Genomic DNA, 65,757 nt, shown 5'->3' with positions numbered 1-65,757 from the left:
TCACACAATGAGGACAGACACAGACAAAAGCAGATTTCATACATTGTATTTGCTTTTAAATGTATCTGCAATGATGGCAAGGGTAACGGGGACAGGAAGTAATAGGAAAAGGACAAGTAGGAACCACTTTTTTTTTTGAGCAGATTGGGGAAGGGCTTTATTTCTTTTAGTGTTATCCTGTCTCAGTGACAACCATTCCTCTTGGGGTTTTTTTCCTGAAGTTACAGAAATAGAAATTGATCAGATAACGGGATACCTCCTCAATGGGGACACGTAAGGAAAGATTCTAAGTCTTGCCCACTTTAAAAGCTTAGGCTAGAGTCTTTAATAATAATTGTGCTTATCCCTTTTAATTAATAAAATATATTTACTGGAGCAGCTGTATAATGTTATTCACTAGAACTTAATAACAGTATGTGTTCGTCTGGGTGAAACATTGGCAGACAGAATCTCATATATTCCGTAATGGACACAGTGTTAAAATTTATTTAAGATGTGCTTCTGTCGCCATCAGTCTTGGTGGGAGAGGAGCTATCCCCAAGAGTAAGCAAATGCAAACTTTATTAAGACAAACCTTCTCATTCCTTTCCATGGGACTATCCACGCTCTGGTGAGAAATTAAACATATTTGTTGTGTCTTGTCTGTTTCCTGTATAAATGTTGCTGCCAGGCTTATATGTGGCACAAAGCTTATTACAAATAAACTCCCTGCAATGAGCTTAATGTGACTCAAATACTGCAAAATGAAAACCGTTCCTCTGTATCTCTATAGACTGAATCCTGGAAAACACGTAACTCCTTTTTCCCCAGTATGCCTCCTGTGACCTTATTCAACTCCATATTGTGGTCCCTGGGCTGTCAGTTAACTAACTTGAACACAGGGGAGTACGCAGAAGCCAATCAACATGACTAATGTTGCTCAACTAAGGTAGCTCAGAGGTCCCCTTTAACCAATTCCTCCCTTACCCTCAAAACCCCATCCCCATCTTAACCAATGAATACACCACACAAAAGATGGAGTTTAAATGGCCACAGCAGCCTTTTATTACAAACCATTATAAATAACATTTTATAAATAACATACAACAACCAATAACCATACTGTATAAAATTGTTTGTTTTCAAGGTCATTGAAGGCCCTATAACTCTATAAACAGACCAGTATCTGCAGGCACATTTCTTGTACCTGAATGCCCCCAGCCGCCATACACCACCTCCGGGACGTAATTAAATTGCCCGCAGACCCACATTGGTCCCTATTACCTGGTCATAACCGTCTGACCTTGCCACCACAGATGGACACCCACCCCACAGATGGGTCCCCCCGTCAAGTTATCCAACCACAGACAACTGCCTTCAAATATCCAAACCTCCAAGCCACAGCTGTGAGAAAACCATCCAACGACAACATAACCTCATATCAGGGCGAGCAGGTGGGAAGTTTGTCTTCTTCTGTTGGACTCCAACTGAACTCCTGAGACTCCTCCTTCCTGACTACCCTCCGAAGCACCTCCTGGAAGACCACCATCATCCAATCCCGTAAGTGACCCTCCTCTAACCAAATTATTTTCCTTAACCCTTTCCCACCTTAGTTCCCCTTCCCGCCCTTGTCATGTAGGCCTTTTGCCTATTCCTCTGCAATCCATAGCTCCAGGCCGATCTGCAAAGGCAGTAACTGGTTCACTGCCTTCATGTGATCAAATTGAGTAGATATTTCTGTAATTCCCAATTAAAGTGGCTTCAAGCAGAGCTTTACCCCCTTTCACTAAAAGTCACCTAAGCATGCAGCTCTGCATGCTGATATGCAATCACCCTACATTCACTAGTTAAACAAACATATTTTTCTTTTACTTACAATTGTTGTTTTTTCCACTTCCGGGTCCACTTGGGCATTAGTGATGTAATTTTTGCCCAAGAGTCCTGGGAAGGTTACATCAGCAGAGCATTGCTGGAAAATCTAATTTGTAATCTCACAAGATCTCAGGGAAAGGCATTTTCCTCCCCTGCGATGATGTGCATGGTCACATGTCCTAGTCACATGTACCAGAGTTCCAGGAAGTATAGGGGGATATATTAATCCTCCCTTAGTATAAATGGCCACTGTAAGAAGAATGGGGGGGAAAAGAAAAATAAGATATGCAAAGAATAAAAAGCCTGCAATTTTCTAGAAGTATGTGTTTGTAGAGTGTCATTACTAAACATTTCGAAAGGTGTGTTTGTTGTCATTTTCAAGATATGTGTACAATTCTTCTTTAAAGTGTATCTAAACCCAAAAACAAAAATGTAATATATTGCAGCTTACCAATTCTTAGATGTGGTGGCTGCATTTGTTTGATCATATTAGGCTTATTTCCTTTGTTTTCACCTAACAATTGGGCCAGTAAGTCTTGGTAATTCTTCAACTCCCTTTAACAGACCAAGCGGTCCAGCAAAAGTAGCAGATAGAGGGTTGACACAAACCATTTAACATTAACAGGGAGCCTACAATGGCCAGCTTTGATTAATTTATGTAAAATCTTTATCCCAAAAGAAAAAAACTGTTGCTGTAACTGCTTAAAGTGTTTGCTGGAGTTCAGATTTAATTTGTTAGTTAAATTCATGGAAATCTGCTAGTGCATCTAACACCACCCTCCCCACAGGGTGCTGCGGTCCAAGGGTGACTCCATTGCTCTACCACAAAGTGGAGCACCCCTAAGGCAGGAAGTGTGTTACTGGCTGGATCACCAGGGGAAAATAAAGGGAAAAAACTAAAAAAGAACTAATGCAGCCACCACATTTAGGGTTTGGTAAGCTGCAATATTATACATTTTTGAATTTGGGTTAAGATATGCTTTAAAGCAGTGGTTCTTAACCTGTGGTCCTTGGTCAGTAATCTGTGACCCAAGTCACGCTGCAATGGAACGCACGGCATTGTGGAACTGTGTGTCCTTATGTGGGCGATTGAACTCTGGGCGGGAGGTGTGTTTGGGATACCAGTTAAATGAATGGCAACGCAATGCACCTCCCACACCAGAATTGCTTGTACAACTCCCTTGCATGCCCTGTAGAGGTGCATGCCCTGTAGAGGTGATGTCATTCTGGTCCAGGCACCTTTACAGAACACGCGAGGGAGTTGTAAGCAATGCACGTATGGATGGAGCTCCCTCGCGGCCATAGCTTTAGCCCCTCCCACCTCAAGCTGACACTCGGCACCAGGCAGCATATTCTGAATGGCTGCTCAGCGCAAGAACTGACAGCACCAGGGGGAGACTGAGGAACCTCTCACCTAGAAAAGTCGAAGGTGCGCGGCGACCCACTTAACACAGGGTCGCGACCCACTTTTGGGTCACCACCCACCAGTTGAGAACCAAGGCTTTAAAGAGTATGTAAACCCTAACAATGAACTCGTATTTGGTCCATTTAGTCTGTTAAATATCCCATTGAAGGGTCTTGTTATATCTGTTTGATGAATGCAAAAAAAAATACTTGTTGACCTTGATCAAAATCTTGTAAGCTGATAACTTTATTTGCTCTCTGTCTCTTTTTGTCTCTTTGTCTCATCTTATCTTACCTGTCACGAAAGGACTACAGAACCCTTCCCCTTGCTATCATGGAGAAGAGGTGATTGGGTTGTTTTTGTAGAACTGTCTGAATTCTGTTGTCCTGATACAGTATAGTGAGTGATCGTTGTTATCTAAGGTCCATCAACGTAGGCCATTTTATCATTTATGGTATAAAAAAGTATTGGATGTAAAATGCTAACACTGACTGAAGCAAGTTGACGTCCATGGGTAAATCCATCATTAATTTCCAGGGGAATTTGTTATTCAAATTGATGAGCTGTGTTATGATGCAAATATTTGCTCCAATTTAAAATAAATGTCATCACTGACAACCTAATGTTAAAGAGACCCTGTCACCAGACCATTTATTTCAACAAAAATCTTCCAAAAGAATATATTATTATTATTACTATATAGGATTTATATAGCGCCAACAGTTTGCTCAGCACTTTACAATATAAGGAAGACATTACAATCACAATACAATTCAAGACAAGATGGTAAGGAGGGCCCTGCCCGTGAGGGCTTACAATCTAAAAGGGAGGGGCAAGTGATACATGAGGAGGTAGCTCTGTGGGGATGAATTCTTTAAGAAAGTGATAGTTCAGTGGTTAGTTAGAGGTGGGATAGGCTTCCCTGAAGAGATGAGTCTTAAGGGATAAGCTGGCTCCATTTTCCCTTACGGCACTGCTGGTGAGAGGAAATCTTCCTCTAACCAGAAGTTCCGGTATTGGAGCATTTGGGCGAGTACTCGCCCAAGTACTCGGTATCGGCACATATACCAATACTAGTAGCTGGAAACTGGTAGTTTCTTTTCGTTAGAGACCTGCCAGTGTCTCTTTAAAGTGGAACTAGACCCACCAATTTAATGTCTCCCAAAACAATTACTTTTAAACGGCATAAACTGTTCATTTTTATCTAGGAGCAAAAATAAAAAAGTTATATTCACCAGAGTTGCTTCTCCGGTTCCATGCTTCTCCGGTCACTGAAGCCTCTCTGCTCCTATGCTGCAGCACTCAAATGTTCCTTGGAATCCTGTGTATAGAGTGTGATGATTTGTGGGACCTTAGACCGCTGCAGCGTAGGGGGAGATAGGTTGGAAGGACTGGTCTAACAACAAGCTGGCTCTGCAATTCGGGTGAGTGTAACTTTTTTTCTTAGCACCTAGCCAAAAATGAGCAGTTAACCCTTGCAGTTCTGAGTTGTTTTTTTAGGGCATGCAACTGTCAAGGTTTCCAGTGCGCTTATTTCAGCTCTCACCAAACTTTCAAGCCTTCAAATGGCTGGTGTCATAGCTGATCCCATGTGCAGCACCATGGCAACTGCAATCCAAATAGAGGCCAAGATGGCACCTTCCTTGGCTGGTTGTTGTAGTACCGCTTTAAAGTTGTTTTGTAGTTATGCCTTGCTACACAAACCTGAACTCCTATCCAGCACCACTGGCAAGCATTGACACTCAGTGTCTCCTCAGCATTTCTACAGCCTAAAAAGACAGACCTAGAGAAGCACAGGGGCTACATGACTGTGGGGAGGAATAGCCTGGGAAAGGGAATGGATCAGGAGAAGTAGCAGGCCTTACCTGATTGGAGGTTGTGCGTCAGGTGGCAGGATGAGCCACAGGGATAGGATCTGCTGAGACTCCTGGGAGTTCTTTATGGAAGGTTGATGAGGGAAGAAGGCCCTTCCTCCCATTTTGCTCCCATTTTGGTGTCAGTTGCTGACAAGGGCTCATTTCCTTGGGAAGTCAGGATACTCAATTCTGGAGCTGTTCTCAAGCCGGTGGGGGTGCAGTTGGGGACATGGGTATTTTTTTATACAACACTGACAATTTACACAACACTTTTGCATACTGCACATCAGTCCCTGCCCTCGAGGAGCTTACAATCTAAGGTCCCTATTGAACACACATACACAGCCAACTTAAGCTGGCCATACACCTATAGATTATTTGCAGACTTTCTATGGTCCATTGAAAAAAGTGCAACAGATTCCTCCATCTACGCTAAACTGTGTGGATGGAGGAATCTCCCACTGGGCTAAGCTTCAGTATCTTGCTAGCCGGCCTCGCTGCCGGTCAAAATACCTGAACAATCTGATTGGATGCAGGCATTGTTCAGGTATTTTGAGAGCCAGCGGTAATTGTAATAGCTTTTTTATGTGTTTTTTGTTTGTGGCACTTTAAAGAAATACTGTCCTGCTTAGCAGATGTATGAAATAACCCTGATGGATGGACTCTAGACAGAAGAGTCATTAAAGGCTCTGTTCCCTTTTTCAATTACTTATTTTAACTTCCTACAGCAGGGCTGTTACTACTTGACCTACAAATTACTGACAGTAACTTCCTCTACTCCCAATACACGAAGAACACTTAAAGGACCAGTGCTCATCAGCTATGAATTGCTTCCTAGAGATTATTTTTATAACAGTAAAAAAGAATGATGTGAATGTTTCAGCTTTCAACTTCAAATGTTGTAGTTAATTGTGATAACATGTTAGATCAATAAAAGCAGAGCTCACATTTTTAAGGGTTTAAAAAGAAAGATATGTTACATTATCTGTCAACTTTTATTGTTGTCTGCGTGACTTTGTTGGGGAGATTTACTTGAAAAAGAGAAGTGGATTGGTTACTATGGGCAACTGCCCCAGATTCTTTCTGCTCCAGTTTCGATAATTCCCCCCTCTGTATTCTTTTCACGGAATACAAGGCGTTCTGTGAAAGGAGGAAGGGAAATCCGGTCACTCACCCCTCCCTTGTCCATTCATATAACTCCTTGCATTCTGTAAAAATAATATAAGACTTTTATGAATAGGCAAAGGGGAGAGGAAATGGAGGGAGAACATCAGGAGTCCTTTATAGTTACTGCCGCTGCTCTTAATCTACACAGAGCACAAGGAAAATGCTGTGAGAAGTATCTTCACTAAAAGGAGGATTTTTAATGTACCCAGGAGCCACTCAGACATGGGATACACTTCATTAAAGATAATTATGTGACTGGTGCTGTATGCCTAACTAAATGTTTTACTAAACTTCAAGCAGAACTCTGGGAAAATAAAATCTTAACCCTTGCAGTAGGGCTTTCCCCACACTGCAAGGGTTAAGTGCTCATTTTGTCTATGAGCTAAAAATAGGAGCTAAAATAACAAAGTTATACTCACACGAACCACAATCCCAGCTGGCTGTTAGACCATTCCCTGCAGCCTGTCTCCTTCTCCTCTCCAGCGATCGTATGCCTCTTGGCATCCCCACATTCTATACACTGTATTAGATGTGATGACTCACGGGTCATTAGAGCGTTGGAGTGGAAGAGGAAACAGGCTGAAGGGACCAGTCTAACAGCCAGTTACGCTTTGGGTTAATTTGAGTGTTATTTTAGTTCCCTAGACAAAAGGAGCATGCAACCCTTGCCTGAAGTTTTGCTTTCAGCTTTAAGATTACAACAGGAATGTGGCTTGTCAAAGAGAATTCAGTCAGCAGCCTGTACAAATCTGAACAAATTAAGGGTGGGGTTTAAAAACGTATTTAATTGCCAAAAGGAATGCAAATGTGTGTTCATATTTTGAGATATTGACAATGAATTTAAAGGAACGTCATTCAAAACACACACAATATACTGTGTATATACTTAGTTTGGATAGAGTGGCGAGGGATTAAAATTGCTGTCTGTGAACCTGCTTGAGAGATTCACTCAGTCTGTTTGTCCGGGTGACCACTGTCACCAGGACTGAAAGTGAAGGAAATTCAAACATATAGGAATAGAAAATCTTCCAATGAGGCAATTTTACTTAATTTACAGGAATTTGCTCTAAATTTATTTTACTTCTGTAGGACAAGAAGTAAAGGGGAACCTCTACAATAGGACACAGGTGGCAAAAAACTGTCTGCCTGCCGAAAACTAAAGGAGGGGGTGGAGAAAAGACCAGTCACCCTGCACAAGACGGGAGATCAGCAGTGACTGGTCTTTAGTATGGAAAACTGCACAGAGCAAAGTGTTGGAGTTGTTTTATGCTGGGTGACTGTACAGACCTGGAAGAAATACACAAATGAAACCAAGAATGTCCATGGCTCTTGTATTTACACATTATTTACCCCTTCCCAACCGATGACGGGATTATTCTGTCATGATCATTCAATTTGTTAACAACCGGTGACGGGATAATCCCATAATTCGGTACAATGAGCGCTGGTCCGTGAAGGGATCAGCGCATATTGAATTACTGCTGTTGGTCAGTTCCTCAGAGTTTGAGGCAGACCCTCAACAGCAGATTTGGTTTTCACAGTCCTGTGATCACAGTGAGAGCTAATCACTGTGATCGCAGAGCCGTGACAGTCAGAGACGGCAGCAGCTCACTGTGTTTTGTAAACAGCTTGCCGACTGTGTGTTACAAACGTGATACAAAGTATCTGAGGAGAATACTGTATTCTACCCAGAGATACTAAGTATCAAAGTCCCTGAAAATAAAAAAAATAACCTCTTAGTGCCCCCTAGTTTAAAAATAATGTAAAATAAAAAAAGTTAACATTTTAAAAAAGGGAACAAAGTTTTAAAAAGTCAAAAAAGTTTTTAAAAATTACATTAAATAAAAAAATTATAAGAAAATATAGTGCCGAGGAGGCTATTAAAGATAGACAAGCATACCACATTCTAAAAATTTTACATTTTAAAAAGTGTATTTCGCTCATATAACTCCAAAAATAATCTGAAATCCCAGACATATGATATACCCTAAAAATCAGGACAAATAAAATAATTTATTATGAAATACTTTCTGTTAGCTACACTAATTATGTACACATTATTAGTGCCCAAACTGTGGAAAAAAAATTCATTTTGTTTATAAAAAAATAAGAATTTTATGTGCATATGTCACATCAAATTAAAGCCCATTTTGTCCCTTAAAAAACGGTATATAATATGTGTAGGTGCAATGAATGAGGAAGATGGAAATTATGGTTAAACAAACACACAGCACAAATGGCAAAATTGCTCCGTTCCCTAGAAGCGACATTTTTTTCTGTCACTAAGGGGTCCATTTATCCTGACGTTTTAACCATTCCCTACTCAAATATGAAAAAAAAAACTGGCTTCCAATATACTGTGTTGTGGGTGCATCACAACCTCCATTTAAAATATAAGTGAAGGAAACTTTCCCGAGTTAGATGTCAAGCTGTTTCTCTTATGACAAACAATGTCACCATTGTGGATTTTTCTTTTCTTTTAGGTTTACTGACCATGTCATGTACACTTCCAGGCAACAAGTGAGCTAATGCTTGCAAAGAAACAATGAATCTCTGTTTAAGTCAGAAAGTGCTCTTAATTCACATTTCAGAGAGCTCCTCACATGTGAGCTGGGTGGTCTGGGTCTTGAGTTGTTAATACTTACTAGTTTCTAATACTTAGCTTTTCTGACGTGATATCTGTACATAACACCAAAAAGATGAACAACTGAGGAGTAAAGAGGGACAAGGAATTTGGTTCCAAATGAGGGACAGTTCCTCCAAATATCCCTCCAAATCATGGACAGTTGGGAGGTATGAAGAAGACTTTAAAACAGGGCTAGGCAAACTCTGGCCCTCCAGCTGTGGTGCAACTACAGGTTTGCAAAACTCTGAAAGCTACAGGTTTGACTCCCAGAGGCAGATGCATGACGGGATTTGTAGTTTGCCCACACCTGGAGGGCCGGAGTTTGCCTAGCCCCTGCTCTATAAGATAGGCATATGAAACAAATTCCTCCAAATGTAGATAAGCAGTCTTGCAAAAATGTAAGCGTCACATCATACATTTATTTTAGGTGATTAGTAAAAAGGCGCAATAATAATAATTATTATTATTATACAGGATTTATGTAGCGCCAACAGTTTGCTCAGTGCTTTACTATAAGGAAGACATTACAATCACAATACAATTCAAGACAAGATGGTAAGAAGGGCCCTGCCCTTGAGGGCTTACAATCTAAAAGTATAATAAATAGTATAATAATAATAATAATAATATAAAAAATAATAATAATAAAAAAAATCAAAATGAGCTCTGTAGTTTCCCATAAAATATAACCTTAAACAAAAGAAAAGCTCATTCATTTCATGACAGCGTAATGCCTCTGGTAGAGTTAAAAAGAGAGGGAGCACACTAGGACCCTGGAGTGTCCCGGGCTGACTTTTAAAAGCTTTCCTTTTGGATTGGAGGAACTGGGAGGGACCAGCATCCCGAGCTCTCCTTAAACCTGCCAGAGCTGGTCATATCCAAACAGATGCTACAAACTACTAATTTACTTGGACACCTCTCTCTCTTGTCTAGAGAGAGTCTCTCCCTCTTTCTTTTTCTTCCCTGTCTGAGCGTCCAGATAAGTTCAGGGAAAAATTCCAAAGTTCTGCCTGGCTTGCTTACAAATGCTCCACAGGGCTGGCAGATGTAACTAAGTCTTAAAAGGTTTTCTAACTGCTGTTAAAGCCCGAGGATACGTAGCTGGGATGGACTGGTGGATTTTAGATTAAAGTCTTCTGAATTAAAATAAAAAGCACTGACATTCCAAAAGAGATCGAATGGATTCCTCAGCATCTTTACAAGATTACTGACTTCTGCCTTGTTTCATTTCGGAAAGTCAGGACGACAAAGTTTGTTTTCAGTGAAGTTTTTCTAACTTTCGAGGAAAAGCAGAGATTAAGCTAAAGGCTGGAGTTCATCTTTTTCTCTTGGCTGGGTTGGAGCCTCTGAAGGGACAGACTGTGTGACTTTGAGATCTGAGAAGTCCCTATAGGCACATGTTGCTGGAAGGGTTCCAACAAGGGTTGAGGAGAGATGACCACCCCCTGACTTCTGCATGTTGCTGCTAAGACTTTATTCTGCGAAATCCAAACTGGATGGAGAGTTGGGGTTTTCTTTTCAGGGAAATTGATGTTCTGATGCCAGGACACTAGCCGGCTGACGAGAGCTTTGCCAACCTGTGTGACAGCCCGGTGGCTAGAGTGTGGATATGGCAGTCCAAACCTTAACAGGATTTTCTCTAGTAAGCCTGCTGAGCATTGGTTATATGTCCTGGGATTGGATGAAGCCAGCAGTACTTGGAGACAGCCCCGGTGATGCTCCAGCTAAACTTCAGGCACCTCTTTCTCTCAGGCCCCCGCACATCATCTTCATCCTTACTGACGACCAGGGGTACCACGATATAGGGTACCACGGATCGGACATACAAACTCCAACTCTGGATCGCCTTGCTGCCGAGGGAGTCAAGCTAGAGAATTATTATGTACAGCCCATATGTACGCCTTCACGCAGTCAGCTTATCACTGGCAGGTAAGTAGACATTCTCTTCTATGGAAATGAGGGATGACTTTGACCTGTTCTAAGTGTTTCAAGCACACTCTATTGTCTGGTTTCTTTTTATTATTTTACTTTGTCTTTTTTAATGCACTAGTGATTTGTGAACAGGGTTGGTTTAGCGAGGACTCGAGCTGTTGTCCAGAACAAGCAATGCAGTCACTTACTGAAGTGGACACAAGCCGTGGAGTTAGGTTTTACCTTAATAGGCTGAAGAAAGACCAGCCATGGTAGCAAATTTATCAATCACTTACCTCAAAACTGTAAAAACCTGCTCCTGTGGTGCTTCGGTTCTAAGTCACATGACCTAAACAAGCATGCTAGGTCATGTGACCTGCAGCATCTCTGCATGGTGAGTACTGATGTCAGCAGTGTCTTCCTGCACTTTCACTAAAGACTCTGCTGATGTCATAGCATGGCACTGCAGCTCCAGGACATGAAACCTGAAACAGGAGTCCTGCGGGACCTGTTGTTTTACAGCTCAGGGGTAAATATAAAATCCCCCTTTTATTTTGCACATTACGGAATGAATACTAAAATTGGATTGGCTGCTATGGGCTACAAAAAGTACAAAGTTCAAATTTTGCATACATAGGACACAGGAACATCACAACATTTTAAAAATCAATACATTTTACATGTGTCATTTGTGACCATCTTAATCAAAAGCTACATTTTCACTTAACATTTAATTTCACAAAGTTTCTTCATTCAAATGGGGCTCATTGCCAGTGACGCCAATACAGGTGTATGGTCATACGCTATAAAATATGCCTGTTTTGTTGCGGCACCTGGGAGCCCCAGCTTTTGTGTATTTATTAGGATAGTATGGACAGAATACGCTGTATCCGCAGGGCTGTCCCTATGGAATTTGCCGCCCGTTACGATGTTGTACCGGTGGGCGGGGGAGGCGGCGGAGGACGTCGGGCTGCGTAGAAAACGGCTCAGTCTGGCATCCCACTCAGCTCACTAATGCTACTGTTTTCCAGGAGCTTGGCGGGATGCAAGCCACAGCGTCCCGCTCAGCTCTTGGCAACCGGTGACGTCAGTGAGCTGGACAGGACGCCAGACAGAGCGTTACAGGTTGCTAGGATCTCTGAGCAACCTGGAACGCTGTAGCTGCCCCAACTGCCTCATTATAAGGACGGCCGTGTATGTAGGTATATACGTGTAAACACAAGTACCAGCATTTACACATGCATGTGTACAGGCATAAGTTTCTGATTGCGAAACTTCTGCGTTTTGGAACCTGAATGTAAACAAATCATATGGACAAAAAAGCGCAGCAGCTGGTGCTCCAGGGTGCCACAAATAGGTATATTTTACACTGTGTGCCCACGTACCTGTATTTGTCCCCGTGTGAATGAGCCCTAAAAGCACACATGCTATGCATTTATAATATCAATGCAGCATACGTCAATGTGGTTTTATAACTATGTGGCATTTTCAAACAATGTGGTTTGCTTAAGTGTGTGCATATGAAAAGCCCCACAAGAAAGAAGTGAAAATAAACGAGACAAAGGGGCTTTGTCTCTCTTCCCGAGTATCCAATGTTCAGGCGAAGCGCACAGGTGTGACTGGGTCTTTTTTTGATGCTTAGAATGGATGAATGCTGGGGATGAATGAAGCTTTAAAAAGAAATAATTCCATGAATAATTAGTGTGCACACAGATTGTATAGTTGATGGCTTTCGAATGTTGTAGCTGGTAAGGAAATGAGTAGTTAAAAATAAATGTCCATCCCAAAAACAATACTCCTGCTATTGCCAAAGGGTCATTGTGTGCATTAGGATCTTTAGGATCTGCTGGAGCTTGCTTGTAACTTATAAAACTTTGCAAAACCAATGCTGATGCCCTGATTGTTTTGATGCAAATGTGTCCCTTATTCACATAGAAACACAATATGGTAGATCTCAGTGCCATGAACCATACGCGGTATATTTGGGTGTGGGACTTTAGGTACTAAAAACAAACATGAATTTCACATTAAGCACCCTTATCCCCCAACTAGCATCCATCCCTAAAGCTGCCCATACACCTTACGAATATCAGACGATTTTCGTATTCGATCACGTTTTCGTCCGATATTCGTAAGGTTGATGGGCAATGTACAACTGCAAATACTGTACAATCGATCGACTTTCGACTAACCAGCAGGTTAGAAAACTTCGGTCGATCGTACAATTTTCGCAAGGTTAGTGGCGTTTCCATACGTCAAAATTCGTACGATTTACACTGCACATGCGCAGACGAAAATACGTGCGATCGATTACCGCAATTCATTCAGGTGCTTCCTTCTAATTACAGCTGATTCAACCTTGCGATAATCGGGGCAGGATGGGCCCGCCGTACGAAAATCATACGACGGTTCGATCAACGGACCAAAAGTGTCGTCCGATGATAGCAAGGTGTATGGGCTGCCTAACATTTACAGGGTTATTCACAAAAGGGTGAAGAGTTTGGAGAAGGCAGGAGAAGTGAACAATCTAGGACAACATAGCTGAACTGGAAAGTGAGCTGAATTGAGAAGTTGTCCAAATCAGCTATGTTGTCCTAGATTGTTCACTTCTCCTGCCTTCTCCAAACTCTTCACCCTTTTGTGAATAGCCCTGTTACTATTAGCATAACATTTTCCCTGTCCCTCTCCATAGTACTTCTCCATTCTCTCAAGTGTCCACAGGCATTGTGTCATGCGTTAACATGCGTTGTGTTAAGGCAGCCTATTCATTTTAAATGGGATGCCATGCACAGGAACAGACATGCAGCATTTTCTGGATGCAGAGGACCACAACACACCGTACTGCCTTACCAAACATTGTGTTGCACTACAACACATTTTTGTTGAAGCTGCATTGCTGTAATGTGTTATGATTCCCTTCAAAACATAATGCGCGTTGTGGCATTGTATGTTAATGTGCGGGTTATTGCAACGCACCGCATCACAAATATTTCAGCCCTAAAGGAAAAGTTAAAGTTTATGTAAACCCTAACTATGAACGTGTCTTATTGGCCCACCTTTGGTCTGGTAAATATTTTATAGATAGATAGATTTTATGGATCCCAAACAGACCTGAGCCTCGTTATTCTAGCCTCCAAATTAAAGTACTAAAAATCTGGGATCCGTAGAGCACCTCTGATAGAGAAGTAGACCCTAAATGAAGGACTTACATGTCTAGTGAAAAGTGACTTGGCATTGGCCAGAAGCAGACTTCCTAGAGGGTCATTTGCAGGGGGACTAAAGTTACTGAATATGTAAACAAGAGATCATTTGTGTAGCCAGAAGTTCTTGCCAGCAAAGAAGCTGTCTTGGCTCCCATCCTATTTGACATTAACCCGTGTGATGAGAAAAAGCAGCATGCCAGAAATATAACGGGCAGTGTGTTTCAGATGTCTGCACAAAGTGGGCTTTTCACCTCAAGCAAACAGGTCGTTTAGGGGTTAAGCAATGTAAAAAAAAGAAAAATAGAGATTGCTGTGTTCTTGCCATTCATAAGGACCATTTTGCCTTCAGGTGTAGAGTTTCTGTAGATCTCCCGGTGGAATGAACTTCCTGCTGCTAAGAATGATAGGATGTATCTATCTGAAACTTGTCTGTGCAATGTCAAGCACAGGGGGGATGAAACAGCTCACATATACATCTAAATACAGCATGGAACAAAGGTATTTGTCCTTGCTCAATGGAGAGTAGTAGGGTAGAAAGCTGAAAGAAAGCCATTGCATCTTATGGCCAATGGGGCAATATGAGATGGGTAAGTGAAGAACATATTTAAATATCAAAGGTGACCACTTATCTTTTTACAGCACAGGTAATTGTCTGAGATTGTTTTAACTCTTAGGCCTTGTTCACACCGAAAGCTATGCGTTCCAGAGCGGTAGCTGGCGTGCAAGCGGTGCCATTGAATTCAATGCACCGCCACGCCCCCTCCTGCCCCAGAACGCAGGGAGAAGATCGCAGTGGGTTCCAGCACCACTTTCAGTTTAAACAAGCCCTTAAAGCGGAAGTGTATCTGTATCCCATCTCCTGCATGCTGCTGGTTCTTGCAAGAATCCTCCCTTCATGCCGCCTCCATAGCCACTGGATATAGCCCTGAGCGGCTATCTTCCAGTACTGTATGGGTAACAGCAATGTGAAGAGTTGCGCAGGCGCTCACCTTCCCTACATGCCCCCTCTTCAAAGAACTTGTACTACTATTCTCCCACAATGCATTGCACTCTGTGAATAGGCATTGAAGATCCTGTCATTTATCCACTCCTCCTCCATTCCCTGAAAACACACTGGGGGGAATTTATCAAAACTGGAGCTGAAGAATCTGGAGCAGGTGCTTATGGCAACCTATCAGCTTCTCTCTTTAGTTTGTTCAGTTACGGTTTGCAAATGAAAGAGAGAAGCTGATTGGTTGCCATGCACAGCTGCTCCAGATTTTGTCTGCTCTAGTTTTGATAAATTCCCCTCACTATACTTTATCATGATTTGTCCATTGGATGAGCATATTGGGTAAAATGATGATTCTGTAAATATTGCCATCTGTAAGAAATCCATATGAAACCAGACTTAAACTCCAATTCCAGTCTTCACTCTACCCCCTAGTCCTTCCCTGGATGTCTATTTGTCATAATGTTTAGCAGGAGTATAGTATTGTACCATGGTAGAAGGTCTCCTGGCCAGTCCTTTGATGTGCAGGGTCCTCTTTCTACTATCATTTTGTCCAGTAATAAGGGGGTCTCAGTTATGCAGATCTTACTGTAAAGGCCTCTCTGGTTCTGGCCATCCTGCCTATTGACCTTCGCTATTAGTCAGTGAGGCCATCAATGGCATGATATGTTCAACAGTGTGGTGAGGTAGGAGGAAGGGTAGTGGTATCCATCTCAACTCTTTGGCTTCATTAACACTATGCAATTTGGGATTCCTGCAGCAGGAACCTATGGATTCCTGCAGCAGGAATCCTGAATGTCTCTAGCTGTAGACACCGTCACCCGATCAAGTTAATGACCGAGTGACAGCGGCCCAATCTATAAGCAGCAGTCCATCACATTTCATGCGGTTTGGAATAGATCACTGTCCCTGGACGCAGGATAGCTGGACCGTGTGACAGCAGCTGCATCTGTAAGTGGCAATCCACATGTAATCATATGTGATACAATTGCATGTGGTTTGGAATAGGTCACTGTCCGTGGATGCAGGATAGCTGTACCCGTTCAAGTTAATGACCGCGTGACAGCGGCTGCATCTGTAAGTGGCAGTCCGCATGTAGTTACATGGAGTTTGGAATAGATCACTGTTTCTAGATGCACGATAGATGTCTCCAGGGACAGTGATCGATTCCAAACTGCATGTAATCCTATCACATATCACATGTGGACCGTCACTTATAGATGTGGCTGCTGTCTGCCGGTCATTATATTGAACAGGTACAGCGGACGCAGCTAAATGGGACAACTGGGATTTCTGCTGCAGGAATCCCAAATCGCTTAGTGTAAATGAAGCCTAAAATGAAAAGATGAGAGTTGCATACATTTCAGTTGCCTTTATTTCTGGATCTAATAATCCTTTGGAATGTGGTTTTCAGTGAAGGCAACCTTTGAAAGAATATTTCACCTTCTGGACCATCACAGCGCTCTTCTCCCTACAGGGTTCTGTATCCATTTGAACTTGGTGCGGATGTGTGTGGCTTCCTCCAGGCCCATAACCTTGGTACAGACTTGGGGGCTGGGGAATCAGTCTGTAGGAACCTGTGCATTGCACCCGAGATCCACTGATCGTAGTTGCAATGCTTTGCAGGCTCAAATGCAAAAAGAAGAAATGCATATTTTTTTCTTTCACTAATGTGTGTGCATTCATTAACCCCTTTCGGGCAGCGGTCCCGTTTAAACAGACTCCCTGCACCACTCTGTTTATATTTGTAAAGCCAACTGTCGAGCTGCCCCTCCTGCTGGCCCAGAACCGGCATCACGGGTGTCGGCTGGAAGCTGGGGAGGAGAGCAGCGTCCGTTCACCGATCTCCCCGTTCTATGGGACCAAGAGCGATGCAGATTACCTCACTTCTGGTCCCTGAGCTGTCATTGTTCGGCTCCTGGCCAGCAATAAGCTATTGAAGTGCGATCTGCACTTCAATAGCTCCAATAGCTTATTTAGAGTGGAAAGGTGATACTAGGGGTCTTTTGGACTCCAAATATCACCTTAAAGAGTACCTGTCACCACCTATATGCTATCACATGGGGGGTTTGTAAAAAATGAAAATAACAGTGTTTAAAAATAATATCAAATGAAATAAATGTGAAAATAATAAAAAAAAAAAAATTAAATCCCTCTCCGAGCACAGGCTCCATAACGTAAACACGCGTCAGGTGCACCTACATACGCAAAAGGCGATTGCTCTACACATGTTGGATATTGTGCGTACGCCAGAGTAAGAGCAATAATTTTAGGGCCAATATTTATGCATGTCTCAAAACTAATGACCTGTAGGGGCTTTTAAGTTGTTGTCTATGGACTTTTTTGGGGCACTGAATTTTGTTGCCGTTTCGCAGATGCACACAATTTTTAACCTGGGCATGTTGGGTATCGACTTACTCGATAGAACCTCATCTTTTATATTTTATTAAAAATGGGTATTTTTTTGTGTTTTGGGCACTAACAGGGTTATTCACAAAAGGGGGAAGAGTCCGGAGAAGGCAGGAGAAGTGACTAATCTAGGACAACATAGATGATTTGGAAAAATTCTCCAATTCAGCTCACTTTCCAGTTCAGCTATGTTGTCCTAGATTGTTCACTTCTTCTGCCTTCTCCAAACTCTTCACCCTTTTGTGAATAACTCTGTATATTTAACTTAAGTGCATTTTTCACTACATTTTTGGGTGTGATAATAAGTTGCGCTAATATCGTGCAACATAAAACTTTGCAACTGTCACCATTGTATTCTACAGTGTCTTGGCTTCCAGAAAATATATAATGTTTGGGTGTCTGAAATAATTTTCAGGCTTAATATGTTGATTATAACATGGGTGCAAAATATGGGAAAAAAAAGGCCTTGGTCATTAAGGGGTTAATATCTTTTGAAAAGGTGGACTATGTCTTTAAGCATTTCTGTAAATGCTGTGTGTGACAGATTTACTTTACAATCTACAAGAATAGTAACCTTAAAAAAATGTCTCCTTTGACTACCTTTTCACCATCACGTATTAGTCATTATAGGAATAGACAGCCACAAGTTTTCCAAAAAAATTAACTGATGATTTGCTCCCTCCATCTTCCTCCACAGGTCTCTGCTACCCAGCTGTCATGAATCATATTACCACCCCACTAGCAGACAGATATCACCCAAAACCATCTGTATCTTCTGACTACTCCATATTCATAACTATTATTCCACCACTCAGCTGAGAATAGACGGGTCCTCTACTTCATGGCCAGATCTGTTTCTAATATGTACACCTACTAACCAGTCCAAAGACAATAATGCCCTTTCCATCTGACTATCAAGTGTATACTCACCACACTTCACTATAGAATATGTCATCTCACCGACCCATTCAAATGGGGACTAACAGAAGACGGTTGTGTGTTATTGAGTACTGATTTCACATCTATGAATAGCTATGGATGAGCAGCATAAAATATAAAAATATCACAAAATACATGTTACTGTCATTCTTTCATTTACACCCATTCTGATAATTATAGTATTTTAATAATTTATTAAAACCTAGCTTATGTAGCCTAACATATCATATTTTGTCACTTAAAGCTGCACTCGGGGAGATATAAAATATGTAAATTAATGCAGCTCTATATTCATTAAAGTAGTAATAAACTGTCCAACTTTTTTCAATAATCAATCCGGATTGAACAAATATACATCGCCCAGCAAAGTATTTTTTTAAATTCTTGCTCAAACACTTACAGTCATCATGTTTCTGAACAGCTGGCTCCAACTTTCTCAGCTGGGGTTCCCTGAACTTCCTGTCCAGTACAAGATCACTAGTGGCAGAGCAGGGGCGTCCCGAGGTTGGGTGACAACGAGGCGTCACCGCGTGATCTTTTGATACCTGCCGGCAGGCCATCTTGGTGATGGACGCCGGCAGAGAGAGGAGGGGACAGTCACCCGGCGGGATAAGGTATGCCGCCGGGTCCCCTCCTCTCTCTCCTGATACTGTCGGGCGTTCGGTCCATGAACGAGCACCCAACTTTTCAGCGGGGGGTGACACCAAAATGAAAGTTAGTCATTTTGGTGTTACCCCTCCAATGGTGTCCCCCGGGTGCGAGCCGCACCCCCCACACCCCTTGTGACGCCACTGGGACAGAGCAGTCTCCAGCAGCTGTCCGTCTATTAGCTTGGAGAAAGGAGGGGGGAGTAGTGGGGAGCAGAGGAGTGGATTGCCTTGCTGTGGAGACGCACACCTCTTACTAGCACACACAAGAGTGGCTCCATAAGACCATGCAAAGGTAAGGAGCCCCCCTTAAACAGGATATCAGGCCCAGTGCTTAGGGGACCAGCTGATTCTGCAGGGAATTAAAAATTAAACATCAAGTAGCAGCATCCATTAAGTATCAATTAGACTTCAAATAGCAGAATCCATTGTAAGTGATTTAACCAGCATTTAAAATTGCTTAACACATTTTTGACTTTAATATCACTTTACTATACCAATAAATGTAGTATTACTCCTATAGTAATACTGTAAATGACTTATTTCCATACTGATTGTGAGGACGATCTCCAGATGTATCCCTTCTATGCTGCACTATCCAATTATTAAGTAGACATGTACGCCACCCCACCACCAAACGTATTTTTAAAAAGCTCCAGCAGCCAATAGATATGTTCCCTATTCTAATACCATAACCAGTGCTCAAGACTCTGCTGTCAAAAAAGTCATTTTATCACTGGTAAAGCAGATTAATTCCATGTTACAGCACAGAACACAATCAGATGTACTTTTTCATTTGTCTGTTATCACACAGATTGTCATAGTATTACACAACCATGTGCACATTTTCTCTCTTACCACCACTGTATGTTCTTTTTGTTCAGTTACATAATGGCATCTGTTTTCAAGCAATTTGTTTGTTACATGACATCACTCAGCCACAAACTAAATAAAGACGCAAAAACATAATACAATTATATTAATACATCTGGAAAAAGATCCATCGTTCTGGATTTCATGTCATGCATGTTTCCTAAGTTACGCAACGTAGGTTAACTTTCCCTAAAACAGTATAAACAAAGACTCTTCTATATCTTTTAAAGCTGAACTCAGAGCAACATCTCTTCTGCCAAAAAAAAAAACCCCTTTCCATCTCCCCCGTAGATTTTTTATTTTCTGTGTACACGGTTTGGTGCATGTGCCATGCAGTGTACACACTTGGCCCATTTACAGCATCTCTAAGATGCCGTGAATGAGCCGGGTGCCGCAGAGGATGTAATACCTGTGTGCCTTCACATTAGGGCACAACAAAATTACAAAGCGGTTTACTTCCACTTTAATATCCAGGGCATAAGACCTTTGTTGAACTTTATTGTACTCCGACACAGCACACTGCAGCCCTGCCTAGGAAGTCCTAGGTGGGGCTGCATTGTACTATGTCCAGGTTCAAAAAAGTTGAATGTGATTTGACATAATTGGTGTGTGACTTCCTGATTTCCTATTCTGGAGTCCAGCTTTGAACAAAACATTTTCTTTTCGGCTTCTAATGACTATGCTATTGAAATCTCTGTGCAGCCAAACACATGTGCCTCAATCTTGTGAAGCTGGGAGGTGGAATAATATACCAGTTAGCTGATCCCCTAAAGCAGAAACCCGGATTAATGAATAATTGCATTTGGAAATACAGGAAAATAGCTCAATACACATTTCCATGTCAAGATGAACTCTGGTGAGTTATAACAAAATGCTATTAGGGTGCCCCCCTTTTGTATATTAAGGATCTAATGCTGAATTAGTCTTGGGGGCATATCATATAGAGAATAACTTAGCTCTGTCCTGTAAGCTTCCTCCCATTCAGTTCTGGTATAGATGACTGGTTCCATGAAGCCACCCCACTTCTTCTGGTCATGCGTACACCCCTTAACCGATGTCATCATGACCAATACAGGCCCAGTGGCAACAGCTTAATTGTACTTGATGACATTGAGGGAGGGCCTGCCCATATTATGGACATAGAGTGAAAGGGAAAGAGAGGGGGACCACTGATTGCCTTGGGAAAAAAGAAAAAGGTAATTATTCCGCTGCACTCCACCCCTCTAGACTATATGAGCAGTAATTCATAAATATATGGGGGGCACCGTGATGGCATTTTTTTTTAACTGACCAAAGTTTAACTTTAAACATTCAATTGTAACTCTGTACAGCCAATCTGTTGATTTACTACCGTATTTAAGCAGTTCCTTTTCTTAGTTCAGCAGCACAGTTCCATACCTCTAGTCTTCTCACTGGACAATGAATCAGCCAGCTGAATCATCAGTCAGCTGACCTGGTAACAGAGTCACCTTGATGATTATTAGAGTTGTGAATCACAAGATTGGCTGCAGAGATACAAATTCTTTGGAACGTTAAGCAGTAAATATATATTTCAGCCCACATTGTAGTTCTTAGTAGTGGGCTACTGGTACTACTTTACAGTCAGTCTACCCAAAACCAAGGTTTTACTTTTTGGTGGATGACAGTTTCATATTTTTCTTAGTAATACTATTGCCCTTTAGTTTTTAGGTCTGAGCACCTGCCTTGGCTTTTGTGAGGGTGTTTCATTCTCTGTGCTGGTTATTGTTATTTATTTGAATGTATGTTGAATGCAGCAGAAGATGCTAGGACAAGCAAAGGTGTGGCTCATACATTGTAGACATCAGATTTAAAGAACATCGTGGCTTATTAAAAGGTATCAAAGCCATAGCATAAGAAAAAATAGAAAAGGATTTATTAACAAATACTCATTTACAATTGCATAAAAAAGTTCATCAACATATGGCAATGTGTGGTTACTCTTGGATATCTTTTGGCGGCGTTATTAGGACATTTTGGGTGGTCTTTACCATATGTTGATGAACTTTTTTATGCAATTGTAACGGAGTATTTGTTAATAAATCCTTTTCTTTTTTTTTCTTATGCTATGACTTTGGTGCCTCATTAAACCCCAACAATCTCTTGATATGTGTTTCAATAAGAGGTCTTTAAAACAGTGAGGTGCAGCTAAGGACAGAGTTTGGTTACAGTTCATTTTAAAACTGGCTACTTTTCATATGTGAACTTATGTGAGCTACATTTACAATGTTGTTTATTTAATTGTTCTGGCTTAATAAATGGGCTGTTGTAGCCAATTAAACCCAGCATCACACAGTCTTGTGTTTAATTTGGGAAAGGTTGGGCGATGGATCTAAATAAGAGATTGTGGTCAAAATGATTAATCAGCTTGTTAGAGAATGTTTCTATGCAGATAGTCTTTTTCAGTGAGTGTTACAAGTAATCGTTCACTGATTTTGGACAGCTCAGAAAGAGTTCAGGGCATGTTCGTATTAGGAGCGTCTAACACAGTTTGGATAAACTTTATGTTGGCCCACCTTTCAGTCAGCAAACATTTGCAGAAGATTACCTTCATTTTTATGTAGAAAGGAAAAACCAGCCATAAATGAACAACATTTCCCAAACCCAGTGGAAGAGTTGCCTGTAGCAAGCAAACAGGTTTAATCATTTCTTTATTACGCCTGCTTTTCCCTATGTTATATCTGTGATTTCCCAGGTGGCTTCTTTTTATGCCTCTTTTATGCTCTATGCAACCTTGTGTAGTTATGGTGTTCCATGATTCCAATTGAGAAACATTGTTTTGTATTTACTATGACAATTTTTAGCAAATTTTACTAAACTGCCACAAGGGCAAGCATTAAAACATTTGCTTTGTGCATAGGGACAATACCAACACTAAACAGGGTCATACAAAGGAATGGAGCAACATTTTTAAAAGGAGAAAATTGAATTTCATGCAAATTTTTACTAATTGAAATCTTAACCTCTTTGAAAAAACTCCAAGTCCCTGACCCTTCACAAGAATGCAGATCACGAAAGATTGTCAGTTACTGTATTCATTAGTGACAATGTATCTCAGAAAATGGATCAGAATTAAAGCCCAACAATTACTATTTGCACAATCAGAAATCTGCAGTGTGAACCTCCCTGCTTACCTGTGACAGTGAGAAACCTTCAATGTTGAGCCTAGAGGGTCATATGTGAAGTAAAGAACAACACACGTGCACATCTTCCAAGCTGTGATAACACAGAGAGCTTCCAAGGCCACACACTAAGCTAGTGCACCCAAGTCGTTGTCCGCAGACACGCCTCCCGCCCGCAGTGCGATTGCCTTCACTGGAATGCGTGCTACTGTAATGCCCTACGTTCCAGTGCATTGTGCTCACTAAAAAATAGTGAATGCACGATTTTTTTGCAATCGCACGCCACAGGAATGCAGGGCAATGCAGAACCTTGAGTTCCGCTGAGGGCGATCGCACAGCGGGCGGGTGGTGTGTTTGTGGTGCCATTGACATGAATAGCACCACCATACCTCCTCTGGCCCCAGAACGCGGGGAGCCTTTGTTTATGTGATCCACTGCGGAACTGTGCCGTGAAGGCATTGAATGGTGTGGACAGGCCCTTTAGTGGTTAAAACAAAATGCGGTGGTATGTTCAGCATTATGGTAGGGCACTTGATATGCCCTAAATATGCGCGTGAAAAATGCTTTCCTCTACCTAAATTGTGGAAAGTACCCTAACACCTGGGAGTATTTGTTTACAAGTCAATAATTTCCAGCACGAGCTGAAAATTTATAAAACATACACCAGAATGCAAAGAGATGATTTCAGAAAACACTGCTCATACATTATATATGAGCTCTGTACCAAGAATAGATAACCTGTGGGCTTCTAACTCTTACACAACGACAGCTGGAACCAGACTGCATCATAGAAGAGGAACAGAGGGTGCAAGCTTATAGCAGATATCTCTCCTGCTGAGGAACGAAGAGTATGTAAAAAATACATTATAGAAACCAAAACTTTTAAACCAACCTTTTACATTTTCAATATTTATGAAGCTACATAGATGCAAAAAAAAGAGTAACGGCAGAGACTGCAGTGTGCAGAAAAGAAGAATTATACTGTTGGTCTCCAATTTAAACTAGAGCATAGTGCAGTGCCTGGGAAAATGTACCATTATTTAGGCTCAACTCCAGCCTTACCTTAAGTCTTGCACAGTTGTACAGCTCCTCTTCTGTACTGAAATTGCTTACTCTGATTTCACTGCACACTTTAAAGTGACACTAAACTTAGGAGTTAAATCTTAAAAATGAATTCAAGTACCTTAACTATTAACAAAAATGTATCTTATTTGTGTATCACTCAGCTGTAGATCCTCAAATCATCTCTGAGTTCATGCTGACACTGTCCTTGCTTCTGGAGGGTGACTACTTTTGTTCCCCATGGTCCCTGTGTGTTTTGTAAAGTAGCCACCGCTCCAAGCCCACTCCTGTGATGAACTACACCAGTTAAAATAGTCCAGATACAACTTTAGCCCATTATGGCTAGAGGACATTCAATTAGAGTATGCAATGGGGGGAATGTATCAAAACTGGAGCAGACAGGATCTCTGGCAACCAATCAGCATCTCTCTTCAGTTTGCTCAGGTAATATTTGAAAATGAGACAGAGAGGCTGATTGGTTGCAGTGCAGATCTGCTCCAGATTTTGTCTGCTCCAGTTTTGATAAATTCCCCCCAATGTATTTCAAGGGTCCAAAACACACCCCTTCATCAGGCCTAATGAGAAAAATCATGTATGTGGACTTAAAATCCCTGCAGCTTGAAAGTTGTATTGAGTTGTAATTGGAGTACTTCAGGCTTGTCAGTAGCTGGTTTGGCAGGTAGAGTTGGCTACTTTACTTAAATGTCCCCTAACCCTAATGGGATAAAGTTGTATCTGGACTATTTTAATAGGTGTGGAGTTTCAATTTCTACATCTACTGTGTTCACTGTCAACCCAAGGATACTGTAGAAATTCTCTGGCTTGTGGAAGCTGACTACCTGTTAGACAGATCACACATATTCACAACACTTAAAGAAGAACTATGCGGTGAGTGCTTTTCACTCACCTCATAGTTCTAGCCGACCTGTGACAATGAGACTGTCACAGGTCGGCTCAGAAGATCGGGAGGTGAGCGAACACATACCGGTGTTCGCTCACCTATCGATCCTTTCACGGCTCTCTGCCGTGACAGGGGAGGGGCTGGATTCCCCCCTCCCTGCTCCGATCCGCCAGCGCTGACTGGCGGAACGGACTGGGGAGGGGGCGGGTACAGCTGGCTCTGCTTCTAGATAGGCAGAGCAGGCTGTCAGTCATGCAGCTGGGCGGATCCCGGCACAATTGTCGGGATCCGCTTCAGCTGCGGCGTCTCAGTATACCGCGAGCAGCAGCTCGTGGTATACTGTGGCGTCTCAGTATACCGCGAGCTACAGCTCGCGGTATACTGAGCCTAGGGTGATGGGAGGACGCTAGTTTGTGTCCTCCCGTTACCCTAAGGAGAACTATGGGGAAAAGCCTTAACCCCATAGTTTTCCTTTAACTACTGTTGGATGAGAAACACCCAAACTGCACCACTCCAACCTGGCACAGTCACTTAGCCTGAGCTCAAGGCATGCTTTATAATGATAAAATGTAAACTTATTTTTTAATAACTAATGCTATATATATTGACACGGCAGAGGTATATCAATGCAGACTTTTTACATTACTAATAGGTCAAATTTAAAGCATTTTTGAAGACAGTAGACTAAAAGCCCATTTTAATACAGCAAATGGCATGCTATGACTTAAATCACATTTATTGTTTTTAAAAATAAAGAACATTAACATTTTTTTAATGCGTTTTTTGGTAGTCCCGTTAAAAACACAGCCTTATTACCTCCCTCTTCCTCATAGAGCGGGGTGTGTTTCTTCCTCATAGAGCGGTGTGAGCGGGGTGTGTTTGCGGCCAGGCTGTGTATCCACCTCCATCCACATTGACAATGGCTGTCAATCAGAAGAAACAAGGGCTGGAGTGATGCTACTGCAGTAGGTATGGCTCTGCTACAGGAGATATAGGCAAGCTGGTATGGTGTCCTGTTATTCCAAGCAGTAATCCCAAGGACACAAACTGACCACACCAGCACAGATCTGCTTCTGTGTTTTGTGTGGTCAGATCAAAACAGGAAATAAAAGGAAATGGCAGGATCACTAGGCATTTAGAAGTAACATGCAGAATAAAACCATTACAGGTTACCCTTACTAAGAAAGAAGTATATGAACAACCCGACATATTCTTCGTTTTTGGGGTAACATATACTTTACAAGCTTCAAGAAAACTGCTGGAAGCTTGTTGACAACTTTATGAATGGTTTGTTTGCTTGCTGTGCACATTTTTATGTAGACAAGTGTTTATTAGCTGAAACCTATGTGAATTAAACCTAAATCAAGTTGATAAGTGGACAGAATCTGGAGCAGTTGCCCATGGCAACCAATCAGCTTATCTCTTAAGTTTGTTCAGTTAAGCTTTGAAAATGAAAGATGGAAGCTGACTTGTTATGAACCATGGCCATGATCAATTTCTCCAGATTATGTCTGCTCCACTTTTGATACATTCTCCCTAAAGAATTAAGTTTAGTAATTCTGTATAGCAACTCTATATATGTTTGTTTTATATACAGTATGTAGTAGTTAATACCTACACATATTATTCTCTTTTCCCAGGTATCAGATCCACACTGGACTGCAGCATTCAATCATACGACCACGACAGCCCAACTGTTTGCCTCTTCATCAAGTGACACTGCCCCAAAAGCTGCAGGAAGCTGGTTATGCAACACACATGGTCGGAAAATGGCATCTGGGATTTTATAAGAAAGATTGCCTTCCAACAAGACGTGGATTTGACACTTTTCTTGGCTCTCTGACTGGGAATGTGGACTATTACACGTATGATAACTGTGATGGCCCAGGTGTTTGTGGCTTTGACCTGCATGAAGGAGAAAATGTGGCTTGGAACCTCGCTGGCAAATACTCCACCATATTCTACTCCCAGCGTGTAAGTCATATATTGGCCTCTCATAATCCCCAGCAACCTATATTTATATACATAGCTTTTCAAGCAGTGCATACTCCCTTGCAGTCTCCTCGAGAGTACATCTATCAATATAGGAATATGGGCAATGTAGCAAGGAGGAAGTATGCCGCCATGGTAACATGTATGGATGCAGCTGTTAAGAACATCACCCGGGCATTGAAAAAGTATGGTTACTATGACAACAGTATTATTATATTCTCGTCAGACAATGGGGGTCAAACCTTCTCTGGGGGAAGCAACTGGCCTTTACGGGGTCGCAAAGGCACTTACTGGGAGGGGGGTATAAGGAGTTTGGGATTTGTTCATAGTCCATTGATTAAAAAGAAAAGAAGGTCTAGTCGAACCCTAATGCATATTACAGATTGGTATCCAACGCTAGTAAGTCTGGCAGGAGGAAACATTTCTGAAACAGAGGGACTTGATGGCTATGACATGTGGCCATCAATAAGTGAAGGAAAAGAGTCACCACGGACTGAAATTCTGCATAATATTGATCCCTTGTATAATCTTGCCAGGTCTGGATCCTTGGAAGAAGGTCAAGGAATATGGAACACCGCTATTCAGGCCTCAATAAGGGTTAAAGATTTTAAATTGTTAACTGGGGACCCTGGATACAGTGATTGGATACCACCACAGACACTCACCAACTTTCCAGGAACTTGGTGGAACCTAGAACGACATACTGAGGGAGCCCGTAAATCAGTATGGCTTTTTAACATCACAGCAGACCCTTTTGAACGTTATGACTTGTCTGCACAGAAGCCTGAAATTGTTAAGGAACTTTTGGAACGTATAGCTTACTATAACCACACTGCTATCCCAGTGCGATATCCAAATGAGGATCCAAGAGGGAATCCAGATCTCAACGGTGGCGCATGGGGACCATGGGCTAGTGAGGATGAGGATGAAGAAGAGAACTGGATAAATGGACATCTAAAGAGTGCAAACAAAAAGAAGAAATGCAAGATATGCAAGCTTAGGTCATTTTTTAAAAAACTAAACACCCGTATTATGTCGAATCGCATCTAAGTCGATATCTGAATTGACATTGGTGTTGCAGTTTCTGTTGAGGTCTCATTCAAGCATTTCACAAGGTTTAATGGTCAGCATCTTGAATTCCATTCAAGATTATGTGACTACAAAAATTAGAATGGGCCTCAGTTCAAGATGAAGCAGAAATATTGAGAAAGGGGTATGCTTGAGGTGTCCAAAGATCTCCAAATGTATGCACTATATCAGGGAACATACAGTGTCCAGATTGACAATTATTCTGGACCAAAATGAGCACTAGCTAAAATATTTATAGACAGCAAAAGGAACATTGAGATATTTTAGACCTCAATGTGCAGTCTACAGGGAGTCTAAAGACGACACTTTTGTAAAGTTGAAATGTAATCAAATAAACTTTAATTTGGAAGGTTAAAGGGAAATAGACTATTTTCAGGGTGATTGATTGCTGTAGGATTACTTCATATACGATGCCTGTATTAGTATATGCTGCTGCCTAACACAATATATTGTTGCATTTCTTTCTGATCATGGTGGCATCATGGCATAGCATACATGTGTGTATATAGGTATAGTTTTCGTTTGACACCTATTGTAGCAGAAGCACTCTTTGTAAAAAATGTAGAGTGACCTAATGACATGTTCTTCTTATTATCATTAACTTACACCATACTTTCAAATATCTCACAGAGTGCAACAAGTGAGAACCCATGAAAGTTTATTGAACAGACACATCATGAACTTTCCATTGATACAGTGAGAGAAACTAAACAATTATTCCAAAAGCAAACCTGTCAAGGAGGATAGACCCAACTATCATCACCAAACACACACAATCTGGACTAGGTTCTCTTTGGTAGCAAAACTTACACTTATCACTGCCATGCCATTGTCTGCTACTGTCACAAATGTTTGCAAGAAAATACTATCAGTGCACAGTATTGCTGGTACTTGCACACTGTTTGCCACATTTCTCCCATGGCTCCTGTAACAACACTTGTGTCTGCTGTGAACTGCTCAGGCCCCCCTGAACACTGCATTGTGGGAGGAGGAGTGTCAGGAAGTGGACTCAGTAGTAGTTAGCAGTCATTATCTCTGCTCAACATTTGGGTGCACCAATGCATCAAAGCAATTCTTTCCTTTTCCACTGTTTACAGAAATCACTGCCAAATCTAAACCATCCAGTGTATACATAACTAATCAGTGCATAATTGCTAACAAAAAACTCTGCTTCATTCTGGCCTCAAAAATCCAATAATTCCCCTGTTCAGTGGCACCATCTTCCGTCCCCTACAGCACAAAGAAGATAAAGCCAGGTGGTGCGCACATGAAAGACAACTCTGCTCAATACTGAGACATGTGTCATGTGACAATGATCTCTGACTGGCAGTAGGCATAAATCTGTGATAAAAGAAAGTGGTTAGAGATAGAATTGAGCTGCTGAAATTTGACAAAAAGTTGAATTTCACATATTAGTAACAGCAGTATTTAGTCTGTTACTGAAAAACAAGACGTGCAAAAGAGTTGATGGAGTAGATCATGAAGGTTCTCCTCTGTTTGCATGCTAACCAAGATCACCATTGGATTGTACGCATCTAAATGTGCCAAAGCATACCTTTCTCTACATAGTCATCAATATGGCACCACCAGAGTCTCCAAAAATTCCAATGCAAATACCAACTTTATAAAAGACAGCACTATGCTTAAGTACACCTTCATGTTACAATGCTCAATTCGGACAATAGGTCACTCAGGCACTTCTTTTACATGATATATTCTGAAAATTATTTTCTAGAGAGAGGTACAATCTAACAATCTAACAACCTATGGTGGGTACTTTAAGCATTATTTAGTGTGGAAACTATAAATTAGATAAATGCAATGCACACTTTAATTGATGTCATAGAAATAAAGCTAAGAGGGTCCAGGAGGCTTCTGATGCTTCCTGTTCTACAACACATGCCTTCAAGTCTGTTACTGTCCTTCCGTCATGTATATTTACCTGTCTTCCTTTGTCGTGCCTTCCTTCTGATATCAGCCTCCAAACATGGACACACTTTAGGCTCTAATGAGAGTATTTATATGGATAGATACTGGTTAATGCAGGCAGGAAAAGGTACTGCAGTGATGAACATATAATAATGTAAGAGTTAATATACTTGATTGAAACTTGGAATGGGCAAAGGCGACCTGATCCAACAACAGCACCAAGATCCAAGGAGGAGTATGTTTCACCTACCTCACACTCACATCTCTGACATTGCTTATCATAAGGGCAGAGGGCATAACTCCAGTCCTCAAGGCTATGAGCTTATGTAACCAGGAAGACATAAATACACCACAACATCCAAGACACAGTCCATTAATTGTGTCATCCGTCCCTGGGCCCTCACTACGGCAACCTGTGAAATATCATAGTTGAACTCATTGTATGCAGTGCCATATTTAGACCTATTGCTGCCCTGGGCACACATGAATAATGATAACTTTTGTAAAAGCCTCGTCCTTTGTATCGATCAGTTACTGTATTAAAAAAATGATGTTGCAATGTATCTTTAGAGGTGCATCATGTCTGCTTTATTTCACAGCTCCTTTTTAACTGTACACACCAACAAACAAGGGAAAATAAAGATGATTTCCTGTATTTAAAGCGGCTTTAAACAAAGTTTTACAGTTCTTTTTCTTCAGAAAGCAGCCACAGCCTGAAATGAAAAACCTGCCAGCATGCTGTAGAGAAATATCCTTGCACTGGTCCAACGTACCCACTGGTGAGTCACACCTATTGCTCTGTACTCACCAAATCTCTAGATGGGACCATACAGATTCAGGATCAAGTACTTCCTGTCACAGGATGACAACACTCTGTTACACTGTGTCTACCAGTTGTACCTTTGTATTGTTGTCTTGTAAAGCGAGCTTCCAGTTTAGACTGTTTCAAAACACATAGCGCAGGCATGGTCCACTAATTTCATCATCAGTTGTTTTGGGAAATGCCATCTAGCATTATCAGGCGTGCGTATAAAAAAAGGTAAACACAAGCATTTTATTTTAAAAATGTTAATTGTTTATGATGCCTGGTGCTAAAGCACACTAGTTGTCCTATTTATCAATGTTTTCATACACGATTCACACATCTTTAACACAAGATTCACACTATTGTTCATACTGAACGGAAAGAAAGGAAGGGAAGGAGCGCAACTAACTGGCACAGACTTTGTGGAGGGGAAAGAGAACATTTTCTCTTTCCTCCACGCCGTTCTTAACACGTCATGTAAAACCCCCCCTTTGCACGGATCCACTTCTGGCCACTGAACACCCACCTGTCACCCCGACCAGACCTCACGACATCACCAGGAGATCATCACCTGTGTGCCCATCCATCTCATCTTTCGTGAGTGCCCATTTTTCATCCCCTCCCACTTTCACCTCGATTCACTGTTATTCCCTGGTCAATCCCCCTCCACAAAGTCTGCGCCAGTTAGTTGCGCTCCTTCCCTTCCTTTCTTTCCATTCAGTATCACACAGTTAGACACCCCGGTTTAATAACACAAGGAGCCGCACCACGGCCACGACACACCATACCTCCCCTAGGAGTGCGCTAACTAATCAGTCTTCATTTTCCAACTTTCTCCACTATTGTTCATAGAAGATTCAGTTCAAAAATATTTGAATCTTGGGTAAAAACATTCATAAATAGACCCCTAAATGTCATTCGGTTAGGGCTTTCACATCTACAGTACTTTCAATTCAAGCCAAATGATTGAGCCATCTGAATTTAGGGATTGGGCCACTTCTGCTGTGCCATAGTCATGCAATATGCCTTTCAAATTTGGGAGGACTATGTGACTAATGTAATTCAATCTAAAATGGAAATAGGACCATTAGGTACATTTTAAACAATTGAAACTTTTGAATGGAAATAGGACCATTAGGTACATTTTAAACAATTGAAACTTTTGAATTTGTGCAATACTGTTAGACTAACAGAGCCTGAAGCCTGTAAGTGAAAGGTGACTCATTCAAGTAGGAAGATGATTTATCAGGAACTATATGGAACGTTACATATGCCTTTTGATGTGGAGGCTTTGACAAAGAGTAAACCCTTTCACAATCTGGATTTATAATAAAAACAAAACCTTAAAGAAAAACATTCGTCTGGGTATTTATTGGGCACTCTGAAGAAATATACTGTTCTTTGGAAGATAAAACGACCTTATAAAATGAGCAATTATGCTAAACTGAATCTTGGTCTGTGTATAGATCTTTTTGTAATATTCATAAAAAATATATAAACATCTTGAAAGCTGCCCAGGTTTGAATAATGTAAAATCATTCTGACTGGAATGACTAAGGTCATGAAGGCAAAGCGGATTACCCAATGTATAATGGCACACAACCTCAACAAAGAACAATAAGAATAAGTAAGAGTTTAACCCCTTGTTGACCGGGGTGTTAAACCCTCTTCCTCTCCAGTCAATTTTTCAGTATTCAGTGCTGCAGTACTTTGACATTTATTCCGCCATGCAACACTGTACTGAAATTAATTTTATACCATTTTTTGGGGACAGATATAGCTTTCTTTTTCTGGTTTCTAATCACCACTCGGGGTTTCAAAATTTCTTTACTATATGATGAAAACGTTCTGGAGATTTTGAAAAAACAAAACAAACCTATTTTCCCACGTTATGCCATAAAATATTTATCAGTACCCAATTTTTGGGTAAAACATTAAAGACGGCGTCACGTCGGGTAAATAGACACCAAACATGTCAAGCTTTAAAATGTGCAACTGCAAAATCACAAAAACTACCATATCTAAAATTGGCCATAGGCGACACTTTAAAAGCTTTTATCGCTTATAAGTTTAGTGTTATCAGTGATTAATGGCCATAGAATAATTGCTCTCACTCCCACATTCACGGCAATATGTAACATGTGTGGTGTAAATGTTGTTTTCACACGTAGGTGCACCAGACGCGTATTTACGTGTATACGTGCGTGCACGCGGGGGCGGGGGACTTACATTTTTTGGAGTGTTTTTTTTAAAATGAGACTTTCTTTTCTTTTTTACTTTTTTTACACTTAGCTTTATTGCAGCATTTTTGTTAATAGTTAAGATACTTGAAGTGAATTTTTAAGATTTAACTCTGAGTTTTGTGTCACTTTTAAGCGACTCTGATCAACAGGTTCTCCTTTGATCATTTTGGCTAGTGCCAACCTATTGTCACTTCTGTGCATTAGAACATTGTTCGAAAGGACCTATCATTTTGCCAACATACTGTATGTGAGCTTTTAAGTAACGCAGTAGTCCATGCTACAATTGTAACCTTGTATTGGGCATTTCTTACCAGAATGTGGATGTATAAAACATGTGCCATAGATTATGGCATTGCAAACATGGCAATTATAGCATTTATAACATGCAACATTATTTGATTCCGGGGAAGAAAAACAACCCATGAATTTCAGGGTAGAGGCGTCTTTCATTAGGTGTGGTGATGTTAGTGTGGTTTCTGTGGGTTATAGACTGCTTAACACAAATCGCAAAGATTTATTTGTTCAAATAAATCTTGCTCCATTAAATAACTACACTACTGGTAGGATTTGCGTTAAACCTACTATGAACCACAGAAACCACACTAACATCACCACACCTAACAATTGGTGCCTATCCCATGAAATGGACGGGTTGTTTATTTCCCCCCTTGAAATTTGTATCTATACCAGACCTGGGAATTTTATCTGGTTATGGCTGGTTGACAGTGGATGTGCTGGCCTCCAGTCGGCGTCCAGACCACAGGCTGGACAGGAACAGACAAAGGGCTTCAAACATTAGGGGTCCTCCTCTGCAGTCATTGGTTGCTAGGACCGCTGTGCTGTCCTAGCAACCAGTGACGTCAAATGTGTTCCAACCCCCACCATTACAGGAGGACAGAAGAGTATGTTCTTCCGTCACCTCCTGCTGCTTCAATCGATGCGTCCAGGGATAGTTATATTTCAGACTATTGGTTCAGCCCTCCACAACAGTCCCAGTATCTAATGTGGCCCCTTGAGAAAATTAATTGCCCACCCCTGGTCATTGCCATCTTAATGTTCCTTTGCATGGATCTAGGATTGGCCCCCGAAGCATCGAGAGCGACCACATCCACAGACTTCCCTGGAAGGTTATGTTTACCAAAATGATTGGTCACGCAACTTCAACAAATGTAAGTCATAAAGAAAAAACAAATTAATCAATAGACTCATACGTATGATCTACTACACCATAAAGACCCTCCTCCACCACTTCCTTCTCTCCCCTTTTACCTTGGTAGATACCTACAGAGTTTTGTTTTTTCGCTGCATTTGGGAAGCACCTAAAAACGTAACTTTATTTGTTAAAGAAGACATTTTATTAACCCCTCCAGTAGGGCTACCTCCACACTGCAAGGGTTAACTGCTCCTCCACCACTTCCCTCCTCCTGTTGCTTACTCGTCCCCCCCCCCTTTCCTGCCAAGCTGCTGCTTGGATTAAGGGTCTGGTTGGGAATTGTAAGGGGACCCCACGTTTCCCCCCCCATTTTTGGGGGGTGGAGTTCCCCCTTAAAATTCCTACCTGACCTAAAGGTTGTGACTTTGTGGGGGAACCCTACACATTTTTTTTATTGTTAACTTGGGGTCCCTCCTAACATTCTTACCAGACCTAAAGCGTCTGGTATGGTTTGGTAGGGGGACCCCACGCCATTTTTTTTCTTTTATTATTATGTAATTTTTTTATTCTGCTCGCTACCTCCGAGGTAGCGAGCAGAATAACCCAGTGGCATTCGGCTATTCACTCACTGCCGTTCGGCCCCCTATGAGACTGCCCAATGCTGAGCATGTTTGGCTGAACCGAAGAGAGCTGATGTTTGGCTGATTTTAGCCGATGTACGGCTTAAATGAGCCGTACAGGGCTAAAGTGAATAGCTGAACTGCGTTCGGCTCACTTCACTTCAGCTCGGTTATTCACTCGGCTGCCTTTGGCAGCTGAGTGAATAACCCCCATAATAGTGGACCCCTTCTTCCTTCTCCCTCCTCCTCCCTTACCTCCCACCTAAATAGGTCACACAACATGAACTGTATAATATAACATAAATAAGACTGACTCGTTAAGGTAATCTTGGCAACAGTATATAAGTGAACAATGTTTAGGTAAACAAACTAACAACATAACAATGAAAATAAAGTCTAGTCTATGACCATAAGCACGCCTTCAGTACTAGAAAACAAAAAGTGTATGTAAAAAAACAACCTGCAATAAAAATAAGAGCCTTAGCGCCAAAAGGCTAAAGTGCTACCGCCTATTACAGTGTCAAAATAAAGACTGGATATGTCAGTTTGCTGCTCAAAATATAATTGGGGATCCAGCAGGGATAAGATAGTATACCAAGTCCAGGCAATCTGGATAAATCATGCAGAGAAGTGAACTGCACAAGGTGCAGGGAGGATTGCTTTTGGTAGAACTGCTCTTCTATGAGCATATGTATACTGCTGTATATGTGTGCAATGATGTGGGTGATCCGGGACGTGTGGTCACAGCAGTGCAGCGCCATCACGGTGGGTAAAAAAAATAAAAATTCCCCTCTTTATGTGGACCCGTTGACACTTGGCCCCCGGGCAAATGGCCAGTTTGCCCTCTGAAAAAAGGGGCCCTGGCTATAACTATGACATACTCAAGACAATCTCACTGCTGTATAAATTGCAGGCTCACTGGCAAAAGGCTCTACCACCCAACTACCATGTGATTCCCTGTATGGGAGTGATGACATCACCTGTAGGGTTGCCACCCATCCCGTTTATGGGATCTAAGAAAGGAGGCAAGTCCTGTACTGATTCAATGCGCGATGCAGTTGTTTCTGTACCTTTAAGGAGGTGGGGCGTCCTCCTGACAAGCCTGCACCCAATTTGATATCTTCTGCCCCATGTGCTCCAGTAACATCCAGGGCTGCCCCCTGCATTCAGATGAGGTTGGAAGAAACTCTGTATTTGGAGTCCACCACCATCAGGACCTGCACCACCTCTCGCACTGTGCCATGCTGTCGTGCAGTTAAATATAGTTTGGTGTGTGAGCTGCTATTAGCCCCATCCCAACTCCGCCCTACTGTACCCTCTAATCCATCATCCTGTTCCTGTCCATTATTTTGCCAGAACAAAAGTAGCCACTTTTGTATTATTATTATTATACAGGATTTAAATAGCATCAACTATTTGTACAACGTTTTACAAAATATGGGGAGACAGTACAGTTACAATACAATCCCATACGAGAGGATTAGAAGGACCCTGCTTGTGAGAGCTTACAATATACGAGGAGCAAGTTATACAGAAGGTGAAAACTGTGAAGGATTGAGCTGGTTAAAGGATAGGATGTACAGTTTTTAAGAGGAGGTAGAATCGACTTCCCTGCAGAGATAGATTCACAGGTAACTCTAAGGCCTTGTTCACACCAACCGCGGAGCAGGTGCAGAGCAGAGTAGTTGCAGACCAGATCAAAACTGCATCCAATGTATTCCAATGGTATTTTTTGCTCCAGTTCACATCGCAGCGTGCAGTTCCAGAGCAGGTCCAGAGCAGGTGAAAAAACTGCAGCAAGCCCTATTTTACCTGCTCTGGAACGCATTCAAACGCATCAAAAACGCATCAAAAACGCTTGCAAATGCCTGGAACGCACTGGAAGTCCATGTTAAACTAAAAAAAGAATTATTTTTTTTACCAAAAACGTCCCGGAACGCATCAAAAACGCGGCAAAAAAAACGCGGCACAACCCACTGCACTGCGTGTGCAGAAACCTGAGCGGATCTGCTCTGCATTTGGTGTGTACAAGGCCTTAAAGGCAGACAGAGTAGGAGATAGGCACAATGGTCGTGGTAGGGTGTTCCAGAGGATAGGAGAGTCCTTGAGACAAGCATGGGAGAAGGTGATGAGGGGGCTACAGAGCAGGAGGCCTTGGGAGGAGTGGAGTGGGTGGTTTGGGTAATATTTTGATGAGAGGTTGGTGATGTAGTTAGGGGCAGAGTTGTGGATGGCTTTGTATGTTGTTAGTATTTTGAATTTTATACACTGGGCTATTGAAAGCCAGTGGATGGATTGGCAGAGAGGGATAGCGGCCAATGAAAGCATGGTAAGTTGATGAGTCAAGCAGCAGCATTCATGGTAGACTGGAGGGGGTATAGCCTGTGTCGAGGTCAGTGGCCAGCGGAGTTGAAATAGTTGAGGTGAGAGAGTGAATTTGTGGTGCCATTTGTTAAGAAGGGATGACTTTTGGAAATGTTACAGAGATTAAGACAGCAAGATTCGGTCAGTGATTGGATGTGAGGCCAGAAGAAGAGGTCAGAGTCCCGGACTACACCTAGCACCCTAGCATGTGTAAAGGGACTGATAATTGTGCTATTAATCTCAATCAAGAAGTTGGGGGAATCGACACAGGGATGAGGAAATGTTATGAGTTCAGCTTTTGAAAGATTAGTCACCTGTTTGGCCACTCAATATGTTTCATCCAATTCTGGACTATCTCAAGGGCTCTTGAAGTCAAGAATTGGACAAAATGTGTATTCTGTATTAGAATCACATTGAAATAGTATTGAGATTTATAGGTTGTGGATAGAGTCTGGGCATGTTCATCAAATTGTAATCCTATTGTTTATAACAGTTTGACACAGCAACTGATTTTTACTGCGTTTACATTATTTCGGAGGAAATATCTTGAGTGAAATTTTTTTTTTTTTAGCACAATTTCTCTTATTTCCTCATTTTGTAGCTGTCAGACCTTGGAAAACAGGACCCAATGGTGTAATTTTCAAGTATAACGACACAGCATTGTTCTGAGACTTGCTTTATTGCTGTGTCTCCTGGTCTGCGCTGACACGTCTACCCTCTGCTGGCCGCATGTAGGAGCCAAGTGTCTGCGTTCTGAATTAATGTGTGTTTTACTGATTGCTTGCGTGGGTGGAAGTTTAGGTGTTGAGGCAGAGATTGGCCACTCTGTACAAGAGGTCTATTTTTATGTGCATTCTAGATTTTGCAAAGCTTTTGTTTTTGGTGATATATTTAGTTTCAGTGATGTAAAATGACCTTGGAAGGGAATAATGTGTAAATAACAATGTGAAGTCCATGAGCTATTAAAGTGACATTAAAGTCAATTTTTTTTTTCCTCCCCCCAATGTTAATTAAAGCACTTACCTTAAATGATGTTTCTTAATCCGATCTTCCTCTTCTTTCCTGTCCTTTTCAGCCTTCTCTCCAGCGCTGCTGCGGGTGTCCGATCCAGTGCTGACTCCTCTGTGCTTGCTGGCACTTCCTGTCCCACGGTGTCTGCATGTGGGTGCACGTGTCCATAGACTTACCTTGCGTCTCTCCTCGTCTCCCGGCCGAAAATCCGAACTGCGCATGCGCCCGCCCCCGAGATGCTTTGTGGCCGCCTGAGCAGTTTCGGATTTTCGGACTGGAGCATGCTCGGCGAAGACAGGGGTAAGTTTAAACCGCTTTTAAAGCGTTTTTTTTTTTTTTTACTTTTTACATATATCTACTGCTTGCTAGCAGTAGATATATGCAAAAAAACTGGAGGGTTTAGAAACCCTTTAAGAGCTTGTAATGCAAATATAATACAAAGTGCAAATTAATTTCCATAGAATTATGAAGCATGCAATTCTGTGCAAAATGTGTTAATGAGATTAACCCTCAGTTAATGTGAATTAAAATGTTTTACTGGCATGGGGTTAAAGCCTAAGTCCCTCAGTCTATGCTCCTCACCCAGAGCCTCTCCAGCATGTACAGTTGTGTGAAGAAGAAAGTACGCCCTCTTTGAATTCTGGGGTTTTATCTATCAGGACATAATAAAAATCATCTGGTCCTTAGCAGATCTTAGAACTAAGTAAATACAAACTCAGGTGAATAACAACACTGTGCATGGAGACAGTAACCACACTCTGCAATGTAATGAAGTCTACATCTGCCTGAATGATCCTAACCCACTACCCCTCTCTCCTTGAAGTTCTACAATAAAGTTCTCAGCATCATATCTACAGTCTGGACATCACTTTAAACAATCACCATAGAGAGCAGTAGGTGCTGATGGGCAAAGGGAGTGAAACTATCCCTAGACAAGAAGATCACTGAATTGTTGTAACCCATAGCAACCTACCCTAGAGTCAATGTGTGCTGGTGTGCTGTAGATCTATTATAAAGGTTTCTTACAGAGGAAACACAGGGAGACACGTTAGTTCTTTTACTGTAAATCACCCCTTTGGAGCCAACGGTAGTGTTATCCTGCACTGGGATATCACTGACTGAGAGAAGGGGGACGCTACACAAACTACAAATTGTTGCTATCCATCAACCTGGGAAGGGTTATAAGGCTATCTGGGAAGGGTTATAAGGTTTACCCTTTTCCAAAATCTCTGTGGGTCTTCTTCCTCTTCTCTGGTGCTGAGTAGTCCTCAATGATGCAGAGAGTGGCACTGATGTCGTCACCCCAAAAAAATAACATTTTAGTTATAGATGGGGGTCTTGTTGGCTAAGTTAGCCTCTGACATCTTCAGACATCCCAAGCTGCAAAACCTTATTTCAGGGAGGTTCCCGTCTCATTTCAGGGAGGTGCCCTTTCTGTTTTTTTTGTTACAGCGGTCACAGCGGACCTTTTTAAAAAAAAACGCTGAGGAGTAAAATCCCTGATACACAGTTGACTAGTTGCTATGGGCAAATGAAATAAATGTTCTCTATAACTATACAACCAGGACATATAATTGATTCTATATTATCCACAAAGGGTTAACAGCACTCTCTCAACCCTGCAGCAGTGCCGGTACCTGCTCTCAATAGTAGTCTATGTCCGCCCTCTCTGTGCAGCAAGTAGCTTCTTCCTTCTGAGAACCAAGCCTCGTTCTGAGGCTACTCTAGAGATCACATGACCGTCCCCAGGAGCCAAGCCTCATTCTGAGGCTACTCTAGAGATCACATGACCTTCCTCCAGGAGGCAAGCCTCACTCTGAAACTTTACCCACTGATATCTTACCGGAAAGGTTTACTCAGAGTAATACTTTCAGGGAGAACATGCCTCTCTCGCGGACGTCAGGGAGCCTCTAGCTAAAAGAGGGAGACTCCCTGAACATCAGGGAGACTTGAGATCCCTGCATCTTATATTTCCTGGATAATCCAAAAGCAGGATCTCTCTGCCAAGGTTAGGCTCTGATAGTAGGCCTTTGTGTTAGATGTGCACCAGTTCTGCAATTGTTTGTGAATTCTTCTTCGATAAGGCGCCCTTTACGCTCAAAAATCAAATTTTACCAATGCATCCCTCTATGTATGATGATTAATAATAACATAGACATGTCAGGTGTAAAATGCTGTGATTCTGAAATACTTACCCTTGCAGATCACTCACTTCCTGCTTTGAAAGGGCAAAATGACTTAAGTTTTGCAAAGCAATGCACACTGGGAACTTTGAAAATTGCCTTTTCATCAGCAGAGCTTTGCTGGGATATCTCATCTGTAATCTCACAAGATCTAATTTTCCTTCCCTGAGATGATGTGCATGGTCACGTGTCAGATCACATGTGCCAGAAATCTAGGAAGTAATAGGAGAGCTAATAATCTGCTCTTAATAAACATGACCACTGTCAGAAGAGTGGGGAAGAAAAGAGAAATAAAGTATGCAAAGAATACAAAGCCGGCAATTATCTAGAAGTATGTGTTTGTAGATTGTTATTACTAAACATTTCTAAAGTTATGTTTGTTGTTATTTTAAACATATGGGTAATGGTCCACTTTAAAGAGATTCGGCATGCAGGACTTCTTTCCCAACAGCTCTTAATGCATCGTACTTGCTAAAAGCAGAGCTGTAGCTAGCTCCATTTGCGCCCGAGGCAAGAACAGAAAATTGTGCCCCCCCCAACAGACGTTTGTTGTCGAGCGGTACTCTCTCTCATCACTGCTTGGCCAATCTGGCCAAGCGGTTTTGGCCGCCTGGCGCCACTGTTGTCATGGCGCCCTGTGCTCCCCATGGCAACAGGGACAGTGCCTCACTCGCCTCATGGTAGCTACGGCCCTGGCTAAAAGCTTACCACGGGGGATTTCAGCAAAATGTTACCATTTTGAAGAATAAGTTTGAAGTCAATAAGTTAAGTAAGATTTGGGTGGTTTTAAGGCTGTCACTGGCTTTACATGAGGGTTACAGAAGCTATATTTGCTTGCACTAAACCCGTTCTTGTTCCAAAAAACTGGCCCTCATTTGCTTGATTATTTAACTTTTTTTCACAGACAAAAGTCTCTCCACTCATCTTCCCCCAGTCCCCACATTCTCTTTCTTTGTTTGGAAGATCTTTTCCTACTGTAAATAGAAATGCTTGAGCTCACAATAAAACAACAAGTACACATAATACCGGAGGAAAGATGGATCTGTCCTGCTGGAGAAAAAAAAGGAAGCATAGATCCAAAATGCTGAGTTATTGGAACAGGAATTGAGGGGAAATCTTCCAGTAGGGACACTTGTTCCCATGCCAACTGTCAGAAAGGAAAGATATCATTTCTCTTCCTGTTAAGTCTACAGAGCAGGAAGTGAGGAGAAATCTCTAAAATGAGAAACACATGGCAAAAGAAAAGCCTGACAGCGGTTTTAACCATTCGCTATTTTATACAAAATGAAATAAAACATTTTGGCTTTAGCTATACTTTTAGCTTTAAGAAAATGTGGAAGAGTTAGATTCACTTTCAAGTTTTCATTACTGTCTGAGTTCCTGCGGGGAACATTTACCCTCACTACCAGTCCTAGGGACCATGATCCCTGTACATAAATAAAAACCATTATCCCTGTACATAAATAAAAACAATGAGAAATCCAAACTTTTTGTTGTTTTGAGGGGAACAGGGGGCAAGGGGAATTCGTAAATGGGGAAACTTCCTATGGTGACAGCTGTCTAATAGAGATGAGGCTGGGCTTGGTGCAAACCCAGTTCACTCAAGCCTGCTTAAAACTCTAACTGCCACCTCCTCCTCCTGACCCAATCAGTGGTGGCAGTTGCGGCAGGGGCATTCCATGTCCCTTTGTGATGTATAGATGTGGGTTAGGGAATGTGCCTTCCCACAACTGATTGGATTCGGAGGCGAGGGTGGTGGTCAGAGTTTTGAGTGGGCTTTGGTAAACTCAGGGGAACTGGGTTCGCACCAAGCCCAGCCTCATCACTACATCCCAAGTGTAGATAGTCCCTCTTAATTGCTGCTGTATCTATGGAACACGAAGTGAAGGGAAATCTCCCGTAATGAGCTGCAGGCATCAAATAAATAAATAAAACCTGACAGGGGTCTTAACAAAGAAACAAAGGCTTTACATACACTTGCTTATACCTTTCACATGTACATTAATCAAAAAGTTTAAAAATATATTTTAGATTTTGTGTAGCTTTGCAGTTCCTGTAAAACTAAAAGTGCCAGCATGCCAGAGACAAGCAGGGCATTCTGGAACAAACAACAAATGGAAAATCCCAGTTTGCCCAATTTAGATTTAGGCGTCGTTAGTACTCTCTGTGCCTATTTAATTAGCGGAACCTAGATCTTCAATAAGCCTTAGAACTCGTCAATAGCCATCGGCTCTCACCACCAGGGTCTTGTGTTCCCGAAGGTGTCCATTGAGCAGCCATGCCCCCGTAACATATGACAAATTCCACACTGTTTCTCTAGAGTTCTTTACAAGTACTTTTGATAGCTGGGTTCCTGGCTGTCCTGCTCACTATAGTTCTTTGCATTGTGTGCATACACCTGGTAAGACAAGTTCTGTTTTTCCTTTGGCAGTGCTAATTATACGTCACCTGCATGAGGCACAATTAGCTGCACAGCATAACTGTGGCATGGAGCATTTGGAGCTGTCACAATGGCGGAGAACAGATGTCAATATGTATTGAGCAATAAATGTTTGATAAGACCGTGCTGTTGTTTTCCTGTGTAACTGGTGGGGAGAAAGATCCATTTCCTACACACTGCTGAGTTTCTCCACAAGGCAAGGTGGTAAGGCTGAAAAAATAGAACAAAAAGTGTAAAATAAACAATATACAGATCCGCAGAAAATGTACTATGGGAACAGACATTCGGAAGCTCAGATATCAGTGCAAACAGGAACTTGTGTTTTATTACTCTAGGTCGAAGAAGTCCTGCATGCCCACTGTAATGGATCCCCACCATCCCGCGCATGCGCAGAAGCAGTAGTCTAAAATAACAACAAACATACCTTTATAAATGTTTAGTAATGACATTCCACAAACACACTTCTACATAATTTGCGGCTTTTTATTCTTTGCATACTTAATTTCTCTTTTCTGTCCTAGTCTTCTGACAGTGCCTAGCTCTCCTTTTACTCCATGGAATTCTAGCACATGTGACTAGGACATCATCTCAGAGGAGGAGGAAAATGCCTTTCCCTGAGATCTCCTGAGATTACAGATGAGATTTGCAAGTAATGCTCTGCTGATGTAACCTTACCAGGATGCAATGCTTGGGCAAACTGAAGTAATTTGCACATTCGCCTATATGTGTGACACCTGGTACAGGTAAGATCAGAGTGATGGGAGTCAAATGAGAGAGGAGGGGGTGTGCAGCAGTTGACAGTGTGTGTGCATTGTCGGGTCTTTTCTGCCCGTGCGTGCCCGATAGGGGGCGCGCGCGAGCAGAAAAAAATTGCTGTCTGGAGACGGCAACCCGCAGATGCAGCAGTGCCGTCCGTCCGTTTTTCTACTACGGGCGGACGGCAAGAGGTTAATCATCATGCATAGAAGGATGCATTGGTAGAATTAGATTTTTGAGTGTAAAGGCCTGCTTCAATCTCGTGAAAGCTCCAACACCATCTGACCGTAAGCTTGCATAGGGGCAGGACTCCAGTAGTAGTAGAGCACAGGGAAGATAAGAGGGTGGTGATTCCAACAAGAGAACTTGTCAATTTGCCCTAAATAGGCACAGCAACCGAGTATCTTTAAAGGTATGTGCACATGGATGCTAAAAGCAAGCGCTTAAGGTATTTTTAAAGCCAAAACTTTTGAAGGTTAAAATTGTCAGATTTTTTTTAGCTGTTGTCTATGACCCACTGGGAAGAGTTTCCTTCAATTCCTGCTTAAGAAACACGACAGGAAGTGAGATGAAATCTCTGAAATATAAGGAAAAACCCCTCAAGTGTCCCCATTGAAAGACATTTCCTCAAATCTTGTTCTGGTAACCGCTCAAAGGTTTGGATATTCTCATCATTTTTCGTCCTGGCGGCAAGTGCCTCCAGGACAAATACAGAGCGTAAATCTCTCCATTGGGAACACATATGTAAATATGGAAACCTGACAGAGGACTTAACTCTTCTTCACTATATCCAAATTGAAAAAATAATTTTTGGCTTTAGATACACTTTAACATTCAAACCACTAGCTTGGAAACATTTGTAAGCTATTCTACATTTGGCAACCATAGCTTTTAGTTAGTCCAACCCAAACCTAATCAACCAACCTCTGATAGAAATTGATTTACCTGATGGCCCTTCCCCCATATATTAAAGTGACATTAAAGTCAAAAATCCTTTTCCCTCCAGTGTTCTTTTTAGACAGCAAAGGCTTTTTCCTGGAACACCTGCCATGTTGGTTAAATTGATGCAATTACTTTCTGATTGTAGATGAGTGCAGTTTGAGACATTCTGCAATTAAATCTTTCTGCATCAAACAGCCAGCTCTTGGGCTGAATTTGCTGGGCAAGCTAGCTCTGGATAAATTAGCAGTTATTTGAATTCTACATCAGCTGCAGTTTATTTTAATTTTGGTGGTTTTGCTGGTTCACTGATTTTGGCTATATAATACACAACAAATAATTAATTCCTGGTGATTTGTACTAGCTTTGAGTCCATATTACGATCCATTATGAAGAAGCAGGTCTTTGAATCCCTGAAACGCGTTGGCTGTTCTGTGTTGGTGTTTGTAAAAATCATTCTATTATTAAAAGTTTTTTGACTCTTGTACTGTCTTGTTTAGCGTCCTCATTGGACTTTGTATACTTGTATCTTCAATTCTTGGTTTCCATTGGTTGAGGGCCTCAACTGGGCCATTGTGCTTTATCACATTCCAACCAATCTTCTGAATATTTTAATCCAGCGCTCCAAGCTTGCTCCCATGATGGACTACAATCTCAATGCAATTTAGTAAACTAAACGTGAGATTGTAGGCCATCATGGGAGCAAACTTGGAGAGGTGGGTACTTTACAACACACATGGGAACCATGGGGAAAAAATCTGGCCACCCTTCAGAAGGAAGGACAGTGTCAGCACCAATTCAGAGACGACTTGAGGATCTACAGCAGAGTGATACACAAATAAGCATATTTTTGATAATAGTTAAGGTACATGAATGCATTTTTAAGATTTACCTCCTGAGTTTAGTGTCACTTATATAGAATATGTAAACAGTTGAACATCCATAGCCTGGCCACAGGTTCACTTTAAAGTCTATGGGCTTTACTGGGTAGTAGGGTTGCACAGATACCAAGTACAGTACTCGGTACAAGTACGAGTACATGTACCGATACTTTTGAGCTCCAAGACTAGACTAGAGAAAAATTAAAAAATTAGGAGGCAGCTGTCATTTGTAAGGAGCACACGGAGCTCCTGGGATTTGTACATCTCTGTTTTAGTGTAGGATTTTGTTTTTATAAATATAAATAAGGGAATGCACAGATACCAGTTTTGCGAGTACGAGTACTGGTACTTGCTGAGTACTTACAAGTACGAGTACTGATACATTTTTGTTTATTGTCATGTGACAGTTTTTCTAAAACAATACAGACTAATGATTTCAGGACAGTGGTGGAGTGCCAGAGCCAGGTCCCAGCTGCAACCGCTGCAACCCTGGTAGTTCTCATGAAACTGCCAAGTGTCTGCACTGGTACTCGAAAAGTATCTGTGCATCCCTACTGGGTAGTATCACTGTCTGATTTCTTATGTTTGTCCAGTGTATACAGTATATTACCTGGAGGGGACTTTTCTCTGGCCTGTACCAACCTAATTCCATAATAATGTTGTCATCTTCTTACAGAAATATTTACCAGCTACTTACTATATTTTATCCTACAAAGATTACAATGATGAGTGTGACATCATGGTGTTCTAATGGCTACAATTGCTGAACAGTACTGAAACATTTGGTACAGCCAAGATTGGTACTCAACTATGTCATGTAGTAAGGTCGATGTTGGCAGAAGGAATCACTGAACATGGGGAAGGACACAGGAGAATGACACTCCTGGAAGTGTCAGTTTCTCAAGATGCTTTGGGGGAGGATGTCACCTTATCAGATGTCTCCTTGTCCATCAGCACAGGCAGTGGAAAAGATATGCATTTACCTTCTTTGCAGGTACATCTTTTGTTCGCATTTTATTTTAGTGACAGAGTGGCTTCCAAATGACATATTTTCAGATCTCTACAATTTTGTTTCTATGAATAAGCCCATAACTAGCAAAGTCAATAATAAGACCTTTGGCAATATATTTCTATAAAGCGACGTGACTCACAAATAAAAACAGACCGATTTTTAAAATCTTATCTTTGCAACACAGATTTGTTACAGTCATACAAAATTCACCAACAAGAAACATCAATAATTCAGTACTGCAATATCAGTATGGAGTGACATTATAATGGAATAAAAGTATATTTGGGTTCGTTTTTCCCTTGTATAATGATTGTTGATGTGTCTACCTTGAGATACTGTGATCATTTATTAGGATCAGTGTAGGTTGAGGATATTAAGCAAGCTTTGGCCAGCCTTGTAATTATAACTGTTTATGCGTGCCAGGCAGCCAATTTATAATTAATAATGAGGCACTGGCGGAAATGGAAGTATAATGTTTGATTTTACATTTAAAATGATATTTTGCAGTAATCAAAAAGAGGACCCCTCCTCATTCATTTCATGCAAAGTATTTTCCCTAAGCATTTCAAAATCTGGTATCATGGGAGTGGTTTTTCCTGGTGCCAGTAACTCTGCACTGCATGGATTTGGTGGGGGACTGCATTGCATAGGAACATAAAATGCATGAATTCTTCATTGTAACCATCTGCTAACAGCCATGGTCTTCAACAGGGAAATATCCCTGAAGAAATAAAGCTAAACTCTTGTTAAATGTAAAAGATAAATGAATGCAACTTTGTATTCATGAATGTATTATTAAATGACATTATTGTATTTGACCAGGTATCATCCTCTTTATAGCAAGGCTTAGACTTGGGGAGGGAGAAGCAGCATAAGGTGAAATTTAGTTGTGCTGCAGTGGTCATGTACTAACAAGGGAGATGCTGACAGCAGGGGAGAGCAGCGTGACAAAGAGATAAGCTACTGAAGGTGCTGCTTCTCCTTTCACTGTCCACTCATAGGATGGGGAACGGACAAGACTTGTAAACGTTACTTAACTTTAGGAGAGAAAAATCAGGTCTGGTGTCCTGTTAGACAGAGATGAGCTGTGTAAATTTCAGGACTGTATAGACAGGCACTCAAATCATTTGACAGGTAAACAGCTCTCTTATATGATATCTATGTGCATATTTAGCTGTTTCCTGAAGTTCAGCTTAAAAGGCCATAAGATATCTGCCCATCATTGAATCACTTGGCTGTTGGTGCAAATAGTGTAATTACACTACTTTGATCCTTTCATTTGTGTCATAACAAAGATCACACAGATATTCCAACTAGATAGACAAGCTCTCTCTGCAGTACAGGTGCAGCTGCCTATTGCTGCTTATTATTAGTCTCTGGAAGTAGGGATGAGTCAATCTGGCAGGGTTCGGTTCATAAACAGTTTTGTGAATTTTGGTCAATGTATGCAAACTTTGAGATGACCAGGGGTTATGCATTGCATTATAGGTATTTCTGGTTTCTGGTGGAGAACATATTTTTGGCCAATAAAGTCGAGATTTGCAAACCTTGGTAATCCATTAGCCTCAAACTCAGTTGTAGCAGAAAATCCGAACCTCATCCCTATTCGAGTCATCCAAAATAGCTTGATAATCACAAGCCATGTTTGATGTTGGTAGCATGTTTGTATTTTCCACACCATTCATGGCCAGCCTGTAAATTACACTCACTGGCCACTTAATTAGGTACACCTCTTCAACTGCTCGTTAACACAAATATCTAATCAGCCGATCACATGGCAGTAACTCAATACATTTAGACATGTAGACGTGGTCAAGATAGTCTGCTGAAGTTCAAACCGAGCATCAGAATGGGAAAGAAAGGTGATTTAAGTGACTTTGAACATGGCATTGTTGTTGGTGCCAGACGGGCTGGTCTGAGTATTTCAGCAACTGCTGATCTACTGAGATTTTCATACACAACCATCTCTAAGGTTTGCAGTGAATGGTCTGCAAAAGAGAAAATATCCAGTGAGCGGCAGCTCTCTGGGCAAGAATACCTGGTTGATGCCAGAAGTCAGAGGAGAATGGCCAGACTGGTACAAGCTGATAGAAAGGCAACAGTAACTCAAATAACCACTCGTTACATCCGAAGTATGCAGAAGACCATCTCTGAACAGACAACACATTGAACCTTGAAGCAGATGGGCTACAGCCACAAAAGACTACACCGAGTGCCACTCTGCTAAGAACAGGAAACGAAGGCTACAGTTTGCAGGGGCTCACCAAAATTGTAAAATAGAAGACTTGAAAAACGTTGCCTGATCTGATGAGTCTCGATTTCTGCTGTGACATTCGGATGGTCGGGTCAGAATTTGATCTAAACGACATGAAAGCATGGATCCATTCTGCCTTGTATCAACGGTTCAGGCTGGTGGAGCTCCGCATCATGGATGTGCAGCCGACAAATCTGCAGCAACTGTGTGATGCCATCATGTCAGTATAAACCAAACTCTCTAAGGAATGTTTCCATGACCTTGTTGAATCAATGCCACGAAGAATTAAAGCAGTTCTGAAGACAAAAGGGGCCCAACCCAGTGCTAGCAATACCTAATAAAGTGGACAGTGAGTGTATATATGCTTTTTTGTTTTTGTTTTGGATAGAGTAGGTGAGGAGGGAAAACCCTTGTCAGGTTTTTATTGCTTTCTGTGTCCCCCACTGGAAAGATTACAATGTCTCGGAGTGTTTTGCCAGTGAACAGGGATAGGCACGGACCAAGGCTGTAGCGGACATTTTCCAAAGTACAGACCTTAGTAATGGACACAAGGTAAATTTCAGCAGTGCTGTTCTCTACAAAGGCTTCCCCACCCGACCTCAGAGTTAGGCACCTATTCAGCTTTGGGCACCAGCTGCTTGCTGCTATTGGCTGCTGTGCTGTCCTCTGCAGAATGCTCCCCCCCCTCCCCACCCCAGCGATGGGCACCAAGTGTGGTACCCCATTGCTTGGCCACATTTTTTTTTCGCCCACTAAAAAGAAAGCTCTGCACCCGAAAAAGACAAAAAAACCTTCCTGCATGTGAACAGGAAGGAACCAAATACTGCAATTGTACAGGGGCTCAGGGCCGACACCGTACCAAGTTCATTCTAAACTTACTGTACGGCTGCGGCGGACCCTGCAAGGGCCACTCGGGGACACCAGTGTCCGTGTGCAGACACCTTGCCGATCGCTGCCAGTGACAGTGACCAGATGAGAAATCCTAAATTTTAGTTACCAGAACAAAAGGAGAGGTTATATGTTCCTATGGGACACCTGTTACAGAAACAAATGTCTAAGACGGGACTTTCTATGACTTTTAAGAGTTTTCTCTCGTTTCCTTTTGCCTCTTTGGGTCAACAAACAAAAATATTAATAATTTCTAGTCTATCTAAAACAAAAATGCTTCAACCAATCCTTTTTTTCTAAATCAGGTGGTGCTTGTAGGGCCAGCCACAGCCCCGATTTCACACAAATTAGCCGGAATCAACTGAAACGTGAGCTGTCTATGTGCAGGTTTAGATCAGTCTTCTCTTATAAATCACCTTTGCCCCCCCCCCCCCCCCACACAAATAAACTTTAATAAAATCATGTATACATATCTGCTATCCAGATTGTCTAACCTTAAGGTCACATGCCAATCTCAGGTTCCTTGCTTTAGCAAACTAAATATCATTCAGTTATGCTTTACGTGTATTTTAAGTCCATTGTTCAGCCTAGTCCTTTCCCCCCCAGTGGGAAAAAGTACCAAGCAAGCAAATGTGAAGGAATATCCTCTGACCCCAAATGTTATTCATGCAACTGGGAGGAAGCACCCAATAACATGACATTTAAATGCAAAGATAATAAGTGTGAATAGAAAAGATTTCCTAGAAGCAAAGTAGTTTGGCAAAGTACTCTACATGTTAATGGGCCTCCTTAAGATCCACTTGCACTCTTGTTGCCATGGTAACAAGCATTGGAATAAAGCCGCAAGGAATGTTGATACATTTCCCTTGTGTTGTTACATTATTCTCATCAAACTATTTATCAAAGGTGAAGATTGCAACATTTCCTGTGACGTTGTTATAATATTGTTGTTCTTATTCTGTATTGCAGACCACTGTTGTCTATAGCTAGGAATGTCTGCAATTCTTTTTTTTTATATAAATAAAATTCACAAGCACATTGTACACTGTCATTTTGTAAAAGCTGTGCTATTGTATGTCACTAAAACTGTGTCAAGCAAAGCTCTCTATGTACAAAGCCGTGGCATGATTGAAATAGTGTAATGCGAAAGGACATTGTCAGGGCCATTTTTGTGACTTATTTTAACTTTTAAAGAGAGAAAATGGCATGATGAAGATAAAAGATGGAGCATGAAGGATAACAATTTTCAAGCTAAAGGATACAGTCTACTTGTAATATTACTATACATTCTGCCAGTTGTTCTATCAGCAGCCTATGTAGCTGTTTAATTCTGATGTCCGAAATAACGTTCTAGTTCTAAAATTATTGATCTGGGAGCTTCAACTCCTGGCACATTTCTGCCTAATGTTGAATAGAGTCTAAACCAATTTTTACCAACCAGGGTTCCTCTAGAGCAGGGACGCTCACAATTTTTCGTCTGGAGATCTACTTTTCAAATAACAAGCTCAATGAGATCTACTAGCGAAAAAACACCTGCATTCAGGGGCGGGAGGGGGCGTGGCGGTGCATTGAAGTCAAGGGCACCCACAGTGCGATCGCCCGCAACCGGAACCCAGGCACATTAGTGCCTGCGTTCCAGTCCAGTGCGATCCGAAGCACTATTTTTGCAGATCGTACTGGACCTCAATGCAGGCACTAATGTGCCTGCGGGCGATCGCACTGTGGGCGGGGGACATGGCTGCGGTGCCATTGACTTCAATACAACCCCAAACCCCCTCCCGCCCCTGAACGCAGGGAGTCGGCCAGCTTACATTCCAGTGCGTCCTAGAGGCCCCAGCGTCCTGTCCTCCTGCGGTGCTCGTTTAGCCGATGTTGCACATGGGGAGAGGTGTCCCGCCCCTTTCCATCTGCAGCGTCTGCCACATGCAGCCAGCAGCCGCAGGAGCACCGCGGGAGCATAGCCGTAGCCAGCTCCTTTTGTGCCCGAGGCAAGAAAGAACACCGTGTGTCGTGCCCCCCCCCTCCCCCCAAACAGGCATGTGATGTCAAACTATTTTACTATCATCCAGTTTCTGCATGGGGAGGAGCCTCTGTAGTGAGTGCTTTTCCCCATTGAGAAACTCATGAATGAACAGGAAGTGATGTAAATCACATCCTGTTCATTTATAACTGGTACTAGTACTATGTGTTCCCAGTTATTTACAAACACTGGAGTTTGTTCTGCACAGAGGATTGGTACATATCACTGATAAGTACCGATCCTCTGCCGTTCGCCGACGCAATTCCGCCGCGGGCTGCAGCGCTTCTTTCACTTCTTGGATCCCCGCTGCATACAGATGGGGAGGGCAGTGGGGATCCAGAGAGGCACCACGGACAGGAGGAGAGGCCATCGTGATCTACCACTGGTCGCTACGCGATCGACTGGTAGATCGCGATTGACCTTATGGGCACCCCTGCTCTAGAGCCTATTAGGGCTCCTTTGAGCAGTTGCTGATTGACCTCCCATCTGATGATGCCTGCAAAACTCCAGGGACAACATCACTCTGCAGAGCCAGTGGGATCACACCAATTATCTTTTTGACTGTCTGTAAGGGTGGCCTCCTGACCGCCGCTGTAACGGGCATTGTTCCTGCAAATCCCCAATGAAATGGTGGATTATTTCCACTAACCTCCAATGTAAAGGCATTCTTCGCACTAACCCCCAATAAAATAGTGCATTCTTTTCACTGACCTCCAATGTAAGAGGCATTCTTTCTCTCACTAGGGATAAGATTGGGTTTGGGAGTAACATGGATTTGAGGTGAACCCAGGCTGTTTGAGGTTCATGGACACAGCGAACTAATGAACAATTTTGCTGACATAGCAACCAAGTAACCATTATGCACTTCTGGGCTTTTGTACTTAGGTTAGATGGCTTAGAAGGGCTATCAAGGTGGCGTTTGGTAAGCCAACTCTCCCCCTTGGATTACCAGAAGCCATATTGACAATGCACTTAGCTGTCATAGGGAAAGTATAGAAAATGCTGCTGATAAGGTACACGGGGACAGAATATGGTAGGGCTTGTAGGCACTGGCTTGTCTCATAAAGTAGATGAAAACACTTACAGAAAGGCAGGTCTGCACCCCTGAGGTGCAGCAGGAGGAGCAGGAAAGGAGTACATTAGCAGCATTTGCAATTTGCTTTGCAGTAGCTGATATGCACCTGGGGGGGCGTTAAGGCAAGAAAGGCTTAGTCAGCCACTTCTCTACCTCCAATGTAATTGATCACTTGTGGGGGTGAAAAACCAAGCTCCAGAGCCTTTTCATACTGCCTTTCTTATATGTTTATGCATTTCAATATGGAAGTAAAAAAAGACAACAAGCAATGCATCCACCTCAGCAGGAGCTATGACAAGATTGGAGAAAACATTTGGGTTTTGTGGACACATGGGATTTTATAATAGCCCACTATGCTGCAAAATGAATCAAGCAGATTTCAAATGCAAGTACTCTATGTATGTGCCGCGCTATCCTAAATAATGACACAATTATAATATTGAATGTGAACAAACCACAAAATTGAACACAAAGAATATATAAATAAAACCAACGAGACTGTCTATCAAACAATATGTGCATCAAAAAAGGGAATTCCATCCACAACCAAAGCCACAAATAATCCGTAGTCGTTCCACCATCAGATGATGACCATTGAGTGCACACCCAATAGAGTGCTGCTCACCTGGACAATAGGTCTGAACATCACGGTTTCCCCCTTTGTTGTAGAGCAGGGCAGGGATCTACTCTTAAAGTATAATTAAAGCCTGCATTTTTTTTTTGCATATATCTACTGCTAGCAAGCAGTAGATATATGCAAAAAGTAAAAAAAAAAACGCTTTAAAAAGGGTTAAAACTTACCTGTGCCTTCCCCACACGCTCCCGTCCGAAAATCTGAAAAATCTCGGGCGGCCGCAAAGGATCTTAGGGCGGGCGCATGCACAGTTCAGATTTTCCCAATGTGACCCCGTCTTTTATATTTTGCCTAAAATTTGGGTAATAATAATTGTTTTATAACATAACATAGGTAAAACAGTTTTTGTTTTCGAAATTTTCGGTACTTTTTTCATTATATAGTAAAAAAATAAAAACCGCAGTGGTGATTAAATACCACCAAAAGAAAGCTCTATCTGTCCCCAAAAAATGGTATAAAATTCATTTCAGTACAGCGTTGCATGACGGAATAAATGTCAGTCAAAGTACCGCAGCTCTGAATAATGAAAAATGGCCTGGACAGGAAGGGGGTGTAAACACCCCGGTCAGCAAGTGGTTAATGTCAATTTAATGGAGTCCATTGGTTATAATCCGACCACTACGTGTTCCCAGGAAGCAAGATGCTGTATTACAGTATCTCAGTCCCAAATAAAAAGAAATATAGGCCATAGTGTACACCATAAAAAACACATAAAATCTTTATTTAAAACGCAACTGTCATAAATGTCCTACTGCACCACAGAAAACTGTTGTAATATGCGATGGGAAGGAAAACCACCAGATAAGCTGAAGCAGCTCCAATCTTCCTCTGGTTGTTCCACCCATGGCTCTGCATCACAAGCTTCGCCCTACATGTGTTGCATCCAGATCGACTTCATTAGGTGCCCCTGAACATTCAATATTGTACTTGTGTCATTATTTAGGATAGCGTGACACATACATACTTACATTTGAAATCCTAATAGGTTAATCTAGTACTTTTAGTGCCTGCTGCTGAATATCATATTGGTGTGAGGTTACACGGTTTGTTGTTGAATCAAGCAGATTGCTCAGATTGCTCAGATTGCATGTAAGGGGTACTTCTCTCACTGAACACAATGTACGAGGTCACTTTTCCATTCCAAGGGGACACCTCTCTAACTGGCCACAGTGTAAGTGGACCCTTCATTGAATACCAATATAAGGAGACATTTCTCTATTGACCAACAATAAATAGGGGTTTTAGTATGTTTTATTCTGGCCATTATAATTTTGTTATAATTGCAAATTATTTTTCCATGCAGAGCAGAGGGTTGTTAACAATGATTCACCTTGGGTGTCATAAACACTAGGTACCGAATGAAACACTGCTCTTTCATTTATTATTATACCTGCAACTTACTGGTCTTGCTAATGTACTGTGTAGATATTATCTTTAGCAGGGACTCCTCGAGGCTTGGAAATGATTTCAAGGGTTCCTCTAGGATATAAAGGTTTTTCTAAACCATGGCCTAACCAACACTAATGAATGTAAGGACACAGCTGCAAATATTAAAATCAGTTATCATTTTGTTAATCACCTCTTCTCTCTGACTTCAATTAGTGTGCTGAGGATGATGTCAATTTTATGAAGAAAATGAATAATATACTTATATGTCTTTGTTTTCTTTTTTTAGATTGTCTGTTAGTCATTTGGTGCATGATAAAACCCTTTTGTGCATATTAGTTTGTACTATGTATCAAGAACCAAGCAACATGATTTTTATTGCTGGGATGTTATAATCAAACTACACTGGGGGCAGCAGTCTGTTTTCTTTATATGAAATCTACTTTTGCATTGTATAGGAAAAGGTGATGTGTGTTACTGGAACTTTAAAGAGCCTTTTACTACTTTGAGATGTTTTACATCGAAGATGAACAGAGAAGACAATAAAACAAAATGGGCCTTTGTAGACTACTTGACCCTTCTCCCCATTCCTCCACATAAAAGGAGGATTAGTAACAGAAGGATATATCATATGTCAGGCTACATACTTGCCTGAAAAGGTGACTTTTAAAGTAAACCTCTCCTGAAAGAAATATGAGAGCTGTGATTGTTGATCTCATTCTGAAAATGCTGGTTGCCTGGTTTTTAATGTGGTCTTATATCATCAGTGTTTTCTGATTCCAAGACCGGAGACCAGTATGCAGATCAGCAAAGTCAGAGTAAAGTCAGAGTGTCTTATCTGTATACTAACTCAGTAACTCTAACTATTTGTTTAAGCCAGGGAGGTCAGCATTTGGGATGGGTTTCTGAGTTTGGGTCTATCATAGGTGCAAGGCAAATCCTGCCTTTACATGGCTCACAGACCCAATGAACTGATGCCTGAAATTGCCAGCCAAATTAATTATAATCATAATGTACTATAAAGGCCTTTAAACATAGGTAAGCTGGCTTAGAAGAACCAGTAATGGTGGCTTTGTTATGTGCCAGTCCCATCGCTAAAAAAAGGGTGGGCACAGAACAGCCATAGTGTATTGAAAGCTGTTGTTTTTATTTTTGCTGCATTTTGCCTTTGGTTGCAGCATTCTTCTCCATCTTTATGTGTGCTTTTTGTCTCTAGTAATTTTGGGCCTAGCCTTGCTGTTTAAAATTGTTCTGCTCCTGACCAATTATACACTGCTGTGTCATTTGCAGACTCTTAATTCTTGTAGTAAAACATCTGCCTGTACTCTTTCTTTAGTACATTTCTGACAATTTTCACTAACTAAAAATATCCTGCTGCTGGCCAATTTTACACTGGTATATCGTATGAGAATTTGAATAAAATTGGCAGAGACAGGAAAGTTTTGCATCAGCAAGAAATGGGACAGATGGCCTCACCAAAGTACTGACCAGTTTCTATCTGCTGGTAAAAGCAACCATTTCTGATAAAGCAGCCCCCTTAGCAGCATCATTATGTATCACTAAGAGGTCACTGGACCCTTCTAGTGATGTATATTATTAGTGTAAAAAAATATAAAGTATAATCCCAGAGTCAGATAATAGCTTGAAACAGACAAGGTTACATGCCTTTCAACATTAGGGTCTACCTTGCAAAGGGGTACCTTTGCGCCCCTATGGCAAAGCACTCTTGTCCCTTTTTTGAGGGACAAGGACCTCTTAACACCTCAGGTGCCCCAAGAAGGATATGGGGTAATATGGGGGGACTTATTATTAGTACCTATTCCCACAAAAGTAAGAAAAACACAAACATAAACAAAATACATTTTAATAATGTCCCCCCAAGTAATTCCACGTCCAGCAAAGAAATCCTCACCAATCATAAGGACCCACGGCCTGCTGGTGTTTACAGTTGCGGTACTTTGCAAGAGGAGGGTTACCTGCCTCTATAAGGTGTGGTTAGAATATTAAGCGGAACTCTACTTAATTTTTTACATTTTGTTTAATTACTACATTTAAATTGAAGTAAATCAGATGGGGGTGATGCATCTGTATGTAAGCCAAGCCTACAAAAGAAAAAAACTCATTACCATAGCCAAATATGTCCTGGCAGTGTATGCTGTCACTGAGACTGTCTGTAAAAATCGTACTGTTCTGTAACATCATGTGAAGCTTTAAGGCGTCCCCGAAACATGTTATTTAAAGGATTTGTGTACTGTATTTCCAATGTTGCCCTCAAAGCCACATGAAAAGACTTGCACTGTGTAGCATTTTTTAACACTTTTTTTTGCATTGTCACATCTCGCATAGCAGTGCCCAGCTCCCCATGCCCTTTTCTGACAATAGTTTAGAAATGGTCAGTATTTAGTGTCAAGATTCACTTCCCATAAACGCACAGAAAAGTTCACAAGCTACTTTTGGGGCATATGCAGCGCGTTTTTGGTTCATAGACTTTCATTGCAACGTGCGTTTGCTGTGCGTTTTTTACAGCATGGAAAGACCTTCCTTTTTTGCAAAGCACACATGGAGTTGAAAGACCTCCCATTATTTTGCATTAATGATCCATCGCCAAGACAATGCAGCAGGGAACACAGCAGCAAACACTCTGCAAGAAACAGCAACAGGAAGTTATGTAAAAAGGGAACAGGAACTTATGTCATGGATTTGACTGCTTTTCATTGGTCAACATGCCAGAGAAGGAAAACATTAAAAAACGTGCATAAACACGTGTAAAACGTGGGCACAATAACCGTGCAGAAGCGCAGACGCCCAGGTGTGAACAAGGCCTAAAGAATAGGAAAGTGTAGTTCTGCTTTCAGTAAAGCACACCCTGCAAAGAAAAGTGTTAATTCATATCTCTCCTGCTGCCCCAATGTTTTCAAGGGCAATGCTGGCTGAAAAATATTCTGCATCTGACACTTCTGGGTGTGTCAAAAACCTGATCCTCTGTTTGTTAGTTGTGGTTCTGCATCCTTCCTGTATCCTGTAGTGAAGTAACTAGGGGCCATTGGCTTTTGGGGAGGGGGGGTGGTTGCGGTGGGACGGACAGCTGTGTGACCCGACAGAGAGCCATGCCTGTTAGGGGCTTATGTCCAGTCCCACCCAGCTCACTGACACACTTCCTGCCACCGTAATGAGATGACGCCTGAGGTGACTGGTTGCTAAGAGCTGGGAGGGGATATGTGTATGGGCGAGGGGTGTAGAGAAAAAAAAGTCAGCATCTCATCGAACTTTCACTAACATATGGAGTGGCACTCCCCTCCTTCAAGTGGCACCCAGGGCATGAGCTATTGGTTTGTATTTTGACCAAAATCTGTAAGCTCACCACAGTTGACAAAGGTCCACAAGTTTTGCTTACTGCTATCTGGGTCAGCCCCAGGTCACTGGAGGTAATTATGCTGATTCACTGCCCAGTGAGGAGGCCGGAGATGGCGAGATCACACGTGAAGCTGCATTTCAAACCAGGAAGATGAATCAGGAGCCTATATGTGTCACCTGTCTGGTTGTGTAGCACGCAAAACGTTTGCATATTACAAGATTGTCTGTAAAGAATTACAAATCCTCTGGCAAGTAAAACAGCAAACATAAATGCTTTTCATCTGTGCATTTAGTTATATGCCTGGAGTTGCATTTTAATTGCTGTGAATTTTCTTTTTTGATGTGTCTGCACCTATTTCCCTGCACTCATGGCATAAGAACTATGTGGAAATGCATTGCAAAGGCATCATAAAGACATGCAAAATGTGTCCAAATAAGTATATAAATGTGCTTGTGATGTGTGCTTAACAAAGCATTCTGGGAAACAAAATGGCACGCTTGGAGCTAGATTACGTTCGCAATAAACAGCATTGGAAATTCAAACAAAATCTGTCCAGATGTGTCAGAAAAAGGCTTTGGAAATACATAGTTTTGCTATTTTTTTATGTTAACTAAAAAAATAAAATCAGCTAAACTTTACCCTAAATATACCAACATGGGCTAGCACAAGCTTGTAGCTAGAGTCTATTGGCTTCCTGCTGGTAACAGCTCTGACTGCCATCACCTTTGGGTGGTGGGGCAGTTTTTATGAACTCTGTACGGTACTACAGAATAAGGCATATAAAAGAAACAAATATAGGGAATTAAGAAAAAATATGGTCAAGCACTGGGGTAGAAGGCATTAAAAAAACCTTAATCTGTTTCTGAAGGTACAGGGGGCAGTTATGTGCATAGCTCCCAACTGTCCCTCATTTGGAAGGACTTTGCATCTTTTGAAACCAAACCTCTGTCCCTCATTATTCCTTAGTAGGGTTGAGCTCAGGTTCCAACTGAATCCAGTGTGAACTGAAGCACCTCCGAACCTGGAAGCGGCATGCGACTATCCACCCAATCAGCTGTGGGCTGGGCCACTTTCTGCGCCACAGCTGCACATTTTGTAAACAAAGGAGCTGGTTGTCTGCTGACAAAATTGACCTTAAATGGCCACATGGCAATATAAAGTAAATTATGTCACAGCATTCTGCCTCTTCAGAGGTTCAGAGGACCTTGGGTTCAGACTAGATTCAGTTGGAACCCAAGCTTATCCCAACTAAAGAGGAAAGGGGAACAGAGACTTGGAATTCTCCAGCTGCAGTTTATTGGGCGGCAGCAGATGGAGCTTCCTTCAGTGTTTGGAGGGGCTCAGGTTCAGACCGGGTTCGATCTGAACCAGAGCTCATCCCTACTCCTCAGTTGTCCCTCTTTTTTAGTCTGATGTACAGACAGGTATATATATATATACTAGTTAAATAAATAGAGAGTGTGGTGTACTGCCCTAAACATTTCATCCAGCCTCTATTTTTTTTATTTGTTTCTTTAAAAAGTCAGCAGAACTCTGGGTAAAAATTGTATTAACCCCTGCAGTGGGGCTACCCCTGCATTACATGGGTTAAGTACTCGTTTTTGTCTAGGGTCACAAATAAAAAAAGTTATAATCACCTGATCCTTCAAACCAGCTTGCTCTTAGACCGGTCCCTGGATCTCCCCCTCATCATCACATTCCATACACAGTGTATAGGAAGTGAGGATGCTGAGGGACGTACCATTGCTGCAGTGGGGAAGAAAACAGGTTGGAGGGAGTGCTGTCCCAGCCAGCTGGCTCGAGGATTGGGTAAGTATAAGTTTGTTATTTTCCTCCCTAGACCAAAGGGAACAATTAACACTTGCAGTACAGGGGTAGCCCCACTGCAAGGGTTCATAAACGCTTTGCCTGGAGATCTTCTTTAAAGTAGTATTAAAATCTCAACGTTTCCATAATAAATCCAGATCAAAAACATATACATTGTCCAGCAAAATATTTCTTTACAAATTTGCCCAAGCAGTTACAGTCATCATGTTTCCGAACAGCTGACTTTCTCAGCTCAGCTTCCCTGAACTTCCTGTCTAGTACAAGATTCCAGGGACAGCAGAGTCTCCAGCAGCTGTCTATGTACTAGCTTGGAGAAGGATAGAAGAGAGGATAAAGGAGTAGGGAGCAGGGGAGTTTATTGTCCTTGCTGTGCCTGTGTGTTTGTGGAGACACACACAGCTTACTAGAACACACAAGGGTGGCTCTATAGGACCCTGCAAGGGAAAGGAGCTACCAGGATATTAGGGCCTGTGCTCAGGTGACCAGCTGATTCTGCAGGAAGCTAAAACGTTTAAACATCAAGGAGTAGCATTCATTGTAAGTGATTCAATTAATGTTTTTTTCCCATGATAATTCTTCATGATCCACATAACGGGGGATGTTGCATGAGTTTGTTCTTTGCCTATATATACTTTGGTGTCGCTCTTTGTCATCTCCAAATGTTGGGAGGTATGGTGAACGTAGCTGCATCTGATTAAGCCCGTGACACACTGCATGCGTAGTTGTGGAGAGCAAAGCGCAGCTGCAAGGCACGGACATTCGCATGCAGTGTGTGAAAGCTTGAGTAGCTGAGCACAGCCAATCAGCTCAAGCGTAACAACTCAATGGACTTGGCATCCTGATGTGTGGGTTTGTACGCGTCTGCTGATTGGCTGAAAATGTAATTTTTCATCTCGGCACACTCAGCTATGCAAACTCTCGCAAGCTGACGTGCTGGAGCAAAAATTGCAAGACACACTGCACGCAAAGGTAAGCGGCCACCACTTCCCTTTGCTTCGTGCAGCTTTGAATGCAGTGTGTTACGGGCTTAAACTATAGACATCCCAGATCTCCCGGATGTTCCAGGAGTCTCTCGCTATAAAGCAACAGCTCCCTGATGCCCACGAGAGAAACATTTTATCCCGTAAAAGGTTTACTCTGCCCTATTTAGCGGAGTAAACCTTTCTGGGATCCCAGCTATCTATTTTTTTTTCTGACAGTACTTTTTCAGGTCCTCCTCTGCTGATAGACAGCAGCAGTGGGAGGGTGCAATAGCTATTGGTTATTGTAATTTGAAATGTCCAATATCAGCCTGGCTATTTATTACCATGCTATCTGTTGTTTTTTTTAATGCTCCCGGCGGCTTATGTCAGGAGAAAAAAAAAAAGCCAGCAGATAGCAAGGGAAGCATTAGCTCCTCTGCTATCTGCTGATTCCCCTGCTATCTGCCACCCCCATCAATACCCCCCTTTATCCGTGGGGGGTTATAAGTGGGATGCGGGAGAGGGCACCTCCCTGAAATTATTTTTTGCAGGTTGGGCTGTCTGAAACGATATAAATAGATATTACAAATAATGTCAATCTTATCTATGCAATAGTCTTGCAGTTCTAGTAGCTATAAAAGGGTTACCGAATCACGTTTACAAACACAGCTTTTGCATATTGCATTCAGCGTGCAGGACACAGTCTGGTCCCGTATATGGCTGATTGTATACATACACATAGGTGCTAACACAAGCTGTCAGTGTTAGCCGCCCACACACGGCGAACACTCCCCCCAACACCTACACACAGGCATTCCAACAGACAGCCACACATATCGAGCACTTCTCTCTGCAATCAGTCCCCGGCTCCCCCAGCTTTATATTTATTTCTCTTTGTCCTTCTGTCACAAAAAGCTGTAATCCTTTCCATGCCATACTGATACAGTGAGGTTTCTGTATTCCCTGTACCCCCCTCCCCTCCTTCCCCTTTGTCTTTCCTTAGTACTCCTCTCTGTTCGCCGCCCACGCTCGACATGCTGCGTTCCCTTCCCATAGTCATACAGCGCAGTCTCTTTCATATTCTCTGCAACCTGCACTTTACTATACAGCTGTGTCAAGGGGTAAAGGGGGGGGGGGGTTTTGGTTTATGTATTAACCCCTTTCCATAATGGCTAACATTCCAAGATGTGATATTTAAGCGGGAAACTCTGCTCTAGCTCTTCTGCGTGCCTTCGTGATGTTGCACCATGGTAGCACAAGGAAGTTAGGCTGAGGGAGAGTTAGGTGGGACAAGCCTGACTGTTATTAATTGTCTGAGGCTCCATTAACACAGGGCAATATGCCATTCCTGTGCCAGGTGTTCAGTTCAGATGTGGCCGCTGTACCCATTGAAGTAAATGGCCAGGTGGTGACAGTGCCAAGCGGTTTGGAATAGATGATTGTCACTGGACGCAGGGTAGATTCCTGCCGCAGCAATCCATAGGTTCTTGCCACAGGAATCCCAGAACGCCCCATGTCAATGAGCCCTTACAGCATTACAGCTGACTATACATAGTGGAAGATGGTAAAATGTGAACACATGAGGATATCCTCTGCACACAGATCAACCAAGCATGTGTCTTTTCTTCAATCTCTAACACTTTTGGAAGTTTTAGAGGCTTTTTACAACCTGACAGCAGGAAGGTGCTCCCTTGTTGTCCAGCCCTGATCTCACCTGAACTGCTGCATGTGCTCTGTACAGGACTATAAAGAGGTAAAAAGGACTTAGACCTAAGTTAGGCTAAACTATTGTTATTATTATTATTATTATACAGGATTTATATAGCACCAACAGTTTGTGCAGCGCTTTACAATATAAGGAAGACATTACAATCACAATACAATTCAAGACAAGATGGTAAGGAGGGCCTTGCCCGTGAGGGCTTACATTCTAGAAGGGAGGGGCAAGTGATACATGAGGAGGTAGCTCTGTGGGGATAAATTCTTTAAGAAAGTGATAGTTCAGTGGTTAGGTTGAGGTGGGATAGGCTTCCTTGAAGAGATGAGTCTTAAGGGATTGCCAAAAGGCAGTCAGTGTGGGAGAAAGACGGACGGGTTGGGGGTAGAAAGTTCCATAGGATGGGAGAGACTCTAGTGAAGTCCTGGAGGTAAGCATGGGAGGAGTTGACGAGGGAGCTGGAAAGCAGAAGGACATTTGAAGAGCGGAGGGGATGGTTGGGGTGATACTTTGAGACCAGGTTTGAGATATAGCCAGGGGCAGATAAAAAATATACTTTAAAGTGAGAATAGAAAGCAAGATGCGGAAAAGGGCAGTTTTTTTTTAATATTCACATTTTTTTAAATTAAATAAAGACATATAAATATGAAACAAACACATTCCAAACAATGCATAACCAGTAAAACAAACAAACAAACAGAAAAAGCAATCTCCAATATCCTAATACAGCATATAGGGAAATAGTTACCACACAGAACAGTGTAATAATAATCTTATTGTTCGGTATAAATACAAAAAGTTATTGTCCAACATAAATAATAAACAAATCATAAACCCAAGGTCACTTCTCCTCAAAAGTATTAACAGAAAGTATACTATGTTAGGTAATGTATAAACCCTAAAAAAACAAAAAAGGGCAGATTTAATGGTGTAGTTGGTCAGCACTTAGCCCTGGTCTCACACCTAGGCATTTTTTGAGCAGTTCGAAAAGCGCCTTTAACTGCCCAACACAAGAAATCCCATGATTTTCAATGGTCTTGGTTCATACCTGAGCAGAAAAACCCCATCTAGGAAAAGCACACCTAGCAGGAAAACCCCAGACGCCGAAAAGATACAGGAGCTTCTTTGGGCAGTTAAAAGTGTTTTTCCTCCCCATAGACTTCATTGGAAATGCCTATAAACGCACAATAGAAGCATGTTGGAAATTTTTGTGAGCGCTTTTGCATGTTTATACACGCGTTCTTCCATCGTCCCACAATGGTGTGAGCTACCAATCAAAATGCGCGTCTTCATGTGTACGCACGCTAAAACACACATATAAATGTGCTCACCGCTCGTAGACACGCAAATAACAGCACGCTGCTATCATGCCTACAAACGTGCAAACACGGTGCTGCCTAGGTGTGAACCAGGGCTAAAACATACTGTAGGTCATTTGCAGGGACAAACCTTGTAATCCGAAGCTGAATTGCAAATTAGCAACTGTTGGCAATTTTGCCTTTCCAATAGCAAACAGTTCTCTGTGCTACGGGGAAACCAAAAGAGCTACAGTATAGCCATCTACAGATTTTTAATAGCACAGTCAATACAGACCTACGTATATTACATATTCATCTTACAAGGACATGTGATCGGCCAAGTCATTAGATGAAGATTGTATTGCAAAGGTTAATGACCTGGGAGAGTTAATTGCAAGCCAGTACTGGAATATAAGCCGCAATGGATTGCACTCTTCACAGAGAAAATGTGCAGATAATGGAGCATGGATATATTACACAAACACTGATATTGTTCATACACCATTTTGTTTTCAGGCTAGTGATGAAAACAGGGATAAACCCAGTGGTCCAAGGATACAGATAGCATAGCAAATAATGATGGTAGCAAAGCACATTTTATTAGAATCATAAAACAGCAACAAGCAGATAAAGACAAAAGGCTTACTTAAAGCCCAACTCCAGCTATGCATGAAGATAATCAATAAACCTCACGTTGTGTCCCTCAAATTACTAATCAACATGACAACGTTTACCACTTAAAGCAAGAGAAAGTTGTTAGGGAGGGGGGGTGAGTGGGGTGTCATAAATGTTGGACCTGGGAGTAAAGAATGTATGCTGATAACTAGAACCCAGAACAAATAAACATAGGATGGCCAATAAATCCTAAACAGATCAGGAATAAATATACAGAACATAATAATATTCATGTATGTTGTATATCCCTTATCTGTTTAGGATTTATTGGTCATCCTATGTTTATTTGTTCTGTGTTCTAGTTATCTGGATACATTCCTCCCCATGCCACTCAGCTCCTCTCTTTGTCAGGCCTGTTCTTGCACCAAAAAACATAGTTGTGCCCTTAACGGATTGCAGAAACAAATTTAGTTAGCTGCTATGTGACAATACACTGAAACACTGTGAAATAAAGTCAGCTTACAATTCTTATTAAAGACATTTGGTTAAATAAAGCCCACTTGTAAAGGGTGTTTACGGTATTTTGGCCCCTTTCCTTCCACTGTAGAGTGTAAATGATGTTCTTTTTCATGGTTGGAAGAAATCTTCCTGCAGTTGAGAGGAAGGGCGCTAGAGAATAAATGGAGAAGACCTGTTCACCGGAGCTGTGAGCAACTAAATCTTGCCATATGATCGAGAAGGGAGTCCGCTTCCCAAGTGTAACATGGACTAGGGAACATATTCCCCCTTGGGAATCTGAGAGATGAGAAAAGATGACAAAAGACTGTGTATGAGTATGTCAAATTGAAATATGCTCACCAACTGGAGACACCCAGAAACCCACAAGTGGAATGATATTGGAATTTTGTTTTACTTCATTCAACCATGTGCCTGATCTTCAGATTAAGATACAATTTTTTTCCAATACCCTTTTTTAAGTCTTAGGAAAGTTGAAGTGAATTGCAATGATATAATTGCTTGTCATGCTGTAAAAGAACTTCTGTGTAAGGGGTGAAGTATCAAGCAAAAATAGATGAGCCAGGCAGTTATCCAAGATGGTGGTGTGACTACTCAGGAGGTAAAAGTAAAGATCTCTCATATTTCACAGTATAATACGTTTAGATATGCTTCAGTGACTAAGACTTTGCACTTCACATTAACTCCAGTCTGACTGTAAAAGCTAAAAAATCCCTCAGGGGCCCTTTTTAGGTTAAGGAGAGACCTCACCCAACACACTATTTCACAACAGGCCTCTAAGAAATCTTCAGCTGAAAATAGAAACTAGTGGA

General features: G+C 41.8%; 1 protein-coding gene across 1 annotated transcript; it reads left to right on the top strand.

The window, feature by feature from the left end:
• Positions 1 to 10,224: 10,224 nt before the first annotated feature.
• Positions 10,225 to 28,627, top strand: ARSI (arylsulfatase family member I). Its single transcript, XM_018554952.1, has 2 exons — positions 10,225 to 10,834; positions 26,622 to 28,627. The coding sequence occupies exons 1-2, from the start codon at positions 10,515 to 10,517 to the stop codon at positions 28,021 to 28,023; spliced, it is 1,722 nt and encodes a 573-aa protein (XP_018410454.1). The 5' UTR covers positions 10,225 to 10,514; the 3' UTR covers positions 28,024 to 28,627.
• The last annotated feature ends 37,130 nt before the right edge of the window (positions 28,628 to 65,757 follow it).

The sequence above is a fragment of the Nanorana parkeri genome, unplaced genomic scaffold, assembly GCF_000935625.1.
Source record: "Nanorana parkeri isolate BGI_ZX_2015 unplaced genomic scaffold, ASM93562v1 scaffold179, whole genome shotgun sequence".
Taxonomy (NCBI): domain Eukaryota; kingdom Metazoa; phylum Chordata; class Amphibia; order Anura; family Dicroglossidae; genus Nanorana; species Nanorana parkeri.
This window is presented reverse-complemented; position numbering and strand designations above follow the sequence as displayed.

Excerpts from the sequence above, each read along its gene's own strand:
- ARSI (XM_018554952.1), top strand. The coding sequence starts at position 10,515 with ATGGCAGTCCAAACCTTAACAGGATTTTCTCTAGTAAGCCTGCTGAGC. Across the intron at positions 10,835-26,621 it reads AGTCAGCTTATCACTGGCAG|GTATCAGATCCACACTGGAC; the intron begins GTAAGTAGACAT and ends CTCTTTTCCCAG.